The 52,204-nt window shown below is 28.1% G+C and overlaps 6 protein-coding genes across 6 annotated transcripts; 1 reads left to right on the top strand and 5 right to left on the bottom strand.

Annotated features, from left to right (window-relative positions):
* Window positions 1-938: 938 nt before the first annotated feature.
* Window positions 939-5,653, bottom strand: LOC119685634 (synaptic vesicle glycoprotein 2C-like). The gene is made up of 10 exons (XM_038099977.1): window positions 5,572-5,653; window positions 3,875-4,244; window positions 3,622-3,803; window positions 3,374-3,555; window positions 3,084-3,271; window positions 2,864-3,026; window positions 2,688-2,805; window positions 1,282-1,441; window positions 1,099-1,226; window positions 939-1,039 (listed from the first exon to the last, which is right to left on the bottom strand). Exons 1-10 carry the CDS (start codon window positions 5,603-5,605, stop codon window positions 984-986), a joined length of 1,581 nt encoding a protein of 526 aa, XP_037955905.1. The 5' UTR covers window positions 5,606-5,653; the 3' UTR covers window positions 939-983.
* Window positions 5,654-9,503: 3,850 nt separating this feature from the next.
* LOC119685633 (synaptic vesicle glycoprotein 2B-like) lies at window positions 9,504-13,761 on the bottom strand. Its single transcript, XM_038099976.1, has 10 exons — window positions 13,651-13,761; window positions 11,585-11,954; window positions 11,341-11,522; window positions 11,103-11,284; window positions 10,823-11,040; window positions 10,582-10,747; window positions 10,399-10,516; window positions 9,861-10,020; window positions 9,672-9,799; window positions 9,504-9,595 (listed from the first exon to the last, which is right to left on the bottom strand). Exons 1-10 carry the CDS (start codon window positions 13,682-13,684, stop codon window positions 9,540-9,542), a joined length of 1,614 nt encoding a protein of 537 aa, XP_037955904.1. The 5' UTR covers window positions 13,685-13,761; the 3' UTR covers window positions 9,504-9,539.
* Window positions 13,762-16,972: 3,211 nt separating this feature from the next.
* On the bottom strand, window positions 16,973-23,742 carry LOC119684913 (synaptic vesicle glycoprotein 2C-like). Its single transcript, XM_038099051.1, has 11 exons — window positions 23,574-23,742; window positions 22,247-22,457; window positions 19,046-19,415; window positions 18,783-18,964; window positions 18,542-18,723; window positions 18,186-18,400; window positions 17,901-18,069; window positions 17,716-17,833; window positions 17,403-17,562; window positions 17,211-17,338; window positions 16,973-17,144 (listed from the first exon to the last, which is right to left on the bottom strand). The coding sequence occupies exons 2-11, from the start codon at window positions 22,278-22,280 to the stop codon at window positions 17,089-17,091; spliced, it is 1,614 nt and encodes a 537-aa protein (XP_037954979.1). The 5' UTR covers window positions 22,281-22,457; window positions 23,574-23,742; the 3' UTR covers window positions 16,973-17,088.
* An 8,504-nt stretch (window positions 23,743-32,246) lies between these two features.
* On the bottom strand, window positions 32,247-35,584 carry LOC119685773. Its single transcript, XM_038100150.1, has 2 exons — window positions 35,508-35,584; window positions 32,247-33,238 (listed from the first exon to the last, which is right to left on the bottom strand). Exon 2 carries the CDS (start codon window positions 33,235-33,237, stop codon window positions 32,437-32,439), a length of 801 nt encoding a protein of 266 aa, XP_037956078.1. The 5' UTR covers window position 33,238; window positions 35,508-35,584; the 3' UTR covers window positions 32,247-32,436.
* A 4,071-nt stretch (window positions 35,585-39,655) lies between these two features.
* LOC119685544 (synaptic vesicle glycoprotein 2C-like) lies at window positions 39,656-45,735 on the bottom strand. Its single transcript, XM_038099853.1, has 11 exons — window positions 45,335-45,735; window positions 45,011-45,211; window positions 44,790-44,952; window positions 44,537-44,715; window positions 44,284-44,465; window positions 44,030-44,229; window positions 43,810-43,969; window positions 43,625-43,736; window positions 43,401-43,560; window positions 41,152-41,279; window positions 39,656-39,860 (listed from the first exon to the last, which is right to left on the bottom strand). Exons 1-11 carry the CDS (start codon window positions 45,342-45,344, stop codon window positions 39,805-39,807), a joined length of 1,551 nt encoding a protein of 516 aa, XP_037955781.1. The 5' UTR covers window positions 45,345-45,735; the 3' UTR covers window positions 39,656-39,804.
* A 2,782-nt stretch (window positions 45,736-48,517) lies between these two features.
* LOC119675948 lies at window positions 48,518-49,530 on the top strand. The gene is made up of 2 exons (XM_038087166.1): window positions 48,518-49,435; window positions 49,489-49,530. The coding sequence occupies exons 1-2, from the start codon at window positions 48,518-48,520 to the stop codon at window positions 49,528-49,530; spliced, it is 960 nt and encodes a 319-aa protein (XP_037943094.1).
* The last annotated feature ends 2,674 nt before the right edge of the window (window positions 49,531-52,204 follow it).

Raw genomic sequence — 52,204 nt, 5'->3', positions numbered from 1 at the left:
TGTTTTTATGTAAAAATTATATTATTTCCAATATTGTATTCCTAATTAAATTAGTGCTTTTTGTTAAATATCTAGTTACATACCTAGTCTAGTTACATACCTAAAACGAAAAAGGTTTTTAAATAACTAGAATGAAGAAGGTTCTTAGGTAGCATCTAACATTAGATAAACAAATTAGACACGTTAAAGTAAGTTAAATATTGTAATTTATTTAGAAAATTGGTTTCACATACGAATATAATTTGAATTGATGAGACACAACAGATCTTTCCATCACAAGGCCAGATTCTTCAAAATTAATAATAATAATAATATAATCAATGGTAGTATTATACTTGAATTGACTTTTAAACTGTGATTATTTACCACTAATCATTTAGCTGGGTTCAACGAAAAGATTTTTTAGTGTCAATACACAATCAGCGTTGAGATAATTACACTAACGAAAATCCAGATTGCAGTTTTGATATATATACGTTTAAAATGGTTGAACTCTCAATGGAAGTTATTATCATCCAGAGTATGATAAAGATTATTACTATATTCCGTTAAAGTAATAACATCACCAATAAGCGGTGTATTTGTTCTGTTCATTTATATTAGTTTTTATTCTTCAAATAAATATCAGTGCTGTCCTCTTACTGTTACTCGATACGCTCTTGGTAGTAGTGTCTCTATTCACTCCTATTAAAATGTTTATATAGTATGATATAATATTTAGAATTTTACTATGATATGATATTTTCTTCTTCTCAAAGAAGAACAGTAACCTATTTAAAATTATTTTATCTTACACAAACAATTTATCTACAGTTATTATTAGTTGTGAGTCCAGTGTTATAAATGAAATATATATTACCAAAAATATATATTTACTTCGAATAATTAATTCGAATTAATTAACTTAATTGAATAATTAATTGAACAGTTATAAAATTATAACGAATGGTATAATATTTTCTTCTATAATATATGTTTGTTCTCTAAATAAAAACAGTCTTCTTGGAGCTTGGTAGTAGACACGATAGAACTGTAGCACCTATTTTAAGTTAAAATTATAAAAACTATTAAATTGTATATTAACAATGATATACGCACAATAAAGAACGCATGCAATTGCCAGAAATGGTGGATAACATCCTAATTGAACAAGAACAGGAAACAGCATATTTCCACAAAATGTACCCAGACGACCAAACATCATAGCAGTTGCTACTGCCAAGGTTCTGTAAAGGAATATATAAGATTTGATTAAGTGATTTCAAGTTTGTTAGTTCTCACCTTAAGGATGTTGGGAAAAGTGTAACTACGATGCTCATTAACGCTGATGTGCAGATACTAGTCGCACCCATAAAACCGCAGACTATAATTAGTGTTGATAGCCCAGTTGTGGACCAGTAGAGACTTATGCCAATAGTACCGGATATTGCTAGACAAATAGCTAGAGGAAATATTTAAAAATTTTAAAAAAATAACCAATTACTATTGTAAAACAGATTAATAAAAAAAAAATATAAAATAAAAAATTTATTTTAATAACAATTTAAAATGTATGTATGTGTTTTAAGGATGGCTTTCTTAGTTGGTATGTTAGCGTCAATGAAGTTGCGCATAAGTCATTAACTAATCTGACTCAAATCATACTCAAGTATTGAGACTTTATTATGACTACGAAGTCGATCTTTAATATTGGTTCCACACACAATTTTTTTTTTAAATATATATTTTGTTTATATTGACATCAAGCAAAATGATCGGTTGTAAGTATTATAGTAGTAATGTAGTCTTTAAATCAGTGTTGGGAGCTTTGTACGTTTCTAAAGTGTTTAGGTTGAGTAGTTTAATATTTCGAACTATTGGGGAGGATCAAAATTCGGTTTATTTTGGCTTTATATCTAGCGTTCTCTTCAAAGCGATACTATTTCGGTTTAACTTATGGCTTTGAATCGGAACTGAACCGAAAATCGAACAAAACAATAATTTTTTAACAACGAAAACCAGAATTGCATCACTTTTTTTAATGGATTGGCGCCAAAACCAGAACGAAATAGTTTTCGGTTCTAAGATCGGGATAATTATAGTAAAAACTATACTTTATATACTACAAATCATTGCCAAAAATTAAAATTTAAAATTTTTTGGAATTTGTTCTGATAAGTCTAGGTCTCCAATCATAAACTTTTTGAAATACTTAGAAATCCGGAAATGGAAGTTTCGCTTCAATTTAATTTGAATCTATATAGTAACACATTGCTGTTAATTTTTTTTCACTAATTAACTTTATATATATATTTCTTTAACATATATTTGGAACTATAAACACACACACTATATATCTTGCTTGTATTAGGTGAAGGTATATATCATACACCGACTGGATATATTGTTGCTATATTCACTATATTTATATGTGATATACTATATATAAAAAATTTAAAATTAATGATGAAAAATAATAAATAATCCTAATTAGAAAATAATTTTTTTATATCACATTTAAATTATATCAACATTTCCGTAATAGATTCATTTGATATTAGCAACATGTTGCTAAGATTTGATATGCATCTAAAAAATGTATATGTGTTTCGTTGTTATGCGGTGAGTAAATTGTTTACTTTCAATGTTATAAAAATTAGTTTTTTTATATATAAATAATTTTTTTTAGCAAAATTAATCTTACTTACATAACAGTATTTTGGGTGTTAATAGATTTACGACACCGGCCGCGAAGAGAAAAGCAGTCATAGTAACGAATGCGACTATAATATTATTTATGTACATATCCAATGAAATATCGGGTGTCTGTTTAAATAAATATTTTTTGTATTTGGGTTAAAGCTTAAAAAAATGATTAACCTACACTTTCACAAGTTCCCGTATGCTCCAAAACCGCTGCTGTTTTGTTTACATTGAATTCTAAGACCTTGCATATATTCGCCGAACCATCTGTATTCTGATATAAGGATTCGTATTCCGCAATAGAAGAAAATAATTGTGGTAACCATAGACGTATTGTGTTCAAACTGAAAAGCAGAATTTGGAAAAAGAATAGGAGGCAAGGTAATAACTGTTACACGCACCCGAAAAATAGTAAGAACTGCATTGTGTTGACATGTATGGAATGTCTCAATAATGGCTTATGAAACATCGGTCTCACTTGGTAGAAACCTACACGCAAAGCCTGTAAAATTCCTTTGTCTTTTGAATTTGGATTGTATCTATTAGAGCTCTCATCAGTATTAGGTACCTCCTCCACCAAAGATTTTACCTACAAAAATAATATATTTGTGGTTTTATTTTCCTAGTTCAATAGTGGTGAACTATAAACTAATTATTAAGTTAGAATACTTATATTACATGATATACCTACCTGATAAGTTTCTTTTGGCTTTCTTGTATTTGTGTGATAAATATTTTGTAATAAATTCAAGGCTTCTTCATTTCGACCCTTTGCCATTAGAAATTTTGGACTCTCGGGGATAAGCGTAAAAAGCAGACCACTTATCAGGCACGGTAAACTGCAAACTGCCAAAAATATTTGCCACGAATGTACTATAAATTAATGAAATTCCAATAAATATATTTTTATTAAAAAGTAATATGTTTTCCAAAACTAACCATTGAAACTTCCAAAAAACACAAAGTTCCAATCTCTTGGGAAAATGGCTAATGAAAGACAAGGCATCGCAATATTTGATAATGCAATTATTATACCCATAACCATAAGCACACGGGAACGATACTTTTTACCATGAACTTCGGTTATATATGTGAATAAAGCTGCGCCTGGTCCATTAACTCTAATAGAAGAAGTGCGTGACTTTATGTATAAAGATCATTTATATACTATAATAAATAGTCCTCAACTCACATAAATCCACCAAGAAATTTAAATACTGCAAGCATCTCAAAGGTTTGACTTAATGAGCTGCAGAATACACAGACCATATTAGCTAAGTAACCAAATATGAGTAATTTTTTTCGTCCATATTTATCACCGATAAAGCCCCACATCATAGCAGACACAACCATACCACCATAGCTCATTGCATTCAAAACTCCTTTGTTCAATAATGTTAATTTAAGATCACATTCTGCAATTGGAAGGATATATGACATTGTGGTAGTTTCGAATATTTCTCCAAATTTCGCCGGAATGGCTACCAGCAAGCAAATTAAATTGAATAAACCAAATCCAGATAAGTCTATGGCGGTTTCAAAGTCAACTTCGGTGAGCTTCTCTAGAAATAATATTGTTATTCAGACAAATAAAAGTAATCAGTTTTAATATGAATATTTAGATATCTTGAAGTAATAAGTTTTTCTATTATTAAATATTGGTTTAAATAATTAGCTTAAACTAGCTAAAACGTTGTAGCTACAAATCCTGAAAATTAAAATCAAAAAAAAAAATCGGATAATCGGATCTTAGAACCCCATTATTTTCCCGTGATGTACAGAAACTACAAGATTAGAACTAGGTTAGGTTAGGCTGGAGTGGCAGTCTAGTGAATCAAAGCTCATTTGAGCGCAAATAATAGCTTGTTATGCTGCTATTTATGAGATAGTGTCCGTATGCCAGACCTGAAGCATTATCTTCAAGGTAGAGCTCGGCAGCAACTAATGTAAAAGAGTGTGTATTCGAGGAGAAATGACAGTCCCATTTTTAATATTCTTTTGGTCAATGATAATCACTGACACATCAGGAGGAACTCATTTTCCTTCTCATTCAACTAGCTATCACCGCAACATGAGTTGTCAGAAAGTGGATCAAGTCTTATTGTATAAAATTTAATACGTAAAAGACAACAAAAGTTGTGCATATGCGGAGCAAATCCAAGCAAAAAGCAGCATGTTTTTTTAGAAAAACCGATCATTCGCAACTGTACCACTTAAATAACCTGAGTGGTTTGCTTGAAGTCTTTGAAGAATTGAGAAAAACCAACCACTGAAGGAAGAGGAAAACTAATCGGTGAATGAAGATCATATTCCTCCACAACAATGCGGGTTCCAACACATTGGCTCAAATAAAAAAGATTTTGTGCACTCAAAACGTCAAAATGATGGGTCATATTCCCGACTTGGCATCCAATGAGTTCCACTTGTTCTCAAACATTGAGAAAAAAATGCGTGGCGAGCTGTTTTTTACACATTCAAAACCTTGGTTTTGAATATTCTGACTTTATAGTGACAAAACTGCTTTAAAAATTGGTTCAATCGAATACAAAAATATATTGATTATCATGGAGAATACTTTGTGAAACAATGAAACCCTTTTCACTGATTAATCACTGTTTTTTTTTGTTGGGCTCTAGTCTTGAAATCCAGCCCTCGTATAACAGCATTATAAACATGAAAACACTTCAGATAATATTATTTAGTTTGCATTTATCTTTCATCTTTAATAAAAGATATATATTTTTCGAATAAATCTTTTTGAAAACATTTAAACATTTACTATTTACATACTAACACAGTTTTTTATGTATTAGAGAGTATTATAAAAAAAAAGTATTTATGGGTTTATTAAAAGAAATGTAAAAATTTTTATAAAATTATTCAATTCACCATTTTCATCATCAGATTTTTGGACAGCTACCATTTTATTTTAATTTTTCCTATGGATTATGTATAAAGTATTTAATTTGAATTTTAAATTGGTTTGTTAATTAATATGTAAATATTTTAGATTTTAGATATTATTAAAAGCACTCTTCTTTGAAGGTTTTTTATTTTATGAATTTATTTACGATTTATATATTTTATTGAGACATCGAATACAAATATTTGCTATTATATTTAAAATATATATTCAAAACAATTTATTTATAAAAACTCTATTATTTTATAAATAATTATAATTTATTTAAGTTTTAGAGTTAGAATTCTAACGCTTTAGATACTCTACTCGCGCCGACACTCAGTATTTTACTAAAGATAGACAAACTTTGCTAACGTTTGAATCAATGTATGAAATATGATTGCTAGTCTCTAGTTTATCTAACATTTAAGAATAAAATAATAAATGTAATAAGTATTTTGGTAAATATTTGCTATAAGAACTTTATGGAAGATGCACACGGCGACTCTTACTTATCTGTAAATGCAATTTTGAAAATCCTAATCTTATCTTACTTTAATTCTTTCGTTTCCTTAATGAGTATAACTTTTTATCTCAACCTAAAATATCTTCCAATTCGAAGAATACATATCACGCTAAATAGTATATATCTATGATATATACCATATATTTATACTTACCGAGAAAAATGTGCCTACCCACATACTTGTTAAATTGACCAGATCATTTAATAGAGAAATTTTGGATAATGTGGTAAAGAAGATATGAAAACCAACATGTGGTATGGTTGAATCAATATGTGTCGAGTGAGAATATTTTGACCTAAGATTTAGCTTAAATCTGGTTAAATCAAACAAAATGTTTTGCTGAGTGTGCTTTTAAAGCTAAACTTCCTGAGACTCTACCGTCAGTGAAGTGAACAAAATCAAGATGTATAACGCTCGAGAGCTCTATATATAAACAGATATAGCTTCGAATGAGAAAATTGTTACTTGAATAGTCTTAAATAAGTAGAATGAGTTTTATAATTAAATTTAAGATTTAATTATATATTAAATGATTGTTATATAAAAATATTTGAATTTCTATTGAATTACTTTTCAAGTTCATTGAATGAAAACGATACAAGATACATTACGAGCTTTAATCGTAGAAAATACACATTCAATAACGAAATATTTTTGTTTAGTAAGAAATGAAAAAAAAATTGATAAGATAAATATGTTTTTATTTTAAAAAAGTAATTGAAAATATTCCAAAAATGTTAATTTGATAGTAAACGACAATATTTTCAAATTAACACATTCACTGAGATGTGATTATAGGTCTACCATCAAACTAAAATGTCCATAAATACTACATGATGAAATTCAACTAAGATATTAACATTTATGCTATCTAATGATAGTTTTTTTTTCTATATGATAAATTACTGTTAATACTGAATTCGAAGCGAGAGAATACTTTTTTTTACATGGAAATACCTATAATAGTTAATGTAATTTAATTGCAAATACGTTGTAAATACCCAGAAGTTTTTAAATCTCACCACCTTTGCAACTCCACTTCAATATCTCAGACAGAAATATTCGCCATCCAAAAAGCCTTCTAATATATTCTTACAGCAAACATGAATTTCAAGAAAAAGGAAGTTCAGTTTTTCACTGACAGTCAGGCATATATCAAGGCTATTAAAGCAGTCTATATCTTGTCCAAGATAGTTCATGAAAAAGGCGATTTATTTACTTATAAGATAGTAGTATCAAGGCAACACTGTTTTGAGCTCTTGCACGTAGCAGGGAATAAGCACGCTGGTCAGCTAGCTAGAGTTGAGGTGTCTTAAATTTGTACCTCCCGTTTCAATTCCTGCTCCTAATTGATCCATATCCAGGCTAAACCAAACCTACCATCCGCAGACGAAATTTGACATAAGATCACTTTTTACGATTGGTTAACAGAAACTGGGGCTAATAATTTTATGCTCCATATTTGAAATATCTGATTTAATCAATAAAAATAATCGGCTCTAACGTAACACTAGATTGTAAAATGGCATGGAGCCAAGCTAAGCCTGCCCTTCTCAAACCCTTGTAAAACATGTTTGCCTGCGCTTGAGAGGGAGATATCGCAAAACTTGTTGTGACTTTGCCCAGCGTTATTCAGATTTAAGTTCAATTTTTTAGTTGCTCCATTCTTTGATTTACACAGCGATATTAACCATATTAGTAATGGTGAAATACTTTAAATTATTAATGTGTACAGGTGAACCAATCTTAACGGTTGTAGCTGACTATGGGTTTTAGTATTCTCTTCAAGAACATATCTTTAAAGTATTTATTTTATTCATTGATATTTCTCAGAGAACGGGATGACTAATATGTCGGCAAGAACTGTTCTACTTCGTAAAGTTAAAGTACACTTCCATGCTAAATAGGTCTTTATAGAATCTTATCTACATCTGATGTGTGTTTAACTTCAAACTATTTCTACACTTTATAAATATTAATAAATATTTTTTATTAGCTTAAATATTACGTTTACAATGGTTATTTAAAAGTGGGGAACCATTTTATAGTTTATATGGTTACTCAGTATTATATATGAATTATTTAATTATAATGTAAAATTAAACTAAAAAAAGGGAACAAAATTAGTTTTTAGATAAAAATGCATATTGCATGATAATCGTGCATATTGTATGAGTATTACATAAATTTTTTTCAAAAATATTATTCACATCGTAAAGATTATAAAAATACCTATTAAGATAGTTTACGATCGTAGAGTAAAATGTATATTTTAGATTTAATAGTAATTATAAGCATTTATTTTAATTTGTTTATACAAGTTTATTAAGATTAGAAGACGTTTATAATAATGTTTTTTAAATATCGAACACTCTTTAAGACTCTTTATATCATTAAATTAATAGATTAAAATTGTTAAGGTTTTTGAAATAATAATCCTGATATATTATAAATCTGATAAAATTCATTTGTGTATATTTTGAATCAGCTTCATTAGACAACTTCTTCTTTTTCTTTATTTGTCAATTCGATATCGAATATTGGTGATAATATAACATAAAACTATATTAAAGTTGATTTTTTTGTCGAGTGTGACGCGTCTTATGACGAAAAGAAAACTAGAAGGATTCGAGCAGTGATGAAGAAACAACAACAAAAATTTGATTAATTTATCGAAATTTGGCTGACCATACAACGCTGTTTGGAGTATTGCCATGTACTCGTCATCAGTGATCTTAGGATCTGAATGATCTTATATTCGAATTTTAATTTTTTTTTATATTTTTAATAATATTCCAACTTCTTTTTTATATTTTTATAAATTGATTTTTATTATTTTAATTTTTATTATTTTAATTTTTAATTTCTTGATTGGACTGCAAGTGTATGGCTTGGAAGTTGTGGTTGTTAAATAAAACTATATTGTTTGAATCAACTTTTAATAAACATAATTAAATTTTTTTTACAATTTGTACATATTGTTCACTATATAAGCAGAAGCTATATTTATAAGGTTGTCTCTCGTATTCCGGCCCTTTAAGTGTTTTTGCAGCCATGAAAATTGTTTCCTACTAAGATAAGTTAATCCAGCGATATGAATGCCTTGTTGACTTGATTCATACTAAAGTCCGTTTTGAGACTTAAGTTACAATTGAGAAATCGGGTCTTAATGTGATAATTTATTTATTTATTTTTTATTTATTTATTTTAGCAATTTACAAGAATAAATCTTATAATGACTGCAGCAATTACTGTTGTGCGAAAAATACAGATTATTTTTACACTTTAAATTTATATTAAGTTTGATTAAAATTAAATACTAAAACAGAAAAGCTATACATTTACAAAGTATAAAAAGTATAATATGATTATTAATGCTTACGTGTAAATAAAATCTCGTAATTATAATTTTATATGTACTATATATTTTAAATAAATATCGTCTTTTTCGGACTAGGTAAAATACAAGCTAAGCTTCCAGCGCCTTTTTCGAAAATATAAATTACAAAATAAACCAATTACATATAAAATTTATTTCAGTAATTTAGTTTTATACTCACAAAATAAAACCAAGCCAACCATTAGAAAAGGTGGAATGCAACCGATTTCAATGAAAACCGGAAACAGCATATTACCAGAAAGTGCACCTAAGCGACCAAACATCATAGCACATGAAACAACCAAAGTCCTGCCAGAGATAATGAATTTTTAAAAATATCTTTTTTTCTTTAATTTTAAACTTTTTTTACCTTAAAGTTGTTGGAAAAAGTGTGACTATAACGCTTAAAAGGGTTGAAGTAGAAACACTGCACACAGCAATAAATAAAGAGGATATAACCAATGTTGTTAAACCACTCGAGGACCAATAAAGGCTTAAACCACATGCGCCCGAAATGAAAAGGCCACAAACTGTAAAAATATGAAAAAGTTTTTGGAATTCATGACAATGAAAGTGGAATTGTGTGGAATTTTTATTTTTTAAAAATATTTAAAATTTCGTTAAAATATTAATTTTTATATGAAATTTTAAATTTTAAAAATTGTTTTAAGTATAATTTTAAAAGCTTGTAAAAGATTCCAATGATACATGGAAATTGGTGAAATAAATTTTAACATAATTTTTATTATGTTAGTTAACATGCCATGTTAAGCGGTTATAATTATGTTAATGAGAACTGTTCTTTGTAGTTATAAAAAGTGAAAACAAAAATTTAATTGTGTAAAGATGAATTTCTATTACAATAAATGATTTGAAATTATAATAAATTAATATGCAAATACACATACTCAGCATATTTTTAGTTCCCAAAAGATTTACTATAGAACCCGCAAAGCAATATCCTACAAGCGTTGCGACAGCAACAATAATATTATTGATGTACATATCCATAGAGACATGAGCATTCTAATGAGTTATAAAAGCATTAACATTAAGTCATCCTTGAAGATTTGATTATTGACTTTACTTACTGTCTCACAAGTTTCAGGGTAATTAATCACAGCTGTCGCAGTTTTATTAACACTGTATTCCAAAATTGTGCAGAGATTGGATGAAGATTTATTGCCCAGGTTTAATGCTTCATATTCGGCAATTGAAGCGAAAAGCTGTGGCAGCCAAAGTCTAATTGTGTTGAGCCTTTAAATAGTAATTTATACTATTAGAAATATTTCATTTATTGAAAAAAATTTTCTCTTTTCAGTAGTTACTTACCCAAGTAGCAGACAAAATTGCATTGTGTAAACATGTATAGAGTGACCTAATAAAGGTTTGCGAATCATTGGTTTCATTTGTTGTAAACCATCACGAAGCGCCTCCAAACCATTCCTATGCTTACGTTGTGTCAATGTGTTTGCCTTCGCTTCAATAGTGTAAACAGACTCATTGATATTACCATCACGACTTGGTACTTCCTCAACTAAAGATTTTATCTGCCATGAAGTTCTTTCGTTTTATTAAATATTCAAGTAGCTTTTACTAATTTCACACTTACTGGATAAGTAGATTTTGGTTTTCTGGTATTGAAATAATATACTTTTTGAAAAGCTAGCAAAGCTTCAGCATTTTTACCTTGTGACATCAAAAATTTTGGGCTCTCTGGCATTATTGTAAATAACAAACCACTCATTAAGCTGGGAAAGCAACAAATTGCTAGAAATATTTGCCAACTATGTACTGAAAATAAATTAAAAAATTAACTATATAACAACACAGTTAAGATATAAACCTACTACTAAAGTTTTCTGATATAACAAAATGCCATTCTTGTGGAAAAATAGCCCACGATAAAGCAGGCAGTGCTAAAGTTGCAGTGGAGGTTATAACGCCTATTATCAACACCACACGCGCACGATATTTGTTACCGTGTAATTCTGTCACGTAAGTAAGTAAGACTGCACCGGGACCATTGACACTGTAAAAAGCATCAACATTTATTTTTTTTAAATAAAAAACTATACCTGTTTGCATACTTACATAAATCCTCCAAAGAATTTGAAAACAGCAACCATTTCAAAGGTTTGACTCATTGCACTGCACAACACACAAACGGCATCTGCTATATAACCGAAGACTAAGATATTTTTACGTCCTTTCGTATCAGAAAGGTAACCCCAAAATATTGCTGAAGTAATCATACCGGCATATGTCATTGCATTCAGTACACCTTTGTCCAAGAGTGTGAGTTTTAGGTCACATTCTGCAACTGGCATAACGTAGGACATTGTTGTAGTTTGAAAAATAACAGCTGACTTTGCAGGGATTGCGGCGAGAAGTAAAATAAAATTAAATAGTCCAAAACCGGATGCACTAATTGCTGTCTCAAAATCGGCGGGTTCAGCTCTTACTAAAAATTAAAAATTTTTTTTTTTGGTTAAAGTATATAAAACAAAAATAAAATGAATTTTTTTGTTACATTTCTAACATAAATTAAAAAAGATATATAAAATATAAAATTAAACTGTATAAAAACTTTTAGTGTTAATAATAAGACGATTAAATTTATTTTTGTTGTTGATGTGCCATTTAAATATACTATTATATACCATCGTAGGTATTAGCTTTCGAAAATATGCCAAGCAATTGCTTCATTAATTATAATATATCCGTAAAAGATCTCTTACAGATAGCTCAAGTAAATAGAAATTCTATTTAAGGCTGAATACCATCGCTCATCCATATGGAAGAGAGTGTCTCTTCCGTATGTAGCTAAGTCCTTGAAAACACGTCTCAAGGTGGCTCATACTTACCTATATTGCGAAATTTTTTTATGACGTTTTCTTCATTAAAGAAAGCTCTCATGGATGTTAAAGATGAATGATTGTTAGTAATGAACATTGAGGCTCATGTAACTAGTGCGGCTAATATTAATAGACTCCTGTGCGGAGTTAATTAATTAAATTGAATAAAAATGGAGATAAAGTTAAATTGGGATTAAATGTTTTACCTACGGTACCAGAGAAGTTAATTTAAGAGCGAAGATCTTATCTTTTCTTTGGGACATATAGGATGGTATTATATGCTTAGAATAGCATTATATGCACCGATGTGTACATAGTCTTATTATTATGAATTCTATAATTTTTCAGTTAAATCTTTACAAGGTCATTTATTTTAAAATAATTTGCAGTAAAAATATATTTGTTGAAACTGACTTTCCCTTCTTTGCAGAGATGAAACGGTAACGTCTATTTTTTAAATGTTTATCTGGTTTATACAGTTGGGCAGATTGAGAGTATGTCTGAAGGGTATGTGTAATAGATTTTCTCAAAATATTGATTTTTTTGGTGAAAGAAGTATTTACGATATTGAAGAAGCTAACTATCCTTCATGTGAAGGAAACAAATTTTAGATGGGTTAGTGAGGTTTAACTAAAAAAGCTAAGAGTATTTTTAGTTATTGCAAATCTGCTATATTTGGGGGTGGAAAAATTATTTTTATTTTTTTTAAATGCATATAAAAAACATGATATTTTGACTTGAATGTGTTGAGAGAAACCTATTAATAATATTTTTATTACCGGCTACAGTTTACCTTTTTTGAATTAAACGTATGTTTAATAATTATTGTCATGTTTTTTGTTCAGTTGTCTATATTGCATTGGACATACACAACGGAACCAAAAACACGCCGAATGGATATAGATTTTATTAGAATTAATTCATGTTAATTAATTGTATTTAATTGAATTTTTATCTTGACGATGACCCTCAGGGAGAGTCGAAACATAGAATTATATTAAAAAATATTCAACAAACGTTTAATTTAAAAAAGGTGACCTGTTGCCGAATATAAAATATATTCAAAAATTTAAAAATTTATGTTTTTAATACTATGAATCCCCATATAGAGGTTTTTCGAACAGTGGTGAACTACAACAACAAAAATTCATTTCGTATTATTTTAATTACTTGACAGCTGTATGGTCAGCCGTTTCGAGTATTGCCAAATACCCATCATCAGTGGTATTGGAAATAATGAAATTTTATTTTAAGGAACTTGATCAAATTTTAAACAAAATATTTTTCTTGAAACCTACTTACCCCTTTTATTGTCATTCGGTCTAGTAGTGTCCATAATTGATAATTATATATTATATATTATTATCACAATAAAAAGTACGTACATAGAGCTCATATAATGTAGTAATTTATTATTACTTGTCATTTAGTTATAAGATATTTTTATTTCAAATACCAAATACACTTTTAAATAGAATTTTAAATAGAATTTCAATTAACAACAGAATAATGATAAATAAATGAATATTTTTTAATATTTGTTGAAGTTCATATATTAAAACGTTGCATGCAAATCAATTATTTTGTACACCACTGTTTCTTGATTGGAATGAACTTTATTAATTGATCTTTTGAATTCATCTGCAGAGCAATTGATGATGAAATTGTGTAACTCAGTTCCGGATACAAATACAAATTACCGCCGATATAGACTTAAGTGGTCCGCTCGTTTCGACTTGTAATTAAACAATAATGATAAAATTCTGACACTTTGTATTAAAATCGTTGATACCACTTCACTCAGATGGAAACATTTTATTTATATTTATTTGAAAAATAAATAGAATTATAATAAGCAAATAACGAGTTGCATGTTGAACTTATAGAACAAAAACGTCATCTCTATCTAAATGTAATTTCCTTAATCTAAACTTTAATCTTATCTTAAATATTTTTATTAAAGTTGTTATGGTACATATGTGGCTTTGTTCGGCTATACTTACTTAATGCTGCCTACTGCATTATTTACATAGTATTAAATGATATCAACTTATTAAGATTCCCATTTATAAGATATAGTTTCATCATAAATTTTTTCAGCTCATCACTGAATTCACGGTGTGAAAGTGCGTTCACACAGCAAGATTATAAAGAAGTTCTTAATTCAAACTATTATTAAAATTGGAATTGAAAGTAAATTCAACGTCCTTTACGATAATGATAGATAAGGTTGTTAATGTATTATATTATATTATGACATGTTTCAAAAGACCGTTAGACAATTAGAAATTGATTGTATATCTAAGAACTTAGTCTTTCTACAAAAAGTTTCCAGTTGTGTCTATTCCGTGTCATGTATCTAAGCTCTTTAAACGATTTGGACATTTCGGTGAATACTGTTCGCCTCTATGTTGCCTTTGCACGTCCTCTTCTTCTTAATCCTACCGGGTTCTATTCTAAAGCTGAAGGACTGATATCACCACATGTAATTAATGAAATAATTTTATTAAATTCTTTCTATTCAATATATTCTTGAATAAGATATTCTTGATTATTTCAAAAATAAAATTTTTGTAATTCTAACCAATTATGATTATAAAGAGATACATTTATAAGCAAGTCAATCGCACTAGTACAGTAATTATGTTATATATGCATGCATAACAATAAAATAATATGTATAATAATATAATATAATCAGTTTTTTGGTATGTAAACGGAGTTCCATTAATTGACTATCTTAAAAAAGGGAAAACAATTAATTTTGAAAGACCTTTTTTTAAATTAGACTCGTTTAAATTAGACCGACTTAGTTGCGTTATTCCAATTATTTTTATTTTTTAAACGTATAGGACTCATTTGTCAGACAGCTTATCAACAGGAACAAAAAAATTGTTAATCTGTTATAATTTATTTTATAAGTAGTGTTCCACAGTATAATTGGTCTATAAATATCACATAAAAATATATGTTCTTCTTCGTGCATTTAGCATATAATGATTGGTTACTATTTGCTTTGTATAAATTCGTTGTGAAAATACCGGAAGTCCCATTGCTAGATATCTAAATCTAGTTAAAATCTATTTTTCTATTTTGTCAATACCCATCATTTGGAATTTAAGTGTGCTTTGCCGAATCCATAAAGAAAGTGATTATAAAAATTGTGCTAATTATAGCGGGACCAGCCTTTTAAATATTGCAAATAAGGTTCTGTCAAACGTACTATGTGAAAGATTGAAGCCAGTTAATCGTAAACCAACTGATTGGACCTTATCAGCGTGGCTTTAGAACTAGCAAATCCACCCTAGACCAGATATTTACAGTACGCCAAATTCTGGAGAACACCCAAGAAAAAGCAAATCGACACTCACCATCTATTTGTCGATTTCAAAGCCGATTTTGACATTACGACTTGAATCATTCTTTATGTTGCTGATCTGAATTTCGTACTCCAGCAAAACTTATACGGCTATGTAAAATGACATTATTCAACACCACCAGCTCCAATAGAATTGGGAAGAACCGAGCAGTTTGATACCACATGATGTTTCAGACAGGGTGAATACTAGTCTTGTGACTTCTTTAATCTAACGTTGGAAAGGATAATCCAAGCAGCAGATTTAAGTCGTACTGGCACAAAAGTGTGATGCTGATACGTTCGCCTGTATACCAACGCCGTCAGTGCGGGACTTTTCAACTTAGAAAAACAAGCGAAACAAATGGGTCTTATGATACATGAGAGTAAAACAAAGTGCCTTCTGTCAACAATCAAATTTCGGCTTTGTTGGATTGTTCATGATGGGCAAATGGAAGAAAATCCTTGGGTTAAAAAAGTGTTTGATTCGGCACCTAGATTGAAAACGCGATAGCGGACGTTCGCAGTTTTGGTAAAACGACGACGATATGAAGATGCTTGGTTCTTATAATTGGCGAGAGCAAGCCACTGATCGGGCTGGTTGGCGAGAGCAAGCTGCTAATTGAGCTGGCTAGTGAGGCTCGCGCTGGCTGGTGAGAGTAAGCCACTAATCGAGCTAACTGGCGAGAGCAAGTTACTGATTGAGCTGGCTGGCGGAGGTTACTGGACCAAGGAAACTTCACGTGTGTAATACCCAACTAACTAAGAATGCAAGTAAGTAAGTATATTAATATTTTGTAAATTTTTTGTTGTATTTTTGAACGTGGGGAGAATTATTGAGCAACTCGCATAAATTCCATTATCTGATGTTTTTTAGATGATTATTTAACATTACTCGTATAGTATATGTATCTATAACACTTTCTCTTCATATACCTTCTCTTCTCTTCATAACTTTCAAACAACTTAATCTTGAAAGTTGTTTTATGTGATTGAAATAAATTAGTGATATATTGCATTTTAACTTAATTATTTGTTTTTATTGATATATTTTTTTATTGTTTTTAAGTGACATTCTTCTATAATATTCTCTTATTTTAAAACTATATAAATTACCAAATTGATTAAATAATATTTTATTTTGTAATATTTCAAACTAGAAAAATAATTTCATGAACAGTCTTTAAAAATCTTAGGCTAATAGTTGTTATATATAAATTGAATTAAATATTTCTTATTGGTAAAAGTATTGTGCCTTATATTAATCATTAATCTAAATTATGCGTAAAGCCATATATTTTTAAAAGTAATTAACTCTAATATATTATATATTTTAACTATCTTGTGCCACAGAATTATACTACTTGATTTTCTCATGATCATATTTAAGTAAATGTGGTTTTTTTAGGACTTGGTAAAATGCAGGATAGAGCCGCAGCACCTATGAGAAATTGTAAGAATATATAGTCAATAACTAATAATAGGAGTACTAATGTAATTAACTTACAAAACATGACAAAGCCCACCATTAAAAATGGTGGTATGCAACCGATTTCAATAAAAACTGGGAACAACATATTTCCGGAAAGAGCACCAAGACGACCAAACATCATGGCAGATGCAACGATTAAAGCTCTAAAGTAAAAAAGAATATTGTTAATGTAGATTAATAAATAAGTTATTAATTATGTGTATATACCTTAAAGATGTTGGAAAGAGTGTCACCACTACGCCTAATAATGAAGATGTTGATATGCTTGAGACTGTTATAAAGAACGATGATATAATCAGTGTAGTGAGACCACTGGAGGACCAATAAAGACTCATTCCACATGTTCCAGAAATGAAAAGTCCATATGCTGTAAAATTAATTTTATATATATCGATTATTGTTTTGGTAAGATTTAATAGAAAAGTATAACAAAATGTTTTCGGTTATTCACCTTTATTTTAATAGTATAGGATTAAGTATTATTAATCATATATTAAGTAATGTATCAGTATTAACTTACTCAGCATTCTTTTTGGACCCAAAAGTTTAACTATTCCACTTGCAAAGAAGTATCCAACAATACTTGATGTGGCTACTATTATATTATTAGTGTACATATCCATAGAGACATTAGCTTTCTGTTATTAATTTTATTAATAAATTATTAATTGAATAAAATGAATGAAGTCAACTTTATCTACTCACACTTTCACAGGAACTATGAGTGTATGTCTCCACAGTTGCTGTCGTCTTATTGACGCTGTACTCTAAAATCGTGCAGAGATTTGATGATGAATTCGTGCCGACATTGAGTGTCTCATATTCAGCAATTGAAGCAAAGAGTTGAGGAAGCCAGAGACGTATTGTGTTAAGCCTATAGTGAAATTATTATATATATAACGTTTTATATTTGAAATACATTTATACTTAATGGGAATATTATATTATATATTGATTAATTGAATAATTTTAAAATATTAATTTATTTACCCAAGTAGAATACAAAATTGCATGGTATAAACATGTATGGAATGACCTAGTAACGGCTTACGAAACATAGGCTTCATTTGTTGCAGTCCTTCTCGAAGTGCTTGCATAGCAGTTCTGTGTTCACGGACTGGTTTTTTTGGCTTATTTTCGATTGTATATATGACTTCATTAGCATTAGTATATCTACTAGGCGCCTCCTCAACTAATTCAGTAATCTGAAATAATATATATATAATACTAAGACATGACTATATAAAATTCTAAATTAGAATACCAATATATGTTTAGTATATGTTTAATTTGATATAAATATCACTTACACTATACATAATGATTGCTATGTTGTTTATACTTACCGGGTAAGTGCTTTTTGGTTTTCTCGTATTGAAGCGATACATTTTTTGGAATACTCGCAAAGCTTCTGCATTTCTGCCTTGTGACATTAAAAATTTTGGACTTTCCGGTAAAATTGTAATTAACAAACCGCTTATTAAACTGGGTAAGCCGCAAACAGCCAAAAATATTTGCCATGTATGCACTAAAATATATTTATTAACAATTTAAAATACAACAAACACTCAATATGTGTTAACTTACCATTAAAACTATTAAATAGAACAAAATCCCAATCTCTGGGGAAAATAGCCCAAGATAGACAAGGAAGCACTAAAGTCGCAGTCGAAGTCACGATACCCAATATCATTAACACACGTGAGCGATGTTTATTTCCATGTAATTCTGTTATATAAGTAAATAATACGGTACCAGGTCCATTGACACTTTAAAAAGAACACATTGAAGTAAATATTAAACAAGTGTATTAAGTAAGGAAATGTATTTAAAATAATTATGGGACTTACATAAATCCTCCTAAAAATTTGAATACAGCTAACATTTCGAAGGTTTGACTCATAGCACTGCAATAAACACAAATTGCATCGGCAAGGTAACCAAACACCAAAATTTTCTTTCTTCCCAGTGTGTCGGCGAGGTAACCCCAAACAAGAGCCGACACGATCATTCCTCCATATGTCATAGCATTAAGCACGCCTTTGTTTATTAATGTTAGCTTAAGATCACATTCAGCTATTGGTAATATATACGACATTGTTGTCGTCTCAAAGACTGAGGCAAAAGTGGCTGGTATTGCTGCCAGCAATAAAATTATATTAAAAAGTCCAAAGCCGGCAGCATCAATGGCTTTCTCGAAGTCTGCAGGTTCATTTTTGTCTAAAATAAAATTAAATAATTAGCATGCAGTTCTAATATAGAAATTATTTTAATAAATAATTTAAGATTATTTTAATAAATATTATTTTATCTTTTTTTTTATATGTTTTATTTTATTTTATTTAATTAATTTGATATAATGCAATTTAATTTAATTTAACTTAATTTAATTTAATTTAATTTAATTTAATTTAATTTAATTTAATTTAATTTAATTTAATTTAACTTAATTTAATTTAATTTAAATTAATTTAATTCAATTTTATTTAATTTTATTTTATTTTACCGTATCTATTTCATTTTATTTAATTTAATTTTTTTTTTCTTTTATTATATTTTAGTTTATTTTTATTTTTTCAAATTATATTATTTATTTTATTTTATTTTATTTTATTTTTAATGCACTACTAATAAAAATAAGTGACTATAGTTATAAAATTTTATCAATTCCTTGGTCTTGGATTTGGTAGCCTTGTTTCACTGACATATTGTCAATGAAATACTGCCAATGAAAATTCTTTTTGGTTCAAAGCCAAAAATAATCTAATAGAGTAACATTGTCTTATCTGGATCAATAAAACGCCACAAATAACTTTCGGAGGATCATCACATTCACAAAAAATCATTGTATGGTGTGATATTAAGTCTAGAGTTGTTAAACCCATATTTTTTTAGGAAGGGGCAATATAATTGTCATTCCTTTGAGATGAAAATAAAGACATGTATGTTAAAGAAATGTGGTTTGAACAGGACAATGTCTGGAAATCCATATTACCTCTTGATTATGCTTTGTTATGCGAGAAATTTTCTGGTCTTCTTAATAGCATATTTTGGAGAACTTTTGATGTTCTACTGCTTTTGGTACTGTTTGTTCCACAAAATTATATCTGCAGGATTTTTTTTTTTTTGGCATTGTGCTTTTAAGTGTCACATAAACTATTCGAGATGTATATTGCTGTACTGATTATAAATTGAATTTGCAGAAAATTTTTAATTATATTATACTTGCATAATGGAAGGAAGTAACAAAGTAAACAGAGAAGTAACAGAGAAAGTGTCATTATTAGTATTTTCGAAAATTTTTTAAATCGCAAGTATCAAGAGTTTCCTTCGTCATATTTGATTTTAAATAAAAAGTATTAGTATATATTTTTACTAATTATATCAACTGGCCAGAAAGATTGGAAAAAATCGAAGTTGATTAATAAAAGTTTCCATTTTTAATAAAACTTTCCATTTTTAATTAAGTATTTTTGGCATATCATTATGCAAAGAATTATAATCGGAAAACCTTTATTAATTATTTGATGTATATATCTAAAATTAATGTTCAGTAACAAATATTTATAGAGTCTCACACTGTTATTCTACGATATAAGAGTCAGGTTTGTTAGCTTTGTTATTAAAAAAAATAGTCACAAAAGCGATTAACACCTATCGATATTCCTTGACAAATGCTATCTATGGACTGGGACTTCCTCTTTAAAAGTGAAGCAGATAAATATGTCACAGTTGAAGACATGTTGATCTAAGTACAGAGAGTTATTTCTTCATGTGTGACGGAACATATTCAGAAAGTTTTTAGTTTTAACGAAACTGTGCTATATTATATATTTTGTGTAAAAATGCTCTGATAGGTTATTGGTTTTAATTAAACCTTTTAATTTTTTTTTTGTGGTCAGAGACATCGATGAGTCCTGAAAGTAAATCTTAGAAACAATTTTCGTTGCCATGAATGTCACTGGGGCACTTCCTTTCCGATACTGTGAATTACCGCCGGAAATGCAATTGCACCAGACAACAGAGACATCAATGAGTTTTAAAAAGTAAATGTTAGATATGTATATATTGTTTCCATGAATGTAGCTGGGGTACTTCCTTTACGGTATTGTGAAGTACCGCCGGAAAAGAACTCTGGTCAACCAGATTTTTGATCTGAGAAAATTATGATTATATTTCATGAATTTTGCGCTGCTGATCTTAAATTCGTATTTAGTTTTTGACTATCATGTTAGGTTTTTGAGATATAGTGTACTTCTTTTGTAATGGTCCTATATGTGACATTGTTTTTTGACTTCAATATATTTTGATCTGTTACAGATCAATAAAAAGTACTTAAACAAGTAGTTCAGTATGAGAAGAATGGAAATTGGATAATAAGTGCGATGCCGTAGTTGAAATTAAAAAAATCAAAAAAATAGTGAGTTTATTATCAATTTCTGAATATGTACATTCGAAAACTGGCATCATTTGTATAGATATTAAAAATTAGACCCAAATTTGTTAGCATGTGTTTATGCTGTATGGATTTTTGATGTAAAGGGCAAAATATAATAGATACAGCCTAAAATATATATAAAACTAATGAAAAGTAAGAATTCCAAAATGTAGTCCATAAGGTGTTTTCATAACCGCATGAAATGTTCTATTTACCAAAAAAAAAAAAATAAATAAAAGTCTAATTGGTCAAAACTGTGGGTATGAACTCATATTTTAATTTTTCAATTTTTATAGAACATCCGTATATAATTATTTATAAGAATAAATTGTAACTTTTTCTAAATATTTAAATTCATTGAAGAACAAAAACGTCCAACGGCCAAAGTATATAGAAAAGTTTAGCATTCAATGTAGGGAATATATTTCGTTATGGAGGTAATGCACTGTTCTCTTATTACTATTATATCTACTGATATTATTATTAGTGTCAAAAAAAAAATACTAAAATTTAGTTTATTCGCATTTTTTTAAAATTATTTTATATTATTTTATAATAAAATAAATAGAAAAAATAAGGTTTTTTAGTATTAATTTTTATTAATGAACTTTACCTTTTTTATCATCATTGTTTTTAACAACATCCATATTTAAAATATAATATTTTGGCGTATTTAAAATTAGAATAAATAATACTGTATCACTAGTAAAGAATGTATCACTAATTCATTCAAGTTGAATAACCTTATCACAGTTTTGTTCATTTGTTGGATATATATTTTTTTGCACATATGTTCCTTAATTTCATATTTCAGTATGATTTCACTATTACCACAAAGAACAAAAATTAAAATGAATTAATTAAACAATATATATATATATATAACACATTTAACAGTGTTTAAATTGTCCTTAAGCTCTGTTTTTAGTGTTAATAACAGAATGTTGTTAAATGTTAAATTGAATTTCATTATTTTTTGTATGTTAAAATGATGAGATCCAAATATCTCACGAATCGAACAAACCTGCTAAGGTAATTCAATATTTCTTAAGTTAATTATTGTAAAATTAATTGTTCACATTTTTTAAAGGATTTTTTTTATTAAACATCACTAGTTAAGAATTTAAAAAAATTTTATGTAAAACTTTTTTTAAAAACATTTTATCACATTGCATATGTGTACATATATAAATATTTAAAATTAAATTTTTTTAAAGTTCACTGTTTTAGATTCTTTATTCATCTACGACGTATGCAAATAATTAAAAATATTTAAAAAATTAATATATGTTATAATTTTATGATATATTTTATTAGTTTTCCAAAGTTTTTTTTTAATTCTTTCTCAGGGCAGGTTATTTTGCAAGTTATTTACTTGTAATATATAATATTTAATTTAATATTTATTTAATATTTTAATGATGACAGTAATATTTTCCATTCATGCCAAGATTTTAAGTAAGACTAATTCTTATTGCACCTAAACTTGACACAAATATGGAATTAAGATAATAAAACACAATTAGTTAAAAAGTATACATGTGGATGTTATATACCTATAAAAATATATTTATTAAAATATGTCTAAATATATATAAAAATACATTGCATATTAAAATAAATATTCTGATATTTTTTTTAGCACAAAACTCGAGATAAACTGAGTAGAAATGTCAACAAAATTGTTTACTTCAAACACAATGTCACTGTTTTCTACATTATTGCATTATGGTCCCATCGTATGCGTTTTAACACTGCACTGTTAATATTAACTTAACGCAATTCTGTTATTAACATTAATACAGTAGATAATAAAAGCCGTGTTTATTTTGTTCTGATTTCAATTTGTTAGTCATAGAGATTAAAAAATATGTTTTCAAAAAAATTAAAAGGATTTTTATTGTATTATATGAAATTGTAGAGATTTTACGTTTTAATACATTTCAATTAAAATACACTCCACTGTATTCAAGTTCAAATTAATTGATGATGTTTTTTATTGATGGTTAACTTGCACAATTCAAAATAAATTTCTAATAAATTTTTCAGAATTAAGTTCACTTTTTTTTTGAATCGTAGTTCTATTCGCGTCGACCGACTCCAAGACAATAATGAGAAATTGTTGCAGCAGTGCCTTAAAAGCATTACGATGACTTTTCAATTTATATGTACATTTATTCTATCATAAAAATTTATATATAACAGTTTAAAAAAATAAACATAATTATAAAATGTAAACAAGCTTGCACGTTGAATTTTATGATAGAAAGTATATATCAAACGCATCTATTTTCTTCAGCTGTAATCTTCCTAAATCTTAATCTTATCTTTTCAACTTAACTTTTTCTACTCGCTTGAAAGTATCTAGGTATATTCATATTCTTGAAAATTTTGTAAAAATGACGTTAAATATTTCAAGATTTAAGTTTCTTAAAGTTCTTGTATATTTATTTATTTAATATTTAGACCCTGTACTCCAAATACTGTAAGTTAAAAATACATTTGGAAAAAGTATGGAAGTATAGATCTATTTTGGAAGAAGATTTCTAGTAGTAGTAGTATCAGAAATGTGCGATCTCACGCCATACAAACATGATTTCTTTGTTGAAGTGACGTCATAATCAACATTGGAATAAACAAGTTTTCATTTAAAGCATAGTAAGTCATATTTGTATATATTTGTGATAATGTACATGTCTATTTCACAAGTCACGATGAACTGATTTATGTGCATTTCAAGATGCCTGCAATTAGACTGCTTTGGAGATGGAGAGAAAAAAAAATAGTTTGTACTATTTTTGTATATAATTTGTAATAATATAAAATATTTTGGACAAATGGAATAGTCAACAAACGTTTATTGATAGTTTTGTAATTTTTGCGATGCTACGAGTACCTAGATTAAGAAAATGTGGTGCGACAAGCAAGAAATATTCACCCGGAAAGGAATCAAGCAACGATATAGTTTGTCGATAATATAATTATTATTCATTAATGAGATCAGTAAGTATTATTCTTTTATTATAAGAATCAACTTCGACTGGTCATATTATTGAATTTGCTTACAATGTAGTACCTTGTTTTTATTATAGTCAATATAATTAAAGGAAATAAACCATTCTGCCTTTCAAAACCGTAGATATTTTGAAATATTTGCTCTCCGAGATTTTGTTTAAGAAGTGTTAATTTAGTAGCTTTGCCATTATTAAAAGCCAAAAGATAAAAAAACCATAAATTATTCTTCATCACAAAAAAAGCGGTTGGAGATTATATCAGAGTTGATGCTCTTCAAATGAAACATTTGATATCTGTACTGATCAAATTGTTTAGAATATATAAAAATGATCTACTTGAATTAAAAGTAATACTTTTATATAAATCATCACTAAAACGACAAAGTTTATATTGTCTAAAATCAATATCTGCCAATATCATAAATATGTACAATATATACATATATGTACTGTGAATATATATAGTCTGTTCAATAATTAAAAAAAAAATGTTGTTTAAGAATTGTTGTCTTTTAATTTAATTTATTATATAAATTATGCAATTCAAATATAATTTAAAAATAAACTTAATTAATTTAAAATTTAATTAATTCAAAAATTAATTAATTTGTAATGAAAACATGTAATGAAATCATCAAAAATATATATTAATAATATGGTCTTCTCTATAAAAAAAAGAGAAAGGGTATAGTATTAAATCCTGCTGCTGAGGGATTAAATTGACATTTGTAAACAGTTTTACGAATTACATCATATTCGTGAGATTCAAAATGATAAATAAATTCAATATCTGTTCTCTCCAGTGTAAATAATTTTCTTATTCCTTTAGACACTTCTAAAGGGCCGAACAGTTTCATTATTATTTTTGATTTTTGACTGAATATCCGATCTCTTTGAGTATTTTCAGAATTGAGTTCACTGAACATAGAATATAATATATTAAATATAAATGGAATGTCACTGCACCGATCAAAATCTTTCTCGAATGAAATTCCTGAATCATCACTAATTAGTTTACATGAGGTGTACTCAGGCATTAATAATTCATTAAATATTTTAAATATAGTAAGATGGTAAAAAATAAATTGGCTCCGCTTTTCAGTTGTTAGTTCCGATTGGGAATTATCCCATATCATAGATCTCCAAGATTGTAATCGATTTTCCGTTCTAATAACATTACCCCATATTTTATGTGTAAGTACACGGAAAATCGCAAAAATAAAATGCAAATTGAATTTTTCAAACTCTCTCCAAACGATATTTAACATGAAAACTGGAACTAGTCTTCTTTCTCTTCTTGCTATAAATTCTACGGCTTCAATGATTATCGAGAGTACCTTAGAAAATGTGTCATTTCGTTGTCTTGTAATTGCAGATTTGTAGCACATGTAGTGATCCACTACGTCCCGCATGGTCTTACAAGTATTCCGGAGTGCATTCAATTCCCGTGATGACAACTTATCGAAAATAATATGTAAAATATCGGTTGGTATTTGTTCCATCTGCAATCAAAATAAGAAAGGTTTAATATAAGTTTTAATAAAAAATACATATATTTTATATACAATTATTATCAAAACTATTAATCAAGAGAGAATTGCATATTATAATTATTTATATGAAATATTTTTAAATACATTATTTATATACATACACTAAATTATAAAAATTCATACGTATATAAAATGAATCTTTTTTAATTCTTCATTGAAATCCTTTCTTTTATTGATATATATTGTGCTATAGTTTGTTAAATTACCTTTCTGCTCCGAAGATTTTACTATGGTGTTTAGTGTAGCTGACTTCCTAAATGAGTTTCTATATATATATATATAAATAAGTAAATTGTAGAAATCGATAATCAGATTTTCAGGTAAATATATTTAACATCATTTAAATATCATGCATGTAGCAGGTAAACATACGTTTCGTCATATGTTCACTTTTACTAAAACGATTTTTACAGGTAGGTTATGATTTAAAATAGAAGAACTTATATTATTCTTAGAAAAACTACAATAAAAATTGTATTGATTATATACGTTTTTATGAGAGATCATAAAAATATCTTTAACTCTTTAATTTCTTTATTTTTATTTATTGTAAAGTAAAAACAAAATATTAAAAATAATGTGGATCCATGCATTATTCAATCTTAGGAAGGGATTTAATGTTATTTATGTTGAGAAAGGTTATAGATCAAATCAATATGCATATCAACTATATTAAATATAGAATATTAAATCTGCAAATGATCGAGATCTAACAGGTAACACGTTCTTTTTTGTATTGGTTGTACATAAAAACTAAAATCTCAAAACTGTAATTTTGTACCGGTTCCATGATTTGGATCCTGAATTCTATAAAACAGATACATAATTTGGACCCAAAAATTCTTAAAATTTATTACTTAAATATTTTTATTATTGATATTTAATATCAGTAGTCATATATAATTTATTATTTTTGTATTTTTTTAAATTAAATATAAATATATCATGTAATTTATGCATTAAAATAAAGTATGCATTGCTTAATAAATTTTAACTATATTTATATTTGTACTAATAAATTCATCAGGGTAGTTTGTAAAAATTGCGAAATTGAACAAACTCCCGATAAAAAATATGCGGTTTATTTAACAGTTACTATAATTATAAAAATAATATTATTTTAGAAATAACAATAATAACAGTACTTGCTGGGTTGAAGCCAAACACGTTGGATAAAGAAGTTTCGAGAGACTAAAGCCGTCATTTCGTCATCCAAAATGAATGGAAGCACATTTTTTATATATATGTAAACTTATTATGAAATAAAATAACGAAGAATTAAGAAAGAGTTCAAATGAAAAGAAAGGGAAGAATTAATATTTCTCCTTTTAATGGTGTAGTTTTTATTAATTATCGCAGGGTTTGCTCAAGAGAGTATCAATGGGACGTAAAATCCTCGAAAAGGGAATTGAACAGTTTGTATGCAAAAATACTTAAAACATTTTAATCCTTTCAAGTTGTGATCTCTCTTCTTGAAAATATGCTCTACAAAATGGCATAAAGACCTTAGTTTTATTCAAGCTAAGAAATTGCTTTTAAGCTTAAATGTAGTAAAGGGTTCGGCAGGGCGAGGACTGAAACTAATGCTGAACTATAATCCAATTTTAACAAAATATGAGAATCAAAAACAGTACATATTAAAAATTGTTCAATATTACCGCCGTCGTTTCCCAAATTGTAATAAACACATTTTGCTCCAGCAACTTTAAATAAATTAATAAAAATCATGTCGGAAAAAACCAGAATTATTTTTATCAGAAGAAATATTAAATTATTGCAATTTTTGTAAAGCTGAAGCGAACTAATAATTATTCAGCAATTATTAGAAATAGACAAAAACTTTGTATGGGTGAATTGTTTATTTTTAATAGATTTATAACTTTTGAGAAGACAATTTTTATGTAAAACAAAATATGTTGAAGATATAAGCAATCAAATATTTTATTGTAAAAATGGTTATTTTCCAATCTTTAAGGTTCTTGGGCGCCATTTTCACTTATCCAATTGAACTAAAATTTTACATATTATTTTTTTAGTAAAATGAACCGATCTGGCGGTTGCCGTCAACTAGTTATTCCAAAAAAAAAAAAAATTGACCACATACCTTATTGACACTAATGTGTATATTTAGGATGTTGGTGTGTATGGATCTTGGACAATAAAAACAACTTTATCGTTTCGGTAATGATTTATGTAAAATAATTACTTTTAATTCAAGAGTATTATTTCAAACCAAATGCAGTATAAATACTGACTTTTGTACATTCTGAAAAGTGTTTTTGACGACTTCTAAATTTAGAACCTACACATTTTAAATAAAACATCAACAATATCAAGATTTTAGAGCAAAATATCAACTAAGATCAAGAGTAATAAAATCAAGAAGAGTATATGAAATTTTGTACATTTTTCATAATATAAAGTGGTTATATTAACTACATGTTTTAGTTGTCTAATTATAAAGGTCATCGCTTTAATTTATTGCTCAGTGGATCTTCATGGATTTTACATATGGATTTGATAAAACGATACAAAAGGATTATATAACATATGTTGTCAAAATATTACTACAGAACTTTTAGGTAAATTATTTATAAAATAATATAGTTTTTAAAACTGAATATATCTATGATTGCTAGACACAAGTTTACTTTAACAATATAGAGCATTTTTTCTATTCAATACAAAGAACAGAAGGTGTGACCTGTTTGATTTCTAAGTATTTCCTGATCTAATAGTTACTAATATAACAATATGCAACAACTTCCTAAGAATAATATATGGATCCAAATTTACATGAACGAATATTTCATTAAATAAAAATAAAAAAGTTAAAGAGTTTATGAGATTTACATAATTCTTCGTATTAACGTATATATTAGTTCAAGTACTAGTATTCAAGTATTTTGGTTTTTCTCAAAATTAATACATAACCTTCAGACTTATGAAAATTAATCAAATAGATTTAAAGAAAGATGTGTTTGCCTGTTATTAAATAAAATTTGTTTACCTGAAAATCTAATGATCTATTTCCAAAATATCACTATTTTCATATAAAAGACACCACATTTTAGAAACATCTTCATTCATAAGGCCAAATACAACTAAGTGATATTAAACACTGCACTAATTTGGACTAAGAACTTAAAAAAATAGTTTGTAAAATAAAGCTTAATAGTTATCAAAAAAAAAAAAATATAGTTAATAATTATTACCGTTTGTAATTTATTTACATTTAAACTAAAGGTATTAAAAGGATTTCTGTTGTATATAAATAAGTTTTAAAGTTAAAAGCAAATTTGTGATTGTTTTGCTATTATTTATAAATTTATTTAATTTATATTTTATTTATTCAAAAATTAAATTTAATCTCTTTTATTTTGATTACAGAATGGAAAACCTGCCAACCGATATTTTATATAAGATGTTCGGCGAGATGTCACCGCGAGAGTTAAATGCACTTCGGAGTACTTGTAAGACTATGCGGGACGCAGTGGATAACTACATGTGGCACAAATGTGCAATTATAAGACACCGAAATGACGCGTGTTCTAAAGTACTTGATATAATTATTAAAGCGATGAAATTTATTGTTGGAAAACAAAGAGATCTCATTCCCATCTTCATGTTGAATATTATTATTACCGAATTTGAAAAATTCAACTCACATTTTATTTTTGCGGTTTTTCGTGTGCTAAGACATAAAATATGGAGTAATCTTATTAGAAAAGACAATGAGATATCGCAAGATATGATATGTGATAGCTCAGAATCGATACAAATAACTAAAAAACGTACCCAATTTATTTGCTATCATATAACAGTATTTAAAATAATTAACGAGTTACTAAGGTCTGAATATACCTCATGTAAACTCCATACTGATGATTCAGGAATTTTATTTGAGAAAGATTTTGAACGTTGCAGTGACATTCCATTTATATTTGATATTTTATTTTTTCTGTTCAGTGAACTTAACTCTGAAAATACTGAAAAAGTTCGTACATTCAGCCAAACATCAAAAATAATAGTGAAACTGATCGGTCCTTTGAAAAACACCAAGAAAAAAGATGTTGAGTTTATTTATCATTTTGAATCACACGAATATGATGGAATTCGTAAAACTGATTACAAATGTAAATTTAACCCTTCTGATGCTCGATTTGAAACCATACCTTTTCTGTATTCTTAAAAGAAATCATATTTTTGAGATTTTTTCTAGATATGTTATTAAGTTAAACAATAGGGTATCCATATACAATAGATATACAGCTAGATAAATCTAATGTATAGATATATTTTTGTGAAATTGTATCATTACCGAGTTACCGAATTACCAAGGCATCAAATCTAATCATTTTTTCGATTTTGGAGAAAATGTATGCCGATTCTTATTATTGTAAAGAATTGAATAAAATTAAAATTGAATTTGAAATGTTTGAAAAATATATTTTGAAAAATATAATAAATAAAGAATTATAAATAAAAAATTTAATAAAATAACAAAATTTACTTTAATATTTATTATTTCATCTTGCTTCTAACGCAAAGTAAACAAGAACAGAAGTTGCTTCAATTTACTGAAAGTAAATTGAAACGTTCATATGATTGTTATAATCATTTCATCAATTACCGAGTTATCGCGCTAAGACGATTATTTCTTTTAATTTTCTGTAACAAAATTGTGCGTAAATCAAATCATTATAATTGAATTTTGATTTCATTTTGATTTTTGATTAAGTTGTAATTAATTGAATTATAAGTTGATATAAAATATTAAATGATATAAATTCTAGAAAGTAGTTCCGAACCACAGGCAGTGTGTATAATTGTTGCTTGTACGTTTGGATATTAAGTGCTTTTAGTGGCTATTTCACATTGTAATTTTTATAATTAGAATAATAATACATCACCACATCTTGAGGTTTGTATGAAACCACCTTGTATGAAAACTAGCCTTGCAACTCCGAAAACAAACTGGCTTTAATAATTATCACTTTAATAATTTATCACATAAAATTATAAAATGCGAGACCCACATAGAAGACGCCGTTTATGTTTATGATCTTAACCCAACAGCAGAGAACTTTATCGATAAATAATAATAATAATAATAATAAAAGCGTAGACGTGAAAATTGCCCAACAGCCGGTACTGTGGCCAGAAGAGACCTATTGTACCAGCTTCACTATTGATTAAACAAAGCTCCTTAGAGCTTTGTGAATAAAGTCTAGAACTAAATCTAAAGAAAAGTTCTTAATCTGCTCTGGTGACAAAAATACTTTATAAAACAGGTTTCTTCTGTGCGTTATTAAAGCTGGAAAGAATGTGCATTGTCGTTTCCTCATCTTCGAGGCATAATCTGCATTCCGAGTTAGCAGATAATTGTAGTTTATGAAGGTGATATTTCAGACCATAATGAAACCCGTTATCAACCTTAAATTACATTTCGAGAATTTAAGAATGTCTTTGTTATCAGTGCTTTGCTTCCAGCCGCATATGATTTTCCATTTCCTTGGTAATCTGTTATTCTAATTATAAAAATTACAATGTGATATAGCCACTAAAAGCACTTAATATCCAAACATACAAGCAACAATTATACACACTGCCTATGGTTCGAAACTACTTCCTAGAATTCATATTATTTAATATTGTATATCAACTTATAATTCAATTAATTACAACTTAATCAAAAATCAAAATGAAATCAAAATTCAATTATAATGATTTGATTTACGCACAATTTTGTTACAGAAAATTAAAAGAAATAATCGTCTTAGCGCGATAACTCGGTAATTGATGAAATGATTATAACAATCATATGAACGTTTCAATTTACTTTCAGTAAATTGAAGCAACTTCTGTTCTTGTTTACTTTGCGTTAGAAGCAAGATGAAATAATAAATATTAAAGTAAATTTTGTTATTTTATTAAATTTTTTATTTATAATTCTTTATTTATTATATTTTTCAAAATATATTTTTCAAACATTTCAAATTCAATTTTAATTTTATTCAATTCTTTACAATAATAAGAATCGGCATACATTTTCTCCAAAATCGAAAAAATGATTAGATTTGATGCCTTGGTAATTCGGTAACTCGGTAATGATACAATTTCACAAAAATATATCTATACATTAGATTTATCTAGCTGTATATCTATTGTATATGGATACCCTATTGTTTAACTTAATAACATATCTAGAAAAAATCTCAAAAATATGATTTCTTTTAAGAATACAGAAAAGGTATGGTTTCAAATCGAGCATCAGAAGGGTTAAATTTACATTTGTAATCAGTTTTACGAATTCCATCATATTCGTGTGATTCAAAATGATAAATAAACTCAACATCTTTTTTCTTGGTGTTTTTCAAAGGACCGATCAGTTTCACTATTATTTTTGATGTTTGGCTGAATGTACGAACTTTTTCAGTATTTTCAGAGTTAAGTTCACTGAACAGAAAAAATAAAATATCAAATATAAATGGAATGTCACTGCAACGTTCAAAATCTTTCTCAAATAAAATTCCTGAATCATCAGTATGGAGTTTACATGAGGTATATTCAGACCTTAGTAACTCGTTAATTATTTTAAATACTGTTATATGATAGCAAATAAATTGGGTACGTTTTTTAGTTATTTGTATCGATTCTGAGCTATCACATATCATATCTTGCGATATCTCATTGTCTTTTCTAATAAGATTACTCCATATTTTATGTCTTAGCACACGAAAAACCGCAAAAATAAAATGTGAGTTGAATTTTTCAAATTCGGTAATAATAATATTCAACATGAAGATGGGAATGAGATCTCTTTGTTTTCCAACAATAAATTTCATCGCTTTAATAATTATATCAAGTACTTTAGAACACGCGTCATTTCGGTGTCTTATAATTGCACATTTGTGCCACATGTAGTTATCCACTGCGTCCCGCATAGTCTTACAAGTACTCCGAAGTGCATTTAACTCTCGCGGTGACATCTCGCCGAACATCTTATATAAAATATCGGTTGGCAGGTTTTCCATTCTGTAATCAAAATAAAAGAGATTAAATTTAATTTTTGAATAAATAAAATATAAATTAAATAAATTTATAAATATATATATAAAGCAAAACAATCACAAATTTGCTTTTAACTTTAAAACTTATTTATATACAACAGAAATCCTTTTAATACCTTTAGTTTAAATATAAATAAATTACAAACGGTAATAATTATTAATTATATTTTTTTTTTGATAATTATTGAGCTTAATTTTGCAAACTATTTTTTTAAGTTCTTAGTCCAAATTAGTGCAGTGTTTAATATCACTTAGTTGTATTTGGCCTTATGAATGAAGATGTTTCTAAAATGTGGTGTCTTTTATATGAAAATAGTGATATTTTGGAAATAGATCATTAGATTTTCAGGTAAACAAATTTTATTTAATAACAGGCAAACACATCTTTCTTTAAATCTATTTGATTAATTTTCATAAGTCTGAAGGTTATGTATTAATTTTGAGAAAAACCAAAATACTTGAATACTAGTACTTGAACTAATATATACGTTAATACAAAGAATTATGTAAATCTCATAAACTCTTTAACTTTGTTATTTTTATTTAATGAAATATTCGTTTATGTAAATTTGGATCCATATCTTATTCTTAGGAAGTTGTTGCATATTGTTATACTAGTAACTATTAGATCAGGAAATACTTAGAAATAAAACAGGTCACACCTTCTGTTCTTTGTATTGAATAGAAAAAATGCTCTATATTGTTAAAGTAAACTTGTGTCTAGCAATCATAGATATATTCAGTTTTAAAAACAATATTATTTTATAAATAATTTACCAAAAAGTTCTGTAGTAATATTTTGATAACATATGTTATATAATCCTTTTGTATCGTTTTATCAAATCCATATGTAAAATCCATGAAGATCCACTGAGCACTAAATTAAAGCGATGACCTTTATAATTAGACAACTAAAACATGTAGTTAAAACTTTAATAAAAGATGCTTCCAGCAATTCTGAAATTGCAATATTTATTTTTTTTTTAAATTTATTTCCAAGCGTTACATATAGAAAATATCCCAATTCTATAATTTTAACCATCATTTCATCAAATTAAATATTTAATAAACTATTTTAATTACGAAAAGAAACCGAAAAGAAACAGAAAAGAAACCGAAACAGATATGTATTTATTCTCATTCTTATCGAAAATATTGATAAGAGTCTCTCAGTCTGTCACAAACACGTTGCCAAAGTTGATATACCCTCTTCATATTATGAAGATGTTCTTCTATAAATACATTCCACGACAAGCTTTGACATGGAACCCACAAGGCAACAGACGCCCTGGTGCACCGGCTTTAAATTGGAGAAGAACAATTGAAAGAGAAATGACAGAAGCGCATTATACATGGAACGATATATGTAGAGAAGCACTTAACAGAGTTCGGTTTAAGAGAATCGTTGAGGCCCTATGCCCCACTAGGGGAAACGGATACTAAAAAGAAAAGAAGACGAAGCATTATATTTCAATTAAAACATTATGTTATTTCTTTATTGTCGATTTTTAAACATTTCCTGTATCAACTTGAAGTTATGCTACATACACAGCATACACAATTAATTACTAATTAAATATATTAAACTATACGTAAGTAAATGAAATAATTTTTTCAAACAATTTATTATGATGTTACATTTTTTTGATAAATTTTTTGAAACTATCTATCATTCATAAAAATTTTGGGATATTTATAGTGTCAACTTTATGGATTTTATATTAAATTTTATGAAATTGATTTTTATACTTTGTGTAAAATAGAAAACATTTTTAATACTTTTGAGATCATTTTTATTTAATTTTTATATTATATCTATTTTGCAATTCACAGTGACGTTTCATTTAATTTTTATAAAAATTTTACTCATAGTTTATCATTTTTTTGATAAATATTTAATTTTCGGATTAGTTTGTATGAAGTACTTTTCGTGGTTAACAACAAAACCTAAAACGTCATAATTGCTGGGAAAATTTTTATCTCTTAACATGTATGAAATTGTGAAATTCATTTAATATACAAAGTATAATTAAGATTCGAATATTTCCTAAGACCACTGATGATGAGTACTTGGCAATACTCAAAACAGTGTTTATGGTCAGCCAAATTACAATAAAATCAAATTCTTGTCGTTGTTTCTTCATCACTGTTCGAACCCTTCCATAATTTTTTGTTTTGTTCTTATTTTTTTTAAAAATCAAAAAATTTAGATTGAAATAGTTAAGTCTACCAACCTGAAAATAGTCCTTTCATTTTGTGAAACAGTATTTTGTGCATTTCGTCCAATTATCTTTTTATATAAATTTATGTACTCCATTTATGCATTTTCAAAGTTTCTATTAATGAATGAAATTTCAAAGTACATACGTTTATATTTCCTTTATTTCATATACATGTTAAACATATTCTACGTTGTTCAAGTTATTGTCTTCCAAAATAAACACAAGGGGATCTTATTTGTTTGTTTACTTATATTGGTGTATAAATTTACAGTAAAGGTAACTTTTTTTATCTAATTTAAAAACACAACTTCATTTGAATAATAAAAATAAAAAGATAAGAAGAATGAAAATAAACTTGATCTTAGATAGTAATGAGCTAAATATTTTGTTCTTCTCTCTAACCAAATGATATGCGTGATATTGTATATTAAATTTTAAATTAATGGCAGACAAATGAAAGACAATGTGTTAATAAAACTAAGTTGATAATATTCTAAATGGCAGCTGGCAACAGATTTTCCACTATATTTTGATTTATATACAAATCTGCTAAGAAGCTAACTTGTTTAAATAGGTTCGTGTATTAATAACATTTTTATCACACATTGTCTTTATCCAAGCTTAATTTGAATGGAAGTAACAATATTTAACGATTTATGTTACGAAACAATTGCTTATAGCAATTGTTAAAGATTGTTTTTAAAGACTACTGTTAAAGAACGACTACAGTTAAAGAACGACTACTGTTAAAGAACGACTACAGTTAAAGAACGACTATCGTTATTGAACGACTACTGTTAAATAACGACTGCTGTTAATAATGACTACTGTTAAAGAACGACTACTGTTAAATAATGACTACTGTTAAAGAACGACTACAGTTAAACAACGACTACTGTTAAAGAACGACTACTGTTAAATAATGACTACTGTTAAATAACGACTGCTGTTAATAATGACTACTTTGAAATGCTACTGTATTTATTAAAAAAAAAAGGCATACGAAAAAGAAACAAACAATTTTATTGATTTTAAGGTTATAAAAAAAATTTTAGTTAAAATTACATACTTATCACATTATAAATGATCATATAAATATCATAAAATATAAAAATAGTTATACATTAATTTTTTAAGTTTGTTGTCTTTTTATATTAGATTTGCATAGCAATGCATTAACATTTTTGTTTTATCACTATTCATATAAATACTGAACTGGTAATAAGTGGTGTAACTTCCAAAAGTTGCTAACTCAAAAATATATGTAGTATACCTATAATAATCCCATATACAAATATGAGATTACTATTGTAAAAAGTCCACAATGTATATTAAGTGCTGTTATAATGCATAAAAATAAATAGTGGTCTGATATTTTTTATTTTACTGCTCGTTATTAAGATTGTTCTTACAGAAATGCCTCTCTTAAAACACAGAATTAATTCAATAGAATATTCGCCTTTTTTTGTTGCATTCATTAAAAATTTTTATACTGAGAGAATCCTAAAATATGGATGTCATAACCTTATAGGTAGTCCGAAAAGTATTCGTTACTCGCTTGCACCAGCTTTATTTACTTTTCAGTCAATTAATTTTGATTTCATTGTAGTAGCAGATCTAGGATTCTTCTAATATTACATACAAAAATTTTTTGAGAATCTTGGTCAACTGTAAGACATCCCCTTGAATAGCATTATAAGCTTTGCAAAGGTTCAAAATGGTTTTAAACCGTTGAGTTTTTCTATATATGGTAAACACAATGGGCCTATAGGCCTAAGTGGATTCCTTGGAATCGCCGGTATAAACTATTATCCACATACAAAAAACTTTGTGTAAAAAACTTCAATATCGTTTAAAATTACTACCACATAATTCTCATATCATCAGAGAAATTATTACTTCAAAAAATGTACATGATTTGTATTATTGCTTGGATATGTTTCACCATTTGAGCTTATTAGTGCATTCAGGATCGATCCATTATTATGCACTGATGCAAGAAGTCTTGTCAAAAAACCGCTAAACGCAATCGGAATTATCAACATGGTGTTGTTTTCGATTCACATTTATGTAAGACGATTTTTTCAACATATTTAATGTGGTCTGTAAAAACTACTAAATCCAGCTGTGAAGAACTTTTACTGTTGGTATCTGTAGAGTCAGGTTAAGTTCAACGAATCATCGATGAACAGCTGAATTTTACGATTAAGAGTTAAGTCGGGATTTCTTTCCATCAAAAAGAACTGTTTAATTAATAGTAGAAAAGTCGAAAAAATAATGTAATTTATAGAGCTATAATTCAATGACTAACGGATGGAATATCAGAAAATTTTGATTAAAGTTATGCTTTCGAAAAATCTGTACTGTAAGTGTGACGGTATCTAATGGTTAAAGACATATAGAGTGATGCGATGTATATTTTATTTGGTTGTTATGTATCTATATGTTGAGTAATATGCGTGATCGAGCTTTGAATATTGTGCAATAATTTACTTGATTATACTTTTTTGCAAATTTCAACATTAACCAGATAATAAACTGTCATTGATCTGTTTCTTTAAGATTTTCATAATAATAAAATTGAATTACCAACAAATACAAATTTACTTAATCGCATTAAATTGAGTTATCGTTTTTTCTGATAGATATGGCTTTTGAGATTCAAAGGGTAGATTAATTTTTACTACCTTCTACATAAATATATCAAGAACTCATTATTTTATCCATTTTTCCGTAATATATATTTGCAGAATGTTTGTCTAATATTTTTCTACAGCTGTATTTTATTCCCAACGCATGATAAAACTATAATCGCTCCCTACAGTACCTGTCAACGTTCACTGTAGTTTAATTATATAGATTAGGTAGCGACCTTTGTAACATTGAGCACAGTTCTTTCACAATAGAATTGCTCTACTTCAAGGATTTGAACGTATTTTGATAATATATCAATAACTTTTATATATAGTAAAAAAATAATTTTGATGATTTTACTTGATTTAATATAACATATAAATATATAGACATTCAAAAATTAAAAATAAATGTTATAAGCAAATACAGCAGGTAGAAATATTACTTAGATCAATTAAAACCTAATAACTTATACATAGCTAGTGTGTCTATACGGATGTCATAAAATAAGGTCTTTTCAAAGAAGTAGAAGAAAACGCAATTAGGTCAAACCCTGAGAAGTCAAATCGATGCAGAACAATTGTAGATGAAGAAGACTATATTAAAGTAAAAACAAAAGTATTGACTATAGATAATTGAAAAACATTTATTAACTATTTAATAGCTAGTTAAAATAGATATTTTAAGAAACGATTTTCTAAGATTTTCCTAAAATCCTTTTTTGAAGTTACAATTATAGGTTTTATAAAATTTTTTACCTAAGCACTGCACACAATTTTAAATAGAAATACCGATTCCAATTTAAGTTACAATGAAATATATTTTGTATTTTATTTTAAAGGCTTCCTTGAAGTATATAAATAACTAATTTCTTTTATCTTTTTAGTTCATTGGTAGATTAATTTTTTTCTGTTAAATATTTATATCATATTACATTCATATTTTCAATCCCCAAAAATTATTTTCAACCATATGAAATTCTCTTCCATGTATTAGAAATATTTTTACACGAATTTCAAGAAATAAACGGAATATAAGAAGTAAAAAAATTTATAAGATACTGACATATTCATTGATATTACTTTATGATATGACGAAACGATTCATTGAAAGACTTTTACAAGTAATATATTTTTGGATGATTTCTTTGGAAAATTGAGTATTATATTTTATACAATTTGTTAAAATAATATTATGTGTGAATTCCTAATATACAAATTTTTCCCTCACATATTCGTTTTTATTTATAGAATTCCAATATGCGAAATATATCATCATCTACTCCAATTTGATTCAAATTTAGCATACATAATTTGAGAATAAAAAATAATCAAAATTTTTGTTATCTTACAAAAGTAAGTTTTTTTTTGAAAAACTAAAACACTTGAGATTTTTATTTTCCTGTTTCGATTTTATTAAATCACGGTAATACAAATAGATGTATAAATATTTAACATATATATATATTGGAGAAATAACATTTTCAAAGTATTATTGGAAATATATTATTATTAGTATTATAATATTATTTTAATAAAAATGTATACGTATCAGTTAAACTTAATAGTAAGCTAAAATATATACAATCTTAAGTATAGTACGAATATATTGAAAGCCTCACACTTAAAGGTATATCTCACGAATATATTGAAAGCCTTACACTTAAAGGTATATATCATCTTAACGCCATTTTTGAAGTATTTGGTAAGAATAGTGATATTATTAAAGCAACTGCAAAGAAAAAAATAATTAAAACATTTTATAATAAGTAAGTACAATATTAAGTTGAAGGATTTGGCATAGCTACCTAGAGCTCTATTGTGTGTGTCTGTTTCTATTAGTATTTGTTAAAATATATTTTATGAATTTAATGAAATAGTTTTATTTTAACAATTTAATACATCATATTAAATCAAAAAAATATACAGTATAATTTGATTAGTATCAAATCGATTTAACTACGTTCTATCTATCTATTTATCTACATTCATTATAAAAATTAAATAATGAAGAAGGCAGCATTCTCCAAGAGTAAGCATTTGTGACTTGGAGATACGGTGGGAGGATAACATAAAATATCTGGGGGTCTCTTTTGATAAACGGTTCAATTGGCTTAAACATTTCAAATATAAACGGAATAGCTGCTCTAAGATTCTATATTTATTAAAGCCGCTATTTAATAATTATCACTTCAACTTTAAAAACAGAAAGTTACTTTATACGCAAGTAATTAGACCTGCACTACTGTACGGATGTGTTACATATAGCAAAGCCTCAAATACTACCTTAAAGCAATTACAGATAGCACAAAACCTGGCTTTAAGAAGGCTGTTTAAGATTCCATGGTATATTAGATCAACAGACATACATAGAGATCTTAGGTTTGACTCAGTGAAAAAATATATCAGAGACAGAGCTCTAAAATTATTCACTAAAGTTGATACGCTACTTAACCCCGCCCTAACAATCCTCAAGTCCATTTCTGAACTCTCAGGAAGATATGCTGATTTAAGATCCGTCATCAACTAAAAGACAAATAAATGATTTGATTTCTTAGCCTAGTTAAAGCCTAGTGTGGGGTAAAGATAAGCCCCCCAGCCATTATAGAGTAAAAGTGCGTAATAGCACTAACTCAAGAAGAAGAATCAAGAAATAATAATTTTCAGAAAAACATCAATGATATACATACATTGGTAATACATTAATGTCAATCATTTTCACGAAGATTTAATTGGTTTAGGTTTTAATCTAAATTTCAATTATTTCCATAACTAGCAATTAGTACAGGTTATTTGCCACAAGATATGAATATATTTTGTATATATAATATTTGGATCCGATTTTTTAGTAGCCCAATTTGTGCTAATTTACTGCAGTTACTTTTCTTGATATGGAATTTTTTTGTGATATGTTGCTATTTATCAGATAATACTTTTAAGCTTTTTAAATTAAATTTAAGTTTTTTAAAAGCTCTACGCTACTATGAATATATTTTTTATAATAGAATTTTTTTTTGACTTACCAAAAATAACACCTCCAACAGTTAAAAAAGGCGGAAGGCAACCAAGCGATATTAATACCGGGAATAAAACATTTCCTAATACTGCACCCAAACGTCCAAAAGTCATAACGAGTACCACAACCATTGTTCTAGAAAAAAGTTAAAATATTATTTATATGAAGGTAAGTCACTCTTTAATTATATATGAAGGTAATATATTTATATATTTTTTATATATGAAAAAATTTTAAAAAAATATGTGAAAAACGATTATGACAGCAAGAGCAATTTTTTTATTATATAGAGGACTTATGGTCCTCTATTTAGAATGATTTCTAAATCACATCAATGAAAATTATCATTTGATGATATTTTATAATGCGTTTTCAATATCAATCGATACACGGGATGTTTTTTTTTTAGCTGCATGAGAACTTAAAATGATAATACAAGAAAGAAATAATGTTGAAATAAAAATTTTGTAATCTAGTATATAATTTCATGGCATTTATTATTTCAATATGATTTGCGGTATATGACTTTCGTGACGGACAACGGCTACGAGTTGCATGGTCCATTCCATTAATACAATTTTTCAGATCAGACTATTTTTTGCAATAAATGTGACCGTATGGAGTTAAAGGCGTTAATGGAGGCAAGAATATTGGCAACCAATGTTTCAAGAGTTGCTGGTTTGTCGGTTGCCGGCATAAACCAATTACTTTACATAGCCCCATGAACAGTCATCCAGAGGCGTTAAATCGCACGAATGGGGGACCCGTTAACAGGATTGGATCACCTCTGGAAAAAAATGTTTCTACCAAATTGATTTAGCAATTAATCGATTGTAAGGCAAGATGCTATGCGCCGTCTTGTTAGAACCAAATGTCTGCTTTGGCGATGTTTAACTGATTAGTTTTTGGACATTGCTGACAAAAGTTGAGTCAGCATGCTCGATAGTGCTCGCCATTCACCGTAACGGTAAGTTCTTGATGATGATGCCGCCAGCGTGTAAACCGCATGAAAAAGTCAATTTTAATGGATGTAATGGTAATTTATTTACGGCTTGAGTATTATCTTCGCTCCATATATGGCAATTTTGCTTATTGACGTGACCATTTAACCAGAAATGAGCATCATCACTAAGCACCATTTTCCGATATGAAGTTCGTGAACAGATTTATTTTTTCAAAGTAAATTTCTACAATTTGGAAGAGTTGTTTTAGCTCTAAAGGATTCATGATCAATTACCGAATCTTACTCAACAAAAATGTTAATATAGTTTAACGTTCTCAGCTGTCAAAGTATAGTTATCGATATCGATATTTCTTATGAAACTAAAAAAACACTCTTTATATTGAAAAATTTTACTTAAGACGTTTACAGTTCTTATGTACATCTTTGAGATTACATACGTCTTTGAGATACACATTTAATAAATATTAATCGATATTAATATATTCGATATCGATATTTCTTATGAAACTAAAAAACACTCTTTATATTGAAAAATTTTACTTAAGACGTTTACAGTTCTTATGTACATCTTTCAGATTATATACGTCTTTGAGATACACATTTAATAAATATTAATCGATATTAATATATTCGATATCGATATTTCTTATGAAACTAAAAAAACACTCCTTATATTGAATTTTACTTAAGACGTTTACAGTTCTTATGTACATCTTTGAGATTACATACGTCTTTGAGATATACATTTAATAAATCTTAATGGTTCCATAATTGCATATCGTTTAATATTAAAATCCATTTCTTCCATGTCATCTGATTCTTTTCTTTCCTGATCTAGGATAAATACTGTATATCGACCATTTGACGCGATTTCGACTGTCCATGCATACCTAATTGACTATGGCTATTTAATAATAACATTATTTTATATTAATCACACTAACATACGCGATCAAATGCCAATTGGATATATGTACAATTTTTATATTGATTATGCACACAGCTGGTGTCAAAAACGAAATTCCTTGTTAAAATTTTCAAAATTTATGGATCGATATCTAAGCTATACTATACTATGGGTATGGTGGAAAAATTTGTTCAGAATAGCTGCCTTTATTGAAATTCGTCGAAATAGACATATGTGAGAAAACAGAATCGTATTAAATATTTATACTTTGGTTGAAAAGATTCATAAAAGATATTTAAGACCTTTAACGGAGATAGAAGATTGTTATTATGTATACATAGACTTATATAAATTATATAGCTTATGAAAGATATTTATTATTTACCTCATTGTTGTAGGAAAAACATCAACAGATACATTTATTATTGTCGTAACAGCAATACTGCTGAATGTTATAAATGCAGCTGACGCTAGAAGTACCGTGAGGTAATTAAAGGACAAGAACATACCGAAGTTACTTAATACAGAAAGTCCCAGTCCAATACCTGTACGCAAAAAAAATTAAATATTTAATTAAAATGGATTCCAAGGAACAAATCAATATTATACTTAATATATTTTTAGTGCCAAGGTATGGAACTAGTAATGCTACACCTATATAACCAAAGAACCCAACTGCTGCAACAATAATGTTCGGAGTATAAGATTCTGCACTAATATGCTAAAAATATTTTTGATCTAAGTACGAAATTTTTGTTTTTTTTTAATAATATATTTTGATAAGATTAAATTACCACATCACATTCTGTCATTTCATCAAACCGTAATAATTCGGTTTTATTGACGTTGTATTCCAAAATAGTGCACATACTTGGATTTGTAGTCGTTTGTTTAACTTGAAATTCGGTTAATGAAGCAAATATTTGTGGTAACCATAACCGTAAGGTGTTCTGACTAAAATTATAAGGTTTGGTTTAAAGAAACTTTTGAATTATCTTTCTTTATTTACCTTACCCCATAATAACGAAGAAATTCATTGTATAAACAAACACAGCTAACACGATATATGGGCTGGAGAACATAGGCCTCAACTGTTTAAAGCCTTCTGAAAGATTTTGTTGTGCTTCAATGCTTCTTCTTCTGAAATATTTTGTATTGCTGTCAATGCTAACTCTTGGCGGTCTAAATGGAGCTTCATTAGACAAGATCTTTATCTATTTAAATATAAATTTTATTATTAAGCAATTGCAGGTTAAAGAACTAATTACCGGATATTCAGATTTATTACGTCCGGTATTAACTGCATATATTATTTGAAATACTTTCAAAGCTTCTTCATTTTTACCTTTGGTCATTAGAAATTTCGGACTTTCGGGTAAAAAAACTATTAAAATAGCTGATATTAAACTTGGTATAGCCGTCGTTGCAACAAATATTTGCCAAGTGTGAACTAAAGTATACGTAAAAAGACTTAAATTCTAAGTAAAAGTAATAAATTAATACCATTAACAGTTTACCTACACTTCAATACCCATATTTTAAACGCAATATGATAAGGTAAAATGAAATAAGCTAATATAGGTAATATAAGGAATCCAGTTCCTTTCATTAGACCGACTACCATCATAACTTGTGAACGATGGTCTTTTCCATGCAGTTCAGATACGTAGGACATTATTACAGCAAACGGTCCACAAACTCTATTATATGTACATATTGTTACTACTAAAATATTAGAAACTCGTTATTATACTAAGCTGATTGAAAAACTTACGCAAATCCTCCTAAAAATTTAAAAATCATTAACTGCGTAATGTTTTGACTTAAAGCTGCCCCCATAGTGAACACACCATCGAGAAGTAATCCATATATTATTACTTGTTTTCGTCCCATTGTATCAGCTATAAATCCCCAAGGTACAGCCGATAGTATGGTTCCTAAAAAAATTTATTGTAGCTCAAACTGTTTAATTTGGTGTGAAATAGTTTCTCTAACCTGTATATGTAATTGCGTTTAATATTCCTTTCTGCAGTAAACTTAATCTCAGATCACACTCAGCAGTTGGCAGTATATAGGACATAGAAGAGGTTTCAAACGTTGTTGCTGCAATAGCTATAACAATGACTAAGAGTAAGTATATATTAAATTTTCCAAATCCACAAATTTTCATCGCTGTCTCAAAATCACTTGGCGGCTCTTCGTTAAAATTTAATATTGGAAGAAAAGTATTAAGAAAATTAGTTTTAATTAAATCATATTAATAACGTAAATGTGTACATTGTAAGAACGAACTGTAAGTTTGAAAAATTTGAAAATTACCATCAGCCATCAGTTGAATAAGGAATGGTGCAATATAAATCTGCTTTTCCTAAAAGTCATTTAAAACGTCTTCTCTTCTTGAACGCGTTTTTTCATAAATGATCTTAAGGTGTGTTTTTTCTTTGATGAATTGATATTAATTTCATTAGAAACTATATTAAGCACCCATTTCGCTTAGGAATTGGGAACTTTGTAATTTCTAAAATTATTATCCCTTTTTGTATGTGTTTGGATATTTTTCTATTCCCATAGATGATTGAAAGTTCCATGCAACTTGTTTCAGGTATACAATTTTCTGCAGAATCTTGTATTATATATTATAATTATATTGTCTTAGAAAACTATGACATAAGCAAAACCACGAATTAAGATTTCATAAAGTAAATAATAAAAATAAAGAAATTGTTCTAATTTATTCAAAAAAAATTATTTTTTGACATAAAATAATAAGTAATATAATATAAGAAATATATCAAATAACGTTTTTATATCCGTGAAAACTGATTATTTAATGAAGGTTTCAACAAGTTTGGATTTAAAGTACATGACATATACGAGTGATGGCTCATCGCAAACAATTTGTTAATAGTTTTTGGAAGGATATCGAATAAAGATAAACCATCCACATGATGATATCGATTGGAGATTTCCCTGATAATGATTCGTAGATTTAACTAAGTTATAAATTAAGCGTTTTATTAAAGTGTTATAAGTAGTTTTATATAGTGTGTAGTGAAGTGGTTAAATACTTTTTCTGATAACGTAATAACATCCGAGATAGGTATCGCGATATTATTCTTTAGCCAGCTTGTTAAACAAACAGTTGATAATTACTGCCTCACATAAAAAACCTACCATACATATAGGCTAGCTTAGCTAAAAATATTTCACAAAATTAAAAGTACTTAAGTTTATAATGTTAGCCCTTGCAAATCAATATTGGAAGGGTATGATCATGGCAGGATTGTCTTAGTATAGTCATTTTTGTATCTTGAGCGCTTTCTTTCATAAGGAATGGGCAGATGTAGGGATAGTTGACCCATAAAGATTTTTAACGTTTTTATTGAACATGGGATAATCCTGCAAAAGGATGTTGAGAAGATGAGGAAAGTGTTATCACACGAAGACCCTTGACCTTCGTGAGTCCAAATAAGTTATGTGTTAGGAGTGTCATAATAATAATTATGTAAGGAACAGTTCAACTATGTTAAAGAGAATTACTCCAGTGATTAATTGAATAATAACGGAATTACTTAACATTCTCGTGAAAGGTAATAATAGGTAATATTAGCGTTTTAGAAAAGAAATATTGAGGTATCGAAATTTTTTAAGAAATCTACAATAGTTATATTAGCAAACGACCATGTTATAACTAAATAAAACTTGTGAATCCTTTGGTTTTCTTTCCAGTTTTAAGCTTTAAAATACAAACTTGGACATAAACTAGAATATTTTCCACTCCCAAAATGATGTAGATGTATATAAAATGAAGAAAAGAAAAGTGTGCTTTGATTTCCGTTAAGGAAATATTTCATGCAATGTAATAAATACACTGATTAAATTTATTGGATTTGTGTTTTTTTTTTCACAATAATTTTTTTAATAAATAATTTATTTATTATTATAAAGTTTGAAGTAAAATTAATAATTTAACAAAGCATGAGAAGAGTATGCAGTGAAGACAATAAATGATAAATTACGTTGTATAAAAATTACTACTGTTGATAGTCAGTAGCCTCTCCAAATCATCCTCATCAGCATTCTTTATACAGTAGTCCTTGGTGATGTGAAAGTGTGTTATTTTCTCCCACATAATCTTTTTTGATATCATCATCCTTGGCATAATGTTCCATAAAAATCGTTTGCTTATGGTAGCTTCTAAATTATCATGTATACCATATTATAGTATATGTTATGTATGTTGTATATTGAAAGGATTTGATTTAAATAACTATTATAGTTGTAGAACTTTTGCTTTAAGTGAGCTCAGATATCAAATGAATTAAAATGTGGGATTATTATAAAGTATTTTAAAATCATAATCATTTTGAGCCTGTGATTAAAAAGGGAGACTAACATAAGGTTAGAAGAGTGGAGGATTTCATTTATTAACATATTGTCGCTTTAATGCATTAGGGTAGGCAGATTTTTGTGTTTACATATAAAATACTGTCAGATTCCTTTGGAAGTAAAGGAAATATTGAATGCAACATAATACAGTGATTGGATTTATTGGGTTTTATGTTTCTGGAAGTTATATTAGAGGTAACCACTTAAGGGGGGCAGTTTTGGGAGCTGAAGCTATCACGGAAATGAATAGAATAACCTCATTTAAACATATTTATATTGTATACTAGATTATGACTATTTAATAAGATAAGTATCAGTTTTTCAAAAGAAGACAAATTTTAAAGTTTCTTCTGAAGTAAAATCAAGCTATAATAAAGACCTGATTAGGGATTTACATTTTCAAGTAGGAAATATGTACCTATGTGTATTTGCAAGTATTATTATTATTATTATTATTGTAATTAAAGCGCACGATAGCACTGAAGTAAGAAACTTTAAACTAAACCTTCTTTCATAATGAAATTAAAGTTGCATTATTTGAATAGAGAGGTTTTTCTGTGATATTTATTCAACAATCTTTTACTTTTTATTGTAAATTATGTAGTTATAATTCACATAGTAAATTTACTTCATTTTGCTTAGTCTAGATACTTAATTCAAATATTTGGTTTTCTAAATAAGTTTTCTGTTATCAGTATTATTCAGTATTATTGTTGTTTTGATTTAAATTGTGATGAAAACTATAAGTTTTTTTCCATTTTAAATTAGTTTTAGAAATGGCTTCCTAGATAAAAATGAATAGTATATTAACTTTATATTAATTAAAATTCCTGTAGTTCATTTAAGTGTTCTGTACTAGATATTAACTTGTATTTTGTTTGTCTATGTAGTATATTCGATCATGGCAACCCTGTATAAAGAAATAGATAAAAAAGGAAAAAATACAAAATGCGTGTTTCGTCGTTGTGCTCAAAGGAGTAAGCGTGCCGTGCCGTAATTATTATTATTATTAATATTAAATTGTAAATCTATATAACTTTAATCAATAAAGTATATTGTATTATATAATTAAAAACATAATAAAATTTGGCGACGAGGATAAAACATTAAAGGATGGCGAAGAATTTTAGTGAATTAAGTCAATATAACGTGGCGTCGGGGAAATGGAAAACATACATGGAACAAATGGAATTTTTCTTTGTTGCAAATGACATCACAGACGCAAAAAAGAAAAAAGCTATCTTTTTAGCTTCATGTGGGACGGAAACCTACATGATATTAAAATCGGTTGCCACACCGATTAATATTTTAGAGGAAAAATTTACATTTGAGGCGGCAACTAAATTATTGACTAGTTATTTTTGTCCGGCAGAGAATATAATAATACAAAGGTTTAAATTTTATCGGAGAAACCAAAAAGAGGACGAATCAATTACCGAATATTTGGCAGCGCTAAGGAAATTGAGCCAAGACTGCAATTTCAATGATTTGAAGGAAATGTTACGAGACAGACTAGTCTGTGGCATGCGCAATGAAAATTTACAAAAGCGGCTTCTGGCGAATGACCAGTTAACACTAAAAATAGCGCAGGAGGAAGCTATAGCATCAGAAACAGCACAAAAAAATGCGACGGAACTTAAAACGTCAGCCAGCCTGCCAGGGTTGAATAAAATTTCAAGCAACAAGGTAAAACCAAATCGTGCTCCAGTGGACTATATTCAGAATTGTTATCGTTGTCGAGGAAATCATCATTCAGATCAGTGCAAATTTAAAGACGCGGAATGTTATTATTGCAAAAAGCGTGGACATATTGAGAGAGCTTGCATAAAAAAAGCAAAAACCAAAAAGCCAGCAACAAATAATGGGAGAAGACCAAACAGAGTAAATCTTTTAGATACAAACCAGGAAACTCAAACGACGGAGTATTTATGGTCAATGTTCGCTAAAGGTAGTCTATCGGTCAAGAGAGTGATTACGATAGGTAAGTCACCGGTACAAATGGAAATAGACTCTGGAGCAAGTTACTCAATAGTAAGTGAAAAGTTATTTAGAGAAAAAATGCCGTATATTCCGCTAAACCCAAGTCCAATACAATTAAGAACTTGGGGAACAGAGAAAAATCTTAAACTGAGTGGAGAAGCAGAAGTACCAGTCTCGGTTGGGAACGTCATAAAGAAACTAAAGTTGTTAGTAGCAGCGGGTGATGGTCCGGCTCTAATTGGTCGAAATTGGTTTAACCTTTATGTGCTTGGTAGTCTACATTTGTAGCATTTTGTGCGAAAAAGTCTTATAAAAACGAATTTTGCACAATGACAGGGTGCGAGATTTTTAGTAGTTTCCTAAAAATCAATTTTAAGTTAATTTTAAACTTAACAACATCAAAACAATAATTTATTTAAGCCCTAGACCCAACTTTTCAAAATGATCACCTCCTGGCCGGTAGTCTACATTTGTAGTCACCATATAATTTATATGAAAATTCATATTAAATATCTATGTAGCTCAATATTTTTTAGTTCCAACATACAGAAACATGTTCCTTTGTAATTTATTTTATTCTCTGTTTACTTGTACATACTTCTGCTGCATATTTGTACTTATATGCATGATTTTATGGTTTAGATCGCAACAGTAGGAGGATTAGGAAGCGCAGTTCATACTGCTGTAATCAATTTTCTGCTTATGCTCAATCTGATTACAATGTAATGCTTTCGATCCGCTTTCGATTGGTTAATTTGGTAATGAAATAGTTTATTTGAAACATAGAGCAGTAAATTAAAATGAGAATATTGGAAAATATGATTGAACGTGCTACAACTCGGCCACTATGAGTTGTTAAACAGTAAGTGTGTTTGCAGGTTTTCCTTTTTTTGGAAGTGGCTTATGAAAAAAGAATGGCGACAATATATTGACAAATTACTGAGCGAGATTGATGAGGAGGAAGAGGAGCACTAGTTTTTAGCGATGAATGGTTTGATGATCATGTACCACTTGACCATCATACAAGTTCCAGCTCAAGCAATGTTTATGTTGGTGCTGTAAGTGTTGCGATTGGTTTCTATTCTAAAGAATCTGACGCCGAGAATGAAATGATACTTGGTGAAAAAGGTGATTCAGAAATATGAGCAAGAATAAGGTATATTATTCGAAACAAATTTTGATTATGTGATGAATGTCAAAGAGACCTCGGTCGTTATGCAGCATCTTGATACATTTGTGTCAAGAGATAATACTGTCTGGTTCAAAACTATACCTAATCAAGTAGGTCGCACTACTGCTCACAATGTGTTTCATGACACTACTGTTGGTCCAATTCGAGCGACTAAAGGTCTAATTTTGTACACCGTATTCGATACTTGAATAAATTTTGAGAGGAACAAACTAAAAAGCCAGGAAAACTACGCGAAATATTTGCAGTTGGTGCATAAAAACCAGTGTGACGTACAAACAGTCACATATTCTTTGGGTGAATGTTGTTCCTCAAAAGCTACTTAAAATCTTTTTTACCCAAATTTTGTATAATAATTTTCATAATAAATATGTACAATTGTCTGTAAAAGTAAAATAATCTGTCTAAAAGTGTTTTTTTAATATGTTGGTTTAGATTTCTTCATAACATACTTGCTTGCTACAAATGTAGACTTCCGACCGGCAACGTAGGAAAAATATCCCGAGCATATAAAGGTTAACGATTTGGGAATTACTATAACTAGCAATTTATGCAATATAGAATCAACTATTCCAGTAGAAGTGATTAACTTCAGTTCAGTTTTTGATGGAAATCTTGGAGATTACAAGGGAAATCCTGTGAAGTTACAAATGTCAGTTTCAAGTAAACCGAAATTTCTTCGATATCGACAAGTACCTTTTGAACTAAAACTCAAGGTGGAAGTAGCATTAAAGAAGTTGGAAGATGAAGGCGCACTGCGTTCAATATCCTTTAGTGAGTGGGCAACACCGGTTGTACCTATTATTAAATCAGATGGTAGCATACGCATTTGTGGAGATTATAAGTGCAGAGTGAATCAAATGCTTTGCAAGGAAACGTATCCATTACCTACTAATACAGAAGTGCTAGCAGTATTAGCAAATTGTAAGTGATTTACAAAGCTGGATTTAGATCGAGCGTATACACAGGTGAAGGTTGACCAAGAATCAGCAAGGATACTTACATTAAACACACATCGCGGACTTTTTGAAGTTACAAGATTACCGTTTGGAATTTCAACGGCACCAGGTATATTTCAACGGGTGATGGAAGGAGTTCTTAAGAACATAGATGGTGTGATTATTTATTTAGACGACATTCTAATTGGCGGAACAACTTGGAAGAGTTGTGGGATAGAACACGAACTGCTCTGAAATGTGTACAGGATGCAGGACTGAAGCTTAAAAAATCAAAATGTGTTTTCGCAGTACAAGAGATAAAATTTTTGGGGTTTAAGATAAGCCGAGAAGGAGTGCGTCCAACTGACGAACAGGTGAAGGCAATAGCTCAAGTACCAGAACCAATAAATAAACAACAGCTACAAGCTTTTCTTGGGTTAATTACATTTTATGATAGATTTTTACAGTCTATAATAAGAACCATGTAAGCAATATATAACTTTAAATTTTGGGAATTTTAAATAACTTTAATAATGACAGTTATTACATTCTTAATTAAATTATGGTAAACTTCACTACGGTATTGATAAACCACTTAGTTTTATTAATACTATTAATTATTTCATCAACTTATTAAGATTTTGTAAGTGAAGCTTTAGCTTGACTTCTTATCCTACCGTCATTTTTTATTTT

Source organism: Teleopsis dalmanni, chromosome 2 (assembly GCF_002237135.1).
Source record: "Teleopsis dalmanni isolate 2A chromosome 2, ASM223713v2, whole genome shotgun sequence".
In the NCBI taxonomy this organism is placed as follows: Eukaryota; Metazoa; Arthropoda; class Insecta; order Diptera; family Diopsidae; genus Teleopsis; species Teleopsis dalmanni.
The sequence above is the reverse complement of the archived record's forward strand: the minus strand, read 5'-3'. Positions and strand labels throughout refer to the sequence as shown.

Coding starts and splice junctions, on each gene's coding strand:
- LOC119685633 (XM_038099976.1), bottom strand. CDS start 13,684: ATGGACACTACTAGACCGAATGACAATAAAAGGG. Junction 10,021..10,398: donor GGGAACTAAAAATATGCTGA/GTATGTGTATTT, acceptor ATATTTTTACAG/TTTGTGGCCTTTTCATTTCG. Junction 9,596..9,671: donor GGTTGGCTTGGTTTTATTTT/GTGAGTATAAAA, acceptor TTTTCGAAAAAG/GCGCTGGAAGCTTAGCTTGT.
- LOC119685544 (XM_038099853.1), bottom strand. Junction 44,466..44,536: donor TAAAATATGGGTATTGAAGT/GTAGGTAAACTG, acceptor CGTATACTTTAG/TTCACACTTGGCAAATATTT. Junction 43,737..43,809: donor AAATGACAGAATGTGATGTG/GTAATTTAATCT, acceptor AAATATTTTTAG/CATATTAGTGCAGAATCTTA.
- LOC119685773 (XM_038100150.1), bottom strand. CDS start 33,237: ATGGAAAACCTGCCAACCGATATTTTATATAAGATGTTCGGCGAGATG.
- LOC119684913 (XM_038099051.1), bottom strand. CDS start 22,280: ATGGATGTTGTTAAAAACAATGATGATAAAAAAG. Junction 19,416..22,246: donor AAACAATGATGATAAAAAAG/GTAAAGTTCATT, acceptor ATTTTATTTTAG/ACAAAAATGAACCTGCAGAC. Junction 17,834..17,900: donor CTCATAGTTCCTGTGAAAGT/GTGAGTAGATAA, acceptor AATTAATAACAG/AAAGCTAATGTCTCTATGGA.
- LOC119685634 (XM_038099977.1), bottom strand. CDS start 5,605: ATGGTAGCTGTCCAAAAATCTGATGATGAAAATG. Junction 3,272..3,373: donor AGCCAAAAGAAACTTATCAG/GTAGGTATATCA, acceptor TTATTTTTGTAG/GTAAAATCTTTGGTGGAGGA. Junction 1,442..2,687: donor AACACCCAAAATACTGTTAT/GTAAGTAAGATT, acceptor TATTTCCTCTAG/CTATTTGTCTAGCAATATCC.
- LOC119675948 (XM_038087166.1), top strand. CDS start 48,518: ATGGCGAAGAATTTTAGTGAATTAAGTCAATATAACGTGGCGTCGGGG. Junction 49,436..49,488: donor CTGGAGCAAGTTACTCAATA/GTAAGTGAAAAG, acceptor GCTAAACCCAAG/TCCAATACAATTAAGAACTT.